This window comes from Lingula anatina, chromosome 6 (genome assembly GCF_051362555.1).
Source record: "Lingula anatina isolate TDL-2025a chromosome 6, LinAna3.0, whole genome shotgun sequence".
Taxonomy (NCBI): domain Eukaryota; kingdom Metazoa; phylum Brachiopoda; class Lingulata; order Lingulida; family Lingulidae; genus Lingula; species Lingula anatina.
The window spans coordinates 120,681-181,628 of NC_141772.1; the positions used below are offsets into that span (position 1 = coordinate 120,681).

General features: G+C 36.7%; 3 protein-coding genes and 1 long non-coding RNA gene across 5 annotated transcripts in view; 2 read left to right on the forward strand and 2 right to left on the reverse strand.

The window, feature by feature from the left end:
* LOC106172204 (protein Spindly) overlaps positions 1–7,170 on the reverse strand; it is a 10,119-nt gene extending 2,949 nt beyond the window's left edge. The window contains exons 1-7 of one of the 2 annotated variants that reach the window (XM_087014945.1): positions 7,043–7,170; positions 3,909–4,086; positions 3,393–3,569; positions 2,880–3,074; positions 1,757–1,906; positions 829–927; positions 536–646 (exon numbers count right to left, since the gene is read on the reverse strand). In XM_087014945.1, the coding sequence (XP_086871071.1) occupies positions 536–646; positions 829–927; positions 1,757–1,906; positions 2,880–3,074; positions 3,393–3,569; positions 3,909–4,073 (897 nt within the window). In that variant the 5' untranslated portion in view covers positions 4,074–4,086; positions 7,043–7,170. Of the gene's footprint in view, positions 1–535; positions 647–828; positions 928–1,756; positions 1,907–2,879; positions 3,075–3,392; positions 3,570–3,908; positions 4,090–7,042 lie in introns of both variants that reach the window. The other variant, XM_087014946.1, reaches the window with a different exon arrangement.
* Positions 7,171–8,839: 1,669 nt separating this feature from the next.
* On the reverse strand, positions 8,840–42,098 carry LOC106172186 (conserved oligomeric Golgi complex subunit 5). Its single transcript, XM_087014944.1, has 22 exons — positions 41,993–42,098; positions 25,905–26,016; positions 25,393–25,535; positions 25,093–25,150; positions 24,654–24,708; positions 23,123–23,313; positions 21,508–21,638; positions 20,754–20,916; positions 20,479–20,594; positions 20,221–20,298; positions 19,736–19,817; positions 18,998–19,190; positions 18,478–18,639; positions 18,172–18,271; positions 15,342–15,452; positions 13,893–13,955; positions 13,490–13,593; positions 13,147–13,278; positions 12,559–12,744; positions 12,162–12,288; positions 9,891–9,970; positions 8,840–9,372 (listed from the first exon to the last, which is right to left on the reverse strand). The coding sequence occupies exons 2-22, from the start codon at positions 25,939–25,941 to the stop codon at positions 9,258–9,260; spliced, it is 2,427 nt and encodes an 808-aa protein (XP_086871070.1). The 5' UTR covers positions 25,942–26,016; positions 41,993–42,098; the 3' UTR covers positions 8,840–9,257.
* Positions 26,307–29,076, forward strand: LOC147760947 (uncharacterized). The gene is made up of 2 exons (XR_015334969.1): positions 26,307–27,143; positions 28,196–29,076. It is a non-coding gene; the product is annotated as an uncharacterized LOC147760947 (long non-coding RNA).
* Positions 30,223–60,302, forward strand: LOC106172188 (uncharacterized). The gene is made up of 25 exons (XM_087014943.1): positions 30,223–32,591; positions 32,981–33,032; positions 34,252–37,610; positions 37,996–38,070; positions 38,541–42,241; positions 42,500–42,601; positions 43,277–43,396; positions 43,825–45,336; positions 45,831–46,011; positions 46,342–46,439; positions 47,281–47,424; positions 47,800–47,896; positions 48,200–48,481; positions 51,108–51,226; positions 51,609–51,828; positions 52,121–52,335; positions 52,788–52,958; positions 53,236–53,365; positions 53,627–53,835; positions 54,207–54,322; positions 54,767–54,888; positions 55,221–55,284; positions 56,585–56,672; positions 56,844–56,881; positions 57,457–60,302. Exons 3-25 carry the CDS (start codon positions 34,271–34,273, stop codon positions 59,321–59,323), a joined length of 13,011 nt encoding a protein of 4,336 aa, XP_086871069.1. The 5' UTR covers positions 30,223–32,591; positions 32,981–33,032; positions 34,252–34,270; the 3' UTR covers positions 59,324–60,302.
* The last annotated feature ends 646 nt before the right edge of the window (positions 60,303–60,948 follow it).

Here is a 60,948-nt window from a genome sequence, read left to right on the forward strand (position 1 = left end):
GTTATGGACCGATTTTGATGAAATTTTCAGGAACTGTCAGATGTGGGCCAAGGAACAGATGATTAGTTTTTGGTGGTGATCCAGATCAATAATCAATCAATAATCTATAATCAAAAATATAAAAATTTTAGGGGTGAAACGGCATTGGAAGGAGACTTTGCTGCCTTGGCGAAGGTCTGCGCTCTCTGAGTGCTTTTCTAGTTACAACAGTCATTAACCAAGATGGCCAAAATGACCTGGGAAAACTGGAAAATCATTTCCAACACTGTTGGAAAAATGATGTTAGTGTCACAGATACAACACTTCAATGTTTATAATAAAGTGATGAGAAATTTAAAGGAAAATATCACTACATCATCCACATAGTATTACAAACAGCAATAACAACTCCTAAACTCATCATAATAACAATATAATACTGGTAACCCCCCAGTGTCAGTGTCTTTTACTTTGTGTTTGTGTTGTCTGTTCATCTCATACTAACTGTTCATAATAACAATATAATACTGGTAACCCCCCAGTGTTAGTGCCTTACTTTGAGTTTGTGCAGGTGTTGTCTGTTCATCTCATACTGACTCTTCATGGAGTCAAACTGCACCTTGAGGGAGATCAACTTCTTCTCTGCCTCCTGACGCTTGTCATCCAGCTGATTGAAATATGGAAACAATTTAACACCTTTAAAATGTCAACATCATTTTATCAGACAACTGAAGAATGTTCTTGCCTTAAATGAAGTCTGAGAGAGAGGTGCTTTCCTGTCAGCACTGTTCACAAGCACTGATAAGTCAATAGTTTATATACATCATTAAGATATCAACAACAGCTCACCTCACCAAACAAAGAGTTTCCTTTCTCCTTGTGGTCAGCAGCATCCATTCTGGCCAGGTCAAGCTGGACATTCAGCCCCTGGACCTCAGCTCTGCAGGTCTGGAATACAAGAATGATTATTACAGTGACCAGTGACTTTACAGTGACCATTATAGTGACCATTATACTGTGACTGTTTCACAGTGACCATTGCACTGACCATTACAGTGACCATTATACAGTGACTGTTTCACAGTGACCGTTTCAGTTACCATTACACAGTGGTCGTTACACAGTGACTGTTATATAGTGACCATTATACACTGACCATTACACAGTGACCATCATACAGTGACTGTTTCACAGTGACCGTTTCACAGTGACTGTTTCAGTGACTTCTACTCAGTGATTGTTACACAGTGACTGTTACACATCAACTTTCCTGTAGGGCTTTAATAACAGTCTATACTTTATGATAACAACAATTCATTTCTGCAATTGCAATTCTGTGGTTGAAGTTTTACAATGAATTTTGAATGCACACATCTTCAAAATATCTCTTGAACATACATAAAAAAAATGACACATTAAATCTGAAAATGTTGACAATATACTTTGTCCTTGAAGGGCAAGTGACTTTACAAACTCATTCAATCTCTAAGAACAGCCAAATTCCCAACTTTAACTGGTAGTGGGCCTCATAGTGCACACATGCTTAGTGTCATAGTTCATAATTTTACCACTAAAATAAGCTAATCATACACAGAATATCAATGAATATATACACACAGTATGTAAGCAAGCATGCATGTGTACACACAGTTTATATTCAATCAAGCAGAGGGACAGGCAGACAGCAACAGACGACAGACAGACAGACAGCAACAGGCAGACAGACAAACAGACAAGCAGGCAGACAGACAGACAGGCAGACAGACAGGCAGACTACCTCCAAGGCATTGTAGTAGGATGTGGCCTTGCATTCCTTTTCCTCCACCTCCTCAGTTTTTGTTGCCAGCTGACTTCTAAGTGATCCTGCCTCTAACTGGAGCTGCTGCACCTCTGCCTGGGCCTCAGACAGCTCCTTGGAGAGGTTCATCTGGGGAAAATAATAGACTTTATCAAAACAAATCTACTCGACTGTAGCTGCTGCACCTCTGCCTGGGCCTCAGACAGCTCCTTGGAGAGGTTCATCTGGGGAAAATAATAGACTTTATCAAAACAAATCTACTCGACTGTAGCTGCTGCACCTCTGCCTGGGCCTCAGACAGCTCCTTGGAGAGGTTCATCTGGGGAAAATAATAGACTTTATCAAAACAAATCTACTCAACTGTAGCTGCTGCACCTCTGCCTGGGCCTCAGACAGCTCCTTGGAGAGGTTCATCTGGGGAAAATAATAGACTATATAAAAACAAATCTACTCAACTGTAGCTGCTGCACCTCTGCCTGGGCCTCAGACAGCTCCTTGGAGAGGTTCATCTGGGGAAAATAATAGACTTTATCAAAACAAATCTACTCAACTGTAGCTGCTGCACCTCTGCCTGGGCCTCAGGCAGCTCCTTGGAGAGGTTCATCTGGGGAAATAATAGACTTTATCAAAACAAATCTACTCAACTGTAGCTGCTGCACCTCTGCCTGGGCCTCAGACAGCTCCTTGGAGAGGTTCATCTGGGGAAATAATAGACTTTATCAAAACAAATCTACTCAACTGTAGCTGCTGCACCTCTGCCTGGGCCTCAGGCAGCTCCTTGGAGAGGTTCATCTGGGGAAATAATAGACTATATAAAGACAAATCTTCTGTGGGACATGAAAAAAATTTTATAGCCTCATATTGTGTATAAAGTTGACCCCAGCACCTACCCTCTCATACTGCAGGTAGGTGACCTCACAGAAAAGTTGACCCCAGAACCTACCCTCTCACACTGCAGGTTGGTGACCTCACAGTAAAGTTGACCCCAGCACCTACCCTCTCACACTGCAGGTTGGTGACCTCACAGTAAAGTTGACCCCAGCACCTACCCTCTCACACTGCAGGTTGGTGACCTCAGAGTAAAGTTGACCCCAGCACCTACCCTCTCACACTGCAGGTTGGTGACCTCAGAGTAAAGTTGTGCCATCTCCTCGCTGCACGTCTCGTTCATCCTGGTGACCACCTGCTCCAGCTGGTCCTGTGCCTCCTTCAACAACGCCTCCAGCTGCCCCACCTTCTCTGTCATCTGGCGCTCTGTCAGCTGAGATCTCTCCTCACTGGCCTGGAGACACTCTATCTGAAATATTATATACACTGGTCAATATTAATACAGTCTGTCAGCTGAGATCTCTCCTCACTGGCCTGGAGACACTCTATCTGAAATATTATATACACTGGTCAAAATTAATACAGTCTGTCAGCTGAGATCTCTCCTCACTGGCCTGGAGACACTCTATCTGAAATATTATATACACTGGTCAATATTAATACAGTCTGTCAGCTGAGATCTCTCCTCACTGGCCTGGAGACAGTCTATCTGAAATATTATATACACTGGTCAATATTAATACAGTCTGTCAGCTTATTTAGTCTACTGTGGAAATGCTGGCCTCACCTGACTTTTCAGTTCTGCCACTTTGGAGGAATGTTCAGCATCTGGGAGGTGGGATAATTCCTCGGCCTGCTGTCTCAAGGTTTGCTTCAAGTTGTCAATCTCCTCAGAATAATTCTGCTCCATGAGAACCTTGCTCTGTAACTTCATCTGCAGGCTGTACTTCTCTTGCTCCAAAGTCTGGAAGACAATATCTTCACACTGTACCTCTATCTTAACAGTGTAGTCTGTATACACAGAGCTCTAGCTGTCACTGTACCTCTGTCTTAACAGTGTAGTCTGTATACACAGAGCTCTAGCTGTCACTGTACCTCTATCTTAACAGTCTAGTCTGTATACACAGAGCTCTAGCTGTCACTGTACCTCTATCTTAACAGTGTAGTCTGTATACACAGAGCTCTAGCTGTCACTGTACCTCTATCTTAACAGTGTAGTCTGTATACACAGAGCTCTAGCTGTCACTGTACCTCTGTTTTAACAGTGTAGTCTGTATACACAGAGCTCTATCTGTCATTGTACCTCTATCCTGGCTGTCATGGACCTCCGTGACTCCTCTAGCTCCTTGTTCAGCTCTCGGTTGTCCTCTAACAGTGACTTGCCAATCTCTGCTGCCCTCTGGAGGTTGGTTTCACTCTCAGACAGCTGTTGTCGCAGATTCTGTATCTCCATCTCAGCACCAGACATCACAGTAGTTTTCCTGCTAAAACAAAAGTTCTTGAACCATTATAATCGTGTTTTCAACAAAATTTTGAAAGTGCCCATACAGTCTGAGACATAAACAGCCATTATCAAAGTATTTGGTTTTATATAAAACAAAAAAAAAAAAAAATTTCTTTTCTTTCAGATCTGTACAGGTTAGAAATTAATTGATATAAGCAATCAGATGCATGGTTTGGGCCCAAAACAGGACATTACATTTCTAACTTACATAGTGTATAACGCAATCCAAAGATTCCACAGTTCATGTCAAATTTACTTAAGGTTGCATTTATAAAGAAAAACCCAATGATCAGTTAAATGATTTATTCATCAGTCAGTAACTACATATTTTAAGTCAAGTCTCCAACCCTTAACTCTCTGAAATCGCATCCATCTTCCACGTGCTCCCAAGATCATCTCTCCCAATCTCCTCCCACGGTATTCACTCTCAAAGCCTATATACTGATTTCTTATCTTAGGTGGATCCAATGCTGCACAAGTGACTTGTGTGAAATGAAGGCAAACCTTAATTCCTGATAATTGTATAGTTAATTGCTTTACATTTGTGTTGTACAAAGAAGCTGCCACATTTCTCAAGAACTCTTGGACAGCAATAAGTTTCATCATACAACATCAAAATATATTTTTTATCTTCACATCAGACACAACAAGGGTATCAGTGTCCTAGCTAAGCGCCCATGAACAAATTTAACATTCTATGGTTCCCAAAGTTTTCAAGGGCTAGGGCAATACTTTTTGCATATACCCCCCTACCACACCTACAAATCTTTGATTTTTATTTATTTTAGGGTTGGAGATGGGGTGACACTGATCAATGTCTATTAACCCATTACAGTGACGTCATATTTGCTCCGTAACACTAGTCCCGCGGCCATGCTGGAGGGAATGAACGACGGGCAATAGTAGCGGTAATATAGGTGAACCAAATAAAATAAAATAAACTTCATATCGCGATCAAGTACACCAAAGGGAAAAGGATATATACAAGCTGAAGCGTCAGCTGCTCAGCAGGATCGACCAATATGAACTCAAGACAGTCTAAAAACATGGAATCCTACCAAATGCTACTTATCCAACATCGTGTTGTCAGAAGATAGTTCAGTTATCTTGTACTTCATTTTTCTTGTTCATTGGGTAATAACAGTTATAGTTTGAGAGAGTTTAATGTGTAATCATAAGTTTAACCTTACATAGAAGCAACTTTTTTCATAAAGGATAGATATAAGGAGAAATTTGAGCTGATCATCAGGATAAACCCTTATGGACTCAAGGAAGAATGTATGCAGGATTGTCATAAAGTATGACATGAAATATTGCTGTCAGTTATATGACTTATCTCTACATCGTGAAGCTGTCAGAAATTATTTCAGCATTCTTGTACTTCATATTGGTGCATTAGAAAGTACATGTAACAATACTGTGGTTTGAGAGAGTTTATTATTCACCATGAATGCAACCATTCGTATAAGCTACATGTTAGGATTTTATTATTATTCAGTCATTCACAGAAGCAAGGCATTTTTCACACTTATGTATTTATGATGTCCAATGTAAAATAACAATAATTCAGTTCATGAATTGATCTTCATTTCTGTTTTTTTTTTTTTTTTTTTTTTGATAATTTACTTGCGCCCAATCAGTGTGGCTTGGTGGGAAATGCCAGTCAATTTCCTAAATGTAAATTAATAGAAAGATGACAATAGTGATTTTTATTCATATTGTAACTTACAACATTACAGTTGAAAGGAGCAGAATTTAACATTTTTACAGAGGAAAGTGCAAATTCATTTCATGAGGTTATATGTCAATTACACCTGAGGTAGAATTTACTTGCAAAATAAAATTACTCTTATCACTACACCAAATCGAAAATTAAGCCACTAACTTCCAAATGCACCTCATACAGGTAATTGATTTAATTGGCCCAGCTCAGCTGTGTACAGTACAAATATATAGCCTTGACACTAATTGGCAATACTGCTAGCCAGGTATTAAAGAGGTAGGTGACAGCCGATAAAATCTAGAGAGCACCGTAACTGATAACAAATTACACCCAAGGCAATAGGTGAGTCTTCATTATAAAAGTCGAAACCCTGCCTGGGTATTTCCACACGTTTTAACAAATTAACACACTCTCCACCCAAACTTTTTGGGCACTACTTTAAATATATATGTAGTGTACGTGCGCCCCAAATGTACACACCTAGGTCTTTGGTTTTCTACTGTTTTTTCTTTTATGGTAAAATCTGCACAGCTGGCTCTCCATTCTTTGCTATAAAATAAATTAGTTTTATCCTTTACTTTTCCGAAGAGTCTTGATTCAAAGCCACCTCGCCGTCTCTCCTCCGTTTATGGTTTTAGTTCCTTCACCATGGATTGTTACCACTGCAGGCAGCCTGTGAACGCTTGTAAAGTTAGTTATCTTCTCTCGATCAAATAACCTGCAGTAATTCATCATTTTGCTCGGTTAAATATCAAAGAAAATACAGAAAACGAAAACTGAACTACAGACATGGCTTGTTCATGCGCAGCAGACGATTCCGGTCTCCCTCCAGAATGGCTGCCGTTTGTTTTGATGACGCAGGCTCTAATGGGTCATTATTCAAATACACTGTATTATCGGGCCGTATTATCTAGAGAAGTTAGGAAATTTACCAAATCAGTATTTGTATAGTTGCCCTCTTACAATTTAACGGGCCTGACATTTCAAATTAAAATATCCAAAATTTAGTAAATGAATTGCCGAACTAATTCACAGCAAGCAAATCAAATCAAAGATGGTAGGTTTGACATCCAGATTCGCCTTCCTTATTTCTGTAGTAATTACAAAGTGGAATTTGGTCGCTGACGAAAGAAAGATAGAGAACAAGAAGAAAAGATCCCTTTGTCGAAAATTGAGTAATAAAACAAACTACAACCGATATGATACCCACTGAATATTACGCTCCGCTTGTTTGAATTCTCCAATATGGCGCCGCTTCAAATATTGACCTATGATAAATCAGCATTACATTTTGTCCGTATACACAACAAGACACAATTGAGATGCACTGAACGAGATCAGTGGAACGAGATAGAAAGTGAAAGTAATAAATGAAGAAAATGGCTACCTTTTGCGGTGTAGATTATGTGCACAAAAAGTACATACTAATACATCTGTGACGTACATGTGACGATTAGTTTATTATATTCCATATTATTTTAACTAGTAGAATATACCCCCAAAATAAATAAAAAGAAAAAATACACCACTGACGCTCACATATTCAGACAGGAACAAGCTTGAACAGCATTTTGCTAGAAGTTACTAGCACTCTGGAGAGTTTTTCAACCTGTTATGAAATTTAAACCATTTTCTCTATAGAATATGTTATTTGAGATGCACGTTGAAAGCTTCAAAACTGAAAAGCAGGCCATCCTTTGGTTCCATGCTATACTGTAAAAGCATGACAAAGGCTACAAAAATATCTTGAATGCTTCCAAAATAATGTACAATTATCTGAAAAGTTGATTTTTTTTCCATTGAAAAGAGAGAGAGTAATTACTGTATTTCTTTTTTTTTTAAACCTGTCTAGAAATTTAATTTTAATTTTTCTCTTTGGAACATGTTATTTGAGAACTACATTAGTGTATGATAATATATATATGTCCTATTTGCTGTAAAAATATCACAAAGGCAACTGATAAGAGAAATTATTTTTCCTCCTCCTTCTTGTCACAAGTGTCGTATGTAGGCCCATTCACATTCTGTTAAAAAAGTATCCATGCATATGGCGGCAACTACTGCAGAGAAGAATTTGAAATTTTGCACGGAAGCGATCGGTTTTGCAGTGCGTAAAATGATTGTCCATGCAGTTTTTTGGTTAACCTCTACCAGGGTGGGAGATATTACTGGCACATTTCAGAGAACCATTTAAATGACTATTTATCTATTTATCTAAAGATATCTGTGAATATCTTGTGAAAAATCAATCAGTGGCTTTGGTAGAGGGTAACAAACAGTCAGCTTGCCATTTCTCCCACATGACCTCGAGGTCAGGTCATGGAAGATCCGTCTGTGAAAAACGTTACGGCCTGTGGGCTTATGATTTTAAAAATTTGTCAAAAGTTACAGCTTGACAAAATCGTAGAGACCACGGACACCATATTTTTAATTTTAGGTCTGGACATTGGTCAGCTGTGCGGTCTTGTTATTTCTTCACATAAGTTGCGACATTGTTTAAAATTAATGTCAGTACAGGGAAATATTCAAATATTATATTAATTTAAACTAAAATATTCTAGGATCCACATTCCACAGTAATGTATTATAATATATACTTTCCAATATTGCTTATTATAAAGATTTTATATTATAATAACTGAAATTTGCTGAAGACAGTGTGTGATAATTATCAATAAGATTGTTCATGGTTACATTTACTAAAGATTTTTGTGATAATAATCACATGCTTTGTAACAAAAAAAATTAAGTGAAACAGCTATGTTTCATTCTTGTCACCAGAGCATCATCAGGCAGAATGCCCACAGATAGTTAGGTGTTGTGATTGTCACTTGGGGTAGTAAGTGGCCAGTTGTTTAAGATCTAACTGGCCAAAAGCCCCCGAGTTGATGTTATGATACAGTCTTGTTGTCATCAACTAATGCTCTGGATTTTTTTCCATTTACACAATTTATGTATGTGAAAGATATAAATAATGTTACAACACATGGAGTGAGACACAAATAAGAAATATTTTTTTGTATATATGTTTATTTGTTCCTCCTTAAATGAAAATATTCACCTCTTAATATGTACAGTCCAATTTACCGTAGTTTTAAAAACCACTATTTACAACCTCAGAACACCCCAAATAACCACCATTAAGTTTTTGAGTGCTTTGATTAAAATTTCTTTTTTTATGTAATAAATTTCATAATTTATACCCACAATACAATACTCAATTCATCTTATCTGAGGCTGTTACATGTTCATATTTTAATATCAAAATAGTAGCAAGTTGTGGGGGTTCTCATCCTCAACCACTGTCACAGTTTCAGTTAAAGTGAACAAACCCCCAAGTCAATGAAATAATTACACCTCACTGGAAAAAGTTCATGGAATATATAAATTCCATTACTATGTCTCCTTGTCAGCTGATATCTTCACTAAGAACAAGTCTGCATACCTCTCTGTAGTAAGTCTAACATAACTGGGTACACAGCAGCAAACTCCTTTCCCTCTCTGACACGCACAGTCTGCACATAGGACTCAAGTGTGCCCCTGGAAATAGTTAATTTTTTTATCACAGTCTGCACATAGGACTCAAGTGTGTCCCTGGAAATAGTTAATTTTTTTATCACAGTCTGCACATAGGACTCAAGTGTGCCCCTGGAAATAGTTAATTTTTTTATCACAGTCTGCACATAGGACTCCAGTGTGCCCCTGGAAATAGTTAATTTTTTTTATCAGAGGAATCCTATCTGGGATTTCGCACCAAAAGAAATTACTTTTAAAAAGTTATTTTAAATTTCCTATTCAAGAGTCACTACTCAACCCATCTCTGCACTTGGATTCCATGTTGCATTCTATTTTTAATGAAATAACTCCGTTCTACATCTTTCTTGTAACATTTAGACTAGGATGTTTCTCTGTACATTTCATGTGGAAATAGCATCAGTAATAAGTGCAGGATGAGAAACAAAATAGTTCTTATTTCGGCCTTACTTTTCGGCAGCTTAGTTAAGAGCATCTTATGGCTTTAATTAATTAATTATTTTGGATAGTATTTCTGGACTTACTTTAACAATGCCAACCTTTCTTTCTCTGCTGGGTGATCATCTAACCACTGACTATATCTACTAATAGACCAGTTTGCTGCCTGGAAATGTGGAAAACAATTATATAAAAACTCAAGTTTTTTATACATTGCCAGTTTGATACATTTTTACAGATCTTTTAAATAATCAATTTTTTAAGGTGGGGTGGGGGGAGCATGAACGTTTAGGGTCTTCTTTTCCACCTTAAATGTCACAGCTCTCTCGGTGGTGGCAGTCATATAACAATCAACATCAACTTATAAAAAACATGTTTTGAACCTTGTGATGTTGAACAGACACTGAGTTTATCTGGCAAACAGAAAGTGTAAGGCAGTACTATAGGGTCCTATATCTTACCTGATGTGGACTACGTAATTCCTGAGGACCTCTGGCAAACAGAAAGTGTAAGGCAGTACTATAGGGTACTATATCTTACCTGGTGTGGACTACGTAATTCCTGAGGACCTCTGGCAAACAGAAAGTGTAAGGCAGTACAATAGGGTCCTATATCTTACCTGATGTGGACTACGTAATTCCTGAGGACCTCTGGCAAACAGAAAGTGTAAGGCAGTACTATAGGGTCCTATATCTTACCTGGTGTGGACTACGTAATTCCTGAGGACCTCTGGCAAACAGAAAGTGTAAGGCAGTACTATAGGGTCCTATATCTTACCTGGTGTGGACTACATAATTCCTGAGGACCTCTGGCAAACAGAAAGTGTAAGGCAGTACTATAGGGTCCTATATCTTACCTGGTGTGGACTACATAATTCCTGAGGACCTCTGGCAAACAGAAAGTGTAAGGCAGTACTATAGGGTCCTATATCTTACCTGATGTGGACTACGTAATTCCTGAGGACCTCTGGCAAACAGAAAGTGTAAGGCAGTACTATAGGGTCCTATATCTTACCTGATGTGGACTACGCAATTCCTGAGGACCTCTGGCAAACAGAAAGTGTAAGGCAGTACTATAGGGTCCTATATCTTACCTGATGTGGACTACGCAATTCCTGAGGACCTCTGGCAAACAGAAAGTGTAAGGCAGTACTATAGGGTACTATATCTTACCTGATGTGGACTACGCAATTCCTGAGGACCTCTGGCAAACAGAAAGTGTAAGGCAGTACTATAGGGTCCTATATCTTACCTGATGTGGACTACGCAATTCCTGAGGACCTCTGGCAAACAGAAAGTGTAAGGCAGTACTATAGGGTCCTATATCTTACCTGGTGTGGACTACGTAATTCCTGAGGACCTCTGGCAAACAGAAAGTGTAAGGCAGTACTATAGGGTCCTATATCTTACTTGGTGTGGACTACGTAATTCCTGAGGACCTCTGGCAAACAGAAAGTGTAAGGCAGTACTATAGGGTACTATATCTTACCTGATGTGGACTACGTAATTCCTGAGGACCTCTGGCAAACAGAAAGTGTAAGGCAGTACTATAGGGTCCTATATCTTACCTGGTGTGGACTACGTAATTCCTGAGGACCTCTGGCAAACAGAAAGTGTAAGGCAGTACTATAGGGTACTATATCTTACCTGGTGTGGACTACGTAATTCCTGAGGACCTCTGGCAAACAGAAAGTGTAAGGCAGTACTATAGGGTCCTATATCTTACCTGATGTGGACTACATAATTCCTGAGGACCTCTGGCAAACAGAAAGTGTAAGGCAGTACTATAGGGTACTATATCTTACCTGGTGTGGACTACGTAATTCCTGAGGACCTCTGGCAAACAGAAAGTGTAAGGCAGTACTATAGGGTCCTATATCTTACCTGGTGTGGACTACGTAATTCCTGAGGACCTCTGGCAAACAGAAAGTGTAAGGCAGTACTATAGGGTACTATATCTTACCTGGTGTGGACTACGTAATTCCTGAGGACCTCTGGCAAACAGAAAGTGTAAGGCAGTACTATAGGGTCCTATATCTTACCTGATATGGACTACTTAATTCCTGAGGACCTCTGGCAAACAGAAAGTGTAAGGCAGTACTATAGGGTACTATATCTTACCTGGTGTGGACTACGTAATTCCTGAGGACCTCTGGCAAACAGAAAGTGTAAGGCAGTACTATAGGGTACTATATCTTACCTGATGTGGACTACGTAATTCCTGAGGACCTCTGGCAAACAGAAAGTGTAAGGCAGTACTATAGGGTACTATATCTTACCTGGTGTGGACTACGTAATTCCTGAGGACCTCTGGCAAACAGAAAGTGTAAGGCAGTACCATAGGGTACTATATCTTACCTGATGTGGACTACGTAATTCCTGAGGACCTCTGGCAAACAGAAAGTGTAAGGCAGTACTATAGGGTACTATATCTCCCATTGCTGGACTGCTGGCAATATGTTCACTAGTTTGGAACAGCAGAGGCCTAGAATCCACGGGAAAAATACAAAATATTGTGCTTTTAAATCTATTCAATGCTTTTTCAAAAGAATCATACACCTTTACTGGACAGTTAAAACACTTCTCAAACTTCTTCACAAAACAGATCATTTAGCCATAATCTTGGCAAAGTGGTGCCTAGGAAAATCTTAATATTAGATTACATACTGTGTTAGAGTACTGATTCAATTAACTTCCAGTATTTTCACATCATAAAAAAAAACTCTTCTTTGTTAACAAACAAGTTTCCCTGTACCTGAATGCCCGCAGCAGTCGGTAAGGTTTCCCCAAATCTGTCACTCGCCTACAGAAAGGCATAATGGCCATCTCCATCTGGGCAAAGTCTGCCGCCAGGCGTAATTTCCCTCCATCCCCCAGAGGGCGCACTATGCTGGCATGTCGTACAAACAAGTCCAGCGCTCTGCAGGCTATAGTATGAATACTGGGGCGAAGAGAGGAGAGAGAGGAAATTACAACACCAGTCTGAGATTATTCATATGTAACACTAATAAAACAAATACCTTCATTCATAATATCTAAATGCAAAACTGTTCACGTTTCCTCAAAAAAGTTCCCCAACCTTATCTGCGTTAATAATATTACCTTTAGAAGACTTAACTCTATAAAACCCTCCAGTTGTCTTATATATTACCTACCTGTCCATGATAAAGTCAGTACAGTTGAACTGTGTCAGATAATCTGACTGCACTTTGGCTATAAAACCCTCCAGTTGTCTTATATATTACCTACCTGTCCATGATAAAGTCAGTACAGTTGAACTGTGTCAGATAATCTGACTGCACTTTGGCTATAAAACCTTCCAGTTGTCTTATATATTACCTACCTGTCCATGATAAAGTCAGTACAGTTGAACTGTGTCAGATAATCTGCCTGCACTCTGGCTATAAAACCCTCTAGTTCTCTCATGTACAGGGAACATGGTATGTCAACTTGGCCCCCGTCACCCGGCACAGAGCTAAACAGAGAACAAGGCAAACAATGAAGGAAAAGGTTTCACACTGGTTTCTAGATAACATGAGGCTAAATGCTGAAATCATTTCATTCCTTCAGTTCTCAACACATTGAGAGGAGTATCAGCTGTCACTTTACCCAAAGTCAAATACTCACCTAAAATATTCACTTTTCATAATTAATTTTGTCAACGAAAAAGAAATCCTCCAACTTACGCTGCAAAGTCCTCATTATGCATGGTAAGAATGATGGACTCTATGGCGTCTGAGATTGAAGTCAGCAGTGGCTGGATTGTGTTTCCCATCAGGACAACGACAGTCTGGAAAATAAACATAAAGTATATTGTTTATAACTGGAGAACAAGAATACTCCTGTAGGCTCGCTGTAAAGACTAGAAATATTATTACAATTTGTACACTTCACTTTGCCTGTATATATTTCATTTGACATTGGGCCAATATCCTTTATTAACACTGCTAACACAGAGGGTGTAAAAAGTAAGTCATACATTACATCATCTGTTGAAGTATAGGGACGTTTTCAAATTGGTTTTTAAAGAATCTTACGTCATTATGATGAGAAATGAGTAAAGTCCTCTCAAGTACCGTGGGAACATACCTCTAACGCCTGCTGCATGCTCTCCACGGCAACAGGAGGAAAATGAACCAATCCATTAATGACCTGAAAGAAGAAATTAAATGTAAGATATAACATATAATACAGTTTGTTATTTTGCCTCATTGAAAATAAGCACACAGCAACTCAATAAACTGAGCAAAAACTAAATACTGTAATAAATACTATAAAAAAGTTCAATGTGGGTATAAAGAATCTATGGTGTCTAGAAATAGCATGAAAATATCTCAATGAAAACTATAAGCAGGTACCTTATCAATTCAACCATTAGTCCATGTCAAGATATCCATTACTGTTACATACTGTTGATAAAACTTAGTCCATGTCAAGATATCCATTACTGTTACATGCTGCTGATAAAACTTAGTCCATGTCAAGATATCCAATACTGTTACATACTGTTGATAAAACTTAGTCCATGTCAAGATATCCATTACTGTTACATACTGTTGATAAAAACTGAGTCCATGTCAAGATATCCATTACTGTTACATACTGTTGATAAAACTGAGTCCATGTCAAGATATCCATTACTGTTACATACTGTTGATAAAACTTAGTCCATGTCAAGATATCCATTACTGTTACATGCTGCTGATAAAACTTAGTCCATGTCAAGATATCCAATACTGTTACATACTGTTGATAAAACTTAGTCCATGTCAAGATATCCATTACTGTTACATACTGTTGATAAAAACTGAGTCCATGTCAAGATATCCATTACTGTTACATACTGTTGATAAAACTGAGTCCATGTCAAGATATCCATTACTGTTACATGCTGCTGATAAAAAACAGGGCTTTGTCCTCTAAAGACACACCAGATCTATGCATCCTATAACATCCTATAACAGGGCTTTGTCCTCTAAAGACACACCAGATCTATGCATCCTATAACATCCTATAACAGGGCTTTGTCCTCTAAAGACACACCAGATCTATGCATCCTATAACATCCTATAACAGGGCTTTGTCCTCTAAAGACACACCAGATCTATGCATCCTATAACATCCTATAACAGGGCTTTGTCCTCTAAAGACACACCAGATCTATGCATCCTATAACATACTATAACAGGGCTTTGTCCTCTAAAGACACACCAGATCTAAGCATCCTATAACATCCTATAACAGGGCTTTGTCCTCTAAAGACACACCAGATCTAAGCATCCTATAACATCCTATAACAGGGCTTTGTCCTCTAAAGACACACCAGATCTAAGCATCCTATAACATCCTATAACAGGGCTTTGTCCTCTAAAGACACACCAGCTCTATGCATCCTATAACATCCTGTAACAGGGCTTTGTCCTCTAAAGACACACCAGATCTATGCATCCTATAACAATCTACAGTTTATGTGGGTTTCATGACAATAACAATAAGTATCATTTGGCACCTGCTAAAAGCTATATATGACTGTTTTACCTTGGACACTGCCACATGGAGCTGGAACAAAGTGTTGACAACTGCAGCATTTCTTCCCTGTCCCTCTGTGCTAGGACTTATCACCTGGCTAGCTTCACCATCAGTACATACCTGGCAGACAGATAACACATAGAACATCATCAGTACATACCTGGCAGACAGATAACACATAGAACATCATCAGTATATACCTGTCACATAGATAACACATAGAACATCATCAGTATATACCTGTCACACAGATAACATAGAACATCATCAGTATATACCTGTCACACAGATAACATAGAACATCATCAGTATATACCTGTCACACAGATAACATAGAACATCATCAGTACATACCTGTCACACAGATAACACATAGAACATCATCAGTATATACCTGTCACACAGATAACACATAGAACATCATCAGTACATACCTGTCACACAGATAACACATAGAACATCATCAGTACATACCTGTCACACAGATAACATAGAACATCATCAGTATATACCTGTCACACATATAACACATAGAACATCATCAGTATATACCTGTCACACAGATAACACACAGAACATCATCAGTATATACCTGTCACACATATAACACATAGAACATCATCAGTATATACCTGTCACACATATAACATAGAACATCATCAGTATATACCTGTCACACAGATAACACATAGAACATCATCAGTATATACCTGTCACACATATAACACATAGAACATCATCAGTATATACCTGTCACACAGATAACACATAGAACATCATCAGTATATACCTGTCACACATATAACACATAGAACATCATCAGTATATACCTGTCACACAGATAACACATAGAACATCATCAGTGTATACCTGTCAGACAGATAACATAGAACATCATCAGTATATACCTGTCACACATATAACACATAGAACATCATCAGTATATACCTGTCACACAGATAACACATAGAACATCATCAGTACATACCTGTCACACAGATAACACATAGAACATCATCAGTACATACCTGTCACACAGATAACACATAGAACATCATCAGTACATACCTGTCACACAGATAACACATAAAACATCATCAGTACATACCTGTCACACAGATAACACATAGAACATCATCAGTATATACCTGTCACACATATAACACATAGAACATCATCAGTACATACCTGTCACACAGATAACACATAGAACATCATCAGTACATACCTGTCACATAGATAACACATAGAACATCATCAGTACATACCTGTCACATAGATAACACATAGAACATCATCAGTACATACCTGTCACACAGATAACATAGAACATCATCAGTATATACCTGTCACACAGATAACACATAGAACATCATCAGTACATACCTGTCACACAGATAACATAGAACATCATCAGTACATACCTGTCACACAGATAACACATAGAACATCATCAGTATATACCTGTCACACAGATAACACACAGAACATCATCAGTATATACCTGTCACACATATAACACACAGAACATCATCAGTATATACCTGTCACACATATAACACATAGAACATCATCAGTATATACCTGTCACACAGATAACACATAGAACATCATCAGTATATACCTGTCACACAGATAACACATAGAACATCATCAGTATATACCTGTCACACAGATAACACATAGAACATCATCAGTATATACCTGTCACACAGATAACATAGAACATCATCAGTACATACCTGTCACACAGATAACATAGAACATCATCAGTATATACCTGTCACACAGATAACACATAGAACATCATCAGTATATACCTGTCACACAGATAACATAGAACATCATCAGTATATACCTGTCACACAGATAACACATAGAACATCATCAGTACATACCTGTCACACAGATAACATAGAACATCATCAGTATATACCTGTCACACAGATAACATAGAACATCATCAGTATATACCTGTCACACAGATAACATAGAACATCATCAGTACATACCTGTCACACAGATAACATAGAACATCATCAGTATATACCTGTCACACAGATAACACATAGAACATCATCAGTATATACCTGTCACACAGATAACATAGAACATCATCAGTATATACCTGTCACACAGATAACACATAGAACATCATCAGTATATACCTGTCACACAGATAACACATAGAACATCATCAGTATATACCTGTCACACAGATAACACATAGAACATCATCAGTATATACCTGTCACACAGATAACACATAGAACATCATCAGTATATACCTGTCACACAGATAACACATAGAACATCATCAGTACATACCTGTCACACAGATAACATAGAACATCATCAGTATATACCTGTCACACAGATAACATAGAACATCATCAGTATATACCTGTCACACAGATAACATAGAACATCATCAGTATATACCTGTCACACAGATAACATAGAACATCATCAGTATATACCTGTCACACAGATAACATAGAACATCATCAATACATACCTGTCACACAGATAACACATAGAACATCATCAGTATATACCTGTCACACAGATAACATAGAACATCATCAGTATATACCTGTCACACAGATAACACATAGAACATCATCAGTACATACCTGTCACACAGATAACACATAGAACATCATCAGTACATACCTGTCACACAGATAACATAGAACAAAATCAATGTAGTCTGCTTTGATTTCATGAACAAAATCTGGATACCAGTGTGTGTGTGTGTGTGTGTGTGTGTGTGTGTGTGTGTGTGTGTGTGTGTGTGTGTGTGAGAGAGAGAGAGACAGAGAGAGTGTGCACATACCAGCTGTTCACATTTCACAGCAAACAACTTGACAGTTTTGGCCACATTCCTTGCTATGGTAACACTCAGTCCATTGTCCACACTGGCCACATTTAACTCACTGGAACAAGAACTTCATTTCATTTCTCCTAGCTTTGAACTTGTTTTCTTCTTTTAAATTTCCAGACACAAAGCTACTCGAGACTTGCCATTTTGCACTTATATATATCACATACCAATATTGACAAAAATGTCTTGTGGCAGAATCTAGTAAAATCATTCACAAACAAATGCTAGACTAAAGTAAAAATAATTTGCTGCAATAACCTTGATATAGTTTTGACGATGCTGTCCACTTCTTCAGCAGTGGGAGGGTAGAAAGTGCTGCCAGAGAAGACCAGGTTGATGGGATCAAACAGCCGTGAAAGTGATCTTGAGATGTAGGCGGTCTCAAAGGTCGACAGCGACTCCCTCAGGGCGTGCTCAGGACTGACACAATGATAACAGATATTAATATGAACCTAGTCACTTGTCAAACATTGGTGTAAAGGTACAGAGAGACTTTTGAGTCATGGGCATTAGTAATTAAGGCATTGTACACACAGCTATACAGCATAATGGAAAAAACTTGTTTTCAAATATAAAAAATAATTATGACAGTACTAACAGTATTAAATACATCCATAGTTAACATGACATTGAATACTTCCTGGTGCCTAAAACACTTTGCAATGGCAGACGAAAATAACATGGAACCTTATTTTCAATGGTTTGATTTGGTTTAGAAATATTATCAGCGTTTTAGCCTAAAACACAGTATTACTAGAATGCTGTCAGAGCAGCCTACTTGAATTCAGTCTCTTCCTTCGCCTTCTCACTGAACATATCTTCCTCTAGCGCTGTCCTCATGGGGACGTCAGGTGCGCTGCTGGTCACATTCATATTAGCGCTGAACTGCTGGAGCCTCTTCCACAGCTCATTGTACAGTCGCAGGAGTTTAGGATACTCCCCTTCAAATGCCTGCTTTAGGAAGGTGGAGGCTGACAGAAGAATTAAGATAAAAAACACCAGTCACTACTGTGAACAAAAGATTTAAGTACTGAGCTACCCTTTTTTACAAATCAATTTATTTAAGTAATTAGTTATTTTAGGCACTTTCCTTCAAAGGCCAGATTCAGCAGTGCAGATGTTGAAAAAATAAAACTTTTTACATCACATTGCTTTTCAATAAGAGTCTCCTGATGTTAATGACTGTGCATATTTTTCAGAATCCAAGATCAAACATCCAATAATGAACAGGGGCAGGGGAAGGGTGGGTGCAGGGGAAGGGTGGGGGCAGGGGAGGGGTGGGGGCAGGTGAGAATTAATTTACAGGACACCTGTCACATTGTCCAGACAGCAGTCAATTAGTAAAATATAACAACTGTTGCAAAGCCAGCATGTTAGCTTCATTAATGTTTTACTTATGTACAAATTATTTTTGAATCTTACTTAAGAAGTTAAGACTGTTTCACATATCATTTTATAAAATACAAAAAAGTAAAGGATGTGTATTATCAGATTTGTATCACAATATTTAACCCACCATTTGAGGCACTGGTGAATTCTTCTTTCAGCATACAGGTCACCATGACCCAGAACGACTGCATTATATTGACTGGACCTTCCTGGAATATATATTACATACTTTAGTATTACATATAGTCATATTGATATACTGTATCATATTGACTGGACCTTCCTGGAAAATATATCACATTTGCTTGTATAACATTACAGTCATATTGATATACTGTATTATAGTCACTGGACCTTCATAGGAAATATGTCATGCAGTCATACTGATGAATTCAAATATAAACTCACCATACATTTTATTCACTATGTAGTCAAAATCAAAATGCAATTATCAAAATATGAAATACTGGGCTTAAACAGCTGGCTGTTAAGAAACTGACCATGTAACTCCAGTAAAATCCATCACAACAATACAGAGATATAAGGTGTATCACCTTTGCTAACTTTTCAATAAAGCAGACATATATCATATATAGATATAAGGTGTATTACCTTTGATAGCTCATCAATAAAGCAGACATGCGTCACAGGGTCCTTCTTCTTTACAAGAACTTTCTGTAAATGCTGCACCTAGAATTAAAAAATATCTCTTTTTAACTACCAAGGAAAAATCCAAGTTAAACACAAACCAGAAAATCCATTAATTTAGAAGCAGTCTGAAGCATAATATAATATAATATTTTACTTTTAACATACCACAGACTGAAATAAACCATATTATTAAACACCCTGTAACTATGTCAAACTGACCTGGGCACAAGCTGAGTATATATTGTCCATCAACTTCTCCATGTTTGTCCACAGATTGGCCCTGAACATGGCTGTGTTTCCTGTGGCAGGGATAGCTGCTTTACCAGGCCCTCCAGCTGGATATATAACAATATACAGTCAATATCACATACAGTCCATAAGTAAACCCTGAACATGGATATGTCACTTAAAGTCACTTAGCAAAGTTGGAAATCTGCCAACAGTCAGAATATATATAAATAAATATATATCATATTCCTGTAAGAGGCCCTGACCTTTTCCATGTGTCTGTTGCTGCGACAGAGCGCTGACATCCACTGCCATCTTGATGTTGTTCTGCAGGTTCATCTTACAATCCTCTATCACCTTGGTAACCGTGTGGTGTAGAGAACCAAGATTATGGAACACCTGTAAACTAGTAGCTACCTGGGTCTGGTTCTGTAAACATAGCAACAATTTCTGTTTATTTACATTTAAATTAATACTCTTGGCCAATTACTAAAGAAGAAAATGTAGTAGGTATTTACTTTATCCAGGATTCCTTGTGAACAGAAAAATCTTATACAAGTAGAAACCACTGCTCCAATATCTCTCACTTGTCTCATTTTTATTTTATATTGGTGAAAATTAATTACTTTTCAACATCTTCTTTGTACATCAAAACAGGTAAATCTGTATCCCACTGTAAGTCATTTCATCCCCTGTGTAACTGACGAGTAGTAGGGTGTGGCTTATAATAACTTGGCCATAAAGCACAAATGTACCATTACATTGTAGCACATACTATTTTGACAAGTGATTGACAGAAAAAAGTTCAACATGAACTCTCCTGCTTGAGTGTAAGGTGGTCAGCAGATCATTATTAAAAGTTTTGTTTCATTTCTTTCATTTCAATTTCTTGTTGTTGTAGTCAAGTTGTCAAAGTTATAATGAAGTTGTTATCTAGTTTTTCAAAAAAGTTGTTATCAAGCCGTCATCAAGTGTATTTAACTTGAAAGTAACAGTGTTAAGACAACACCCATAGGTTACCTGTGTCTCCATTCCCTGCTCTAACATCTTCTGAGCCTGAGCCTCCACTTCCTTCCTGGCTTGCTTGATAAACCTCCTGTCAGACTCTACTACATCTATGCCAGAGAGATCTACACCCTCAGAGAGATAATCTAGGAGAAAACAGGCACTTTAATATTGGACAGATCTACCAGCTCAGAGAGATAATCTAGGAGAAAACAGGCACTTAAATATTGGACAGATCAACCAGCTCAGAGAGAATCTGGGAGAAAACAGCCACTTTAATACTAGCAGATCTACCAGCTCAGAGAGAATCTGGGAGAAAACAGGCACTTTAATACTGGACAGATCTACACCCCAGAGAGGTAATCTGTATATTTAATATGGAATGTGAATCACATTTCTTTATAATGTTGTATTTTTGACTTTCAGACAATGACCAAATGAACTGTGTGACTTTAACCTGTTAGCTCTGTGCAAACTATGTGGAAAACAATGGTATGGTGACCGAATATAAAATAGGTCCTTTTTTTCATGGGAGTCCAAATCTCATGGGTATAAAAATGAAGATTTTCATGATTTCTTTTTCATTCTTTCACTCACTATTTTATCATCAAACTTTTAAATATTTCCAATATATTTTTAATAAAGTATCCTAAAAGGGAAGGTGTTGAAATGATCATCAATTATTAAATAGATAGCTTTTTCAAAGGGGAGTTTTTGGGTGATAAAATGCACATTTTTAATTTTCTTATTTTTCATGTTTTTTAGTTTTTTCACCCAATATTTTACAGTAAAACTTTCAAATATTTCTAATATAATCTTCATAAAGTAAAAGTTAAGGAAAGGTGTTGAAATTATCATCATATATTAAATAGATAGCTTTTTCATAGGGGAGTTATTGGGTGATAAAATGCACATTTTTTTTAATTTTCTTATTTTTCATGTTTTTTTTTAGTTTTCTTCACCCAATAGTCCACCATCAAACTTACAAATATTTCCAATATAATCTTCATAAAGTAAATTTAAAGGAAAGGTGTAGAAATGATCATCCAATATCAAATAAATAGCTTTTTCATAGGGGAGGCAATGGGCGGTTAAGTGCACATTTTTAATTTTCTTATTTTTTCATGAAAATATTCACCTGCAAACTAAAAAAGTGCCAATGTATCCTCCATTTTACATACTACAAGATCACAGTCATATACTCAAATAAAATAAGATTTATGAAGTTTTGTGGAGGGGGAGTCAAATTTTCATGGGGGGAGTCAGATTTTCATGTTACACCGGGCCTCAGAGGCCCGGTTTCCAGGACATGGGACTAACTTTTCCAAAAGTAAATTATTTCAAAACTAATTATTTATCCACTGATGGGGTATAAGTTGCTTGAGGATTACATGAAAGGTACAGGCTCAAAACCTCATGCGAACGAAGAGAGAGCAAAAGATACATGGGTCCGGGCCTGCGAGGCCCCTGAAAGGTGGATGAGGGTTAATTTTTAACTTCAAAATTTGCACCATGAATATGTCAGATTCAGGCAACAAGGCATTTAACAAGGCCAGTTTAACTGCAAACCTATAAATCCTAGCAATTGTTATAGAAAAAAGCAAATATTAAATAAATAACTGGTTTGTACCTAACTCATTGAGGCTTTGTGCTGCCTTGGTGATTTCTCTGGCACCTCCTTGTAGTTGACCATGCAGCCGTTTACTCAGGTACAAAATTCTGATGATCCTGCGCAGTAAATCACATGTCTCCTGTAGTCTCCGCAACTGTGATGTCCTAGTGATGATTTTAGTGTATGGTTCCACCACCTTGCCCCGTATCCTGTAGAAAGAGAAAAAAGATTTTGATGTACTTTTTTTCATTAAAACTGTACCAATTTCTTTCACGTACACAATGTGTTAGCATGGGATATGTTTGCAAGCATTTATCTGACTTTGTTGTAGCTGGTAATATTCTCATTACATGGTTCAAGTACTCTGCCCATAGATTGCCTAAACATTTTTAACCTTGCAATGTGTTCTAAATAAATTCAGCTACCTGGTTGTCCTTAAAACCACATACCTCTCTACAGCAGAAAACCACATACCTCTCTACAGCAGAAAACCACATACCTCTCTACAGCAGAAAACCACATACCTCTCTACAGCAGAAAACCACATACCTCTCTACAGTAGAAAACCACATACCTCTCTACAGCAGAAAACCACATACCTCTCTACAGTAGAAAACCACATACCTCTCTACAGCAGAAAACCACATATCTCTCTACAGTAGAAAACCACATACCTCTCTACAGTAGAAAACCACATACCTCTCTACAGTAGAAAACCACATACCTCTCTACAGTAGAAAACCACATACCTCTCTACAGCAGAAAACCACATACCTCTCTACAGCAGAAAACCACATACCTCTCTACAGCAGAAAACCACATACCTCTCTACAGTAGAAAACCACATATCTCTCTACAGTAGAAAACCACATATCTCTCTACAGTAGAAAACCACATACCTCTCTACAGTAGAAAACCACATCTCTCTCTACAGTAGAAAACCACATACCTCTCTACAGTAGAAAACCACATATCTCTCTACAGTAGAAAACCACATACCTCTCTACAGCAGAAAACCACATATCTCTCTACAGTAGAAAACCACATACCTCTCTACAGTAGAAAACCACATATCTCTCTACAGCAGAAAACCACATACCTCTCTACAGCAGAAAACCACATACCTCTCTACAGTAGAAAACCACATACCTCTCTACAGTAGAAAACCACATATCTCTCTACAGTAGAAAACCACATATCTCTCTACAGTAGAAAACCACATACCTCTCTACAGTAGAAAACCACATACCTCTCTACAGTAGAAAACCACATACCTCTCTACAGTAGAAAACCACATACCTCTCTACAGTAGAAAACCACATACCTCTCTACAGTAGAAAACCACATATCTCTCTACAGTAGAAAACCACATACCTCTCTACAGTAGAAAACCACATATCTCTCTACAGTAGAAAACCACATACCTCTCTACAGCAGAAAACCACATATCTCTCTACAGTAGAAAACCACATATCTCTCTACAGTAGAAAACCACATACCTCTCTACAGTAGAAAACCACATACCTCTCTACAGTAGAAAACCACATACCTCTCTACAGCAGAAAGCAGGGATTGAATCCGTGTCTGCATCATCTGCAAAACTCCTTAAAAAGAATAATATTTCTTATGCTTAATAGTTTTGGGAGTTGGATCTCTTTCATAAGTATATTGATTTTATTATTTCACCTCCTAAAGCATTTTATTTAGTTCGTAATCAAGCACTGTATCATCTTTACAATACAGGGACAATTCACTCTTCATACTTCTTACCAAGTACCCAAATAACATAATACAAAAAACATGAAAGCAAATGTTTAGATTCATCCAGTTAATATATAATTTATACTAAGATAATGAGAAAATTAAATCAAATACTGGACTGAGACATTTCAACCTTATCACAAGGTCTTCTTTTGGTTAATTTTCTCATTACCTTATTTTACCAATAATTTACAAGAAGCACATTACATAGAAATACATTTTTTTACCTTCCAAAGTCTCAACTCCTGTTGCTTGAGATAACAAGTCTTCATGGTGAGCCACAACCTGACACATAAAACATACATAATTTGAGCTAAAGTGGCGTGTGCTTGCATGTGTGTACATGTACTAGTATGTGTGTGTGCGTAATATGATTGTGAGTCATTAATGCTGAGGCATACAAGAAGTGCAGAGGGAGACAGGGAAAAGTGAGGTTACTATGAAAGTCGCTGATATTGAAATTTATATACATATATATTCTGAGGTAAAGAAAAGAAGAAATGCATCTAGAGACCTAGTGTATATACCTGTGAATGTAGTTCTCTATCGAGCAGACTTATTCCCTCTGCCAACTTTCCCAGCTGTTGTGTTATTCCCACTCCTGCTTGTATAGCCTGGTTGGCATACGTCTTCACATCAAACTGTTCATGCAGGAATTCCTTGAAAGAATCTGGGGCACAAAAAGAAAGAAAACCAAAGGGTATAAGTTTTGGTAAATGAAAACAAAACAGTAATGCCTTGAACTTAAGACTTGTTATTGACAAACACACAAATCCGACGGAAATAAATAAAAGAGAAAGTATTCAATATTTTTTAATAAACGTGTGATTTTTTTTAATAAACGCCCCTAGTGTTCTAATGAAGTTCAGCAAGTTCAAAAGATGTGACACGCTGGCAAGGATTTATCTGCGACTAATTATTTCAAACGCAGCCATTTAAATTGCATTTATTGAATCATAAAAAGGAAAGCATATGCGTATACAGCACTCTTTATTTAACTTAAAAGAAAATGCTTAAATAGTCAAAATAAAAATATTACCATCTTGGTCAAGCCGGCCGAAGAGATTCTCCTCCATCTTGATGACCTTGACCGGATTTTATGACTGCAAGCTGCAAAGTCGTCTCTTTTTCATTGTAACTTATTAACTCCTCTGCATATTTGTAGAAAGGTCTAAGTTTAAATGATTTATTATTTTTAAATAAGCATTAAATTTCTAAATATTTTCTAACAATCAAATAGTCATGGATATTTTATAATTATCAATATCGGCAGTGTACGCGCGTACAAGCGAGTTGCCGCAACACTCAACAGTAGGACACATACTGTCAGGATTTAGGTGTGATTTGAAACGTCATGGATTTTTTGGTACATCCGCGTCACGAAATAGCGCCAAAAAAGCGGCGCGATGAAAAATCCGTAGGTCTGAAATAAATAAACTTTGCGAAAAAACTACAGTGAATTGACTTTCCATGTTTTAGAGACTAAACGAGGAGTTATCCGTCTATTGAAAAACTGTAAGCTTTTGTCAATGCAGTGTACAGAGTTACAATTATTTCTCTCCGAATCAAGAAAACTGAAAATTTTACGTGTCCGAAAATGCTTTTGTATAGCGAGGGACTATATTGCGAGGAAATTGTTTCCAAATACGAAATTGGCTTAAAATTGATAAAATGGTCGAATATATATCCAGGTTTTCGATTTTGAAGGGAATTTCCCGCACACTCTCTGGTTAAGAAGTCTCGACAGAAAATCCGAAAAGTTGTGAAAAAACAGAGCAAAATTTCTCCCCTGAGGCACCTCCGATAAAAGTGCACATCTCATTCATTTCCCGAACTTAAAATTACGTTTATTCATCCAAAAAAGTTATTGACTAACCTCAATTTTCACGCAAAGCAATGATGTTCCATAACTTGCTACGACAGTATTTTTTTGACCTTGAACTGTGGAAGTTCAAAAAAGTCATGTGATACAAATCATGTGACGCACAGATTTGGGTGCTAAAATGCACCTTTATAGACCCATATTAAGTCAAATATAAGTTTAAGAAACAGAATAAACATTTCTTTTATCAAAGACCAAAAACTTAATACAAATTTAGTAAATTTACCGAAATCCCGCCCACTAAACGAGAGGTGAACTGAGGTGCTTTCCAACGAAACCCCGCAATTTACCACGAGGCAGGGACAGGTGAAGTAGGTTGTGCGGCAAGTTATGATTTTTATCCTTGCTGAAATATGGAACCCACATATTTATAGCATGTCAGAGACTCATTATCAGGTACGTATGCAAATTATTTAGATTTTAAAATATAAATAAATGTTTTTTATTACGAGAAATGTGCTAGTTTCGCTCCACTACATACTGTACATAATCAAACACATTTGTTATACATTGTATCTTGTAGATTTGTTGTTAAAATGTGCACCGTGTGACCGACGCAGGCTCATTCAGAGTAATCTAACTCCGACTACAGTTCAGTTTAATAATAACTTTTGATCTAGTGTTATTTAGAATACTAATATTACATAACGACATATGTGCCTTAATTAGTACGTACGTGTACTGTAGCTGTATAACGTAGCATTGCGAGCACCTGTCATGTGAAGCATAGATAATGTGCTTGAGAGTTGTATATATTGATTGAATTATGAATACATCACCTTTTATTTGTAATAATTAGCAATAGATCAGGGGAGTATTTGGCAAGATTTAACATTTCCCTTGTCTTATTTTCAGGCTGATAAAAATTTAAAAACTTTCTAACATTGATGTAAGGAAAAAGATGTTTGGATATACATGTAGAATGGTAGAAGTATTTATGTACTATGAGCTTTTTTCATGATCAGTTAACACTCATTTTTAGTATAAAGGTCAATTTGAAAGTGTAGGGTTTATTTTATAAATCATTGAAAATTTCAAAATCAATGACTTGCTAGTACAGGTATGAAAATGAAAGTTGAGACATTTATACACCATACTCGCTTACTGTTGAAGTTGTAGATTTTTTACTTAAGTTAAAATGAAGTAGATCTATTGGATAATGTCATATGGTTCTAAGATCAACAGTAATAAAGGTTTAAAATATAATCCATTTTCTGTTTTTTTGTATGAAAAAAGATAAAGCCAGTATTTATTATTTTATAATGTGAGTTCCTAGACTTGTGTTAGTTAAGTACCACTTGGACATATCTTCCGACCCTCTCTCATTGTTAGTCAATTTTTTTTATGTTAAATTGACCTATATATTGAAAAGGGGTGTAAACAGATTGTTTTTATTTTTAGTTGCATGGAATTGTAAATTCTGAATTTATTCTGATTTTTTTTTCCAGATAAAAGAAGAACAGTTTTTTCAGATATTACAGAATGTCTGCCAGGCTTTGAAGTGCCCTGAAAAGTGATCACGATGATATGCTGCAGCATTATCATGCATTCCTATTAGTCATATTAAAAAAAACTGTCACCAAGCCCTTAGTGAAAATTGGTTATCAAAGTATTCTTTGGCAGCACTTACATTTTTTGAAACATAAAAAATTGAATTTTTAAAAAGAAATATGACTTTGGTGGTATTTCTTTAAGATAATTGGATGGCAGTGTTGCAAACAAGTGTTATTATGGACACATTTTTTCTAATTGGACTCCCAGGAGCCAGGCTGCTTTTCACATTCAAACAAGAATTTAAAAAGAAAAAAAATGTCAGAATAGTAAAAGAGGTATTTTGAATATATTTACAGTCCACATCCATTTATATCCAGTATATAATGCCTGGTGTTCACAAATACAGGTAGAGCCCTTTTAGGAAGCAAGTTACATACAGTGTATTCCCATATTTTGATATCAGATATCAAATACAAGCATATGAAACTGTTTTGAATAAAGACATAAATTTTCCTTGGTGATCAGCATATTTTTCTCTTATTTCAAGTCTTAAAAGGATAGCTAATGTATTTTGAGATAATGCATTTGAAGATGGAACATGTATGAATATTTCTTCAGCAAAAAAAAAAAAAAAAAAAAAAAAAGATAGGAAAGTCATTAACCTAGTGCAATGAAAGTGGAAATTTTATATTAATTTTGGAAATTTTTATTTATGTATTTTTTACATTTTTACACACTTTGTGAATTCTTACTAGCGCTCATGCATATGGACTTCCTGTGCATGTATACTTGTACCATTGTTTTGAAAATAAAATTTTATCCTGTTGTTTTTTTACCCTCTATTTTTTATTGAATATAAAAGAGGTAACTGTTCATATCAGCCCAAAATGGATTCTCCTGGAGTAAATGACAATTTCCCCCTTCTTACCAATAGTTACCGGGGTACTGAATCAGTTTTGACATTCAAAATTAGTCTGTACTGTTAATTTTTTAATTAATTTTAATATTTCAAAAGATTATTATAGAGTACAGCCACCATGTGATTGGATGGCAAGAACAGTTTCCAAAATAATTGTGAAAACTACCATTTTGGTGGTAAAATGGAATATATATTGTATATTCCTATGGGTTCTTTACACTATTTATTCTTAAATGTGAATCTCAGTAAAACAGTTGTTAACCCTTTAAAATATTAATTTAAGAAACGATGAATTTGTCTGTGCAAAATAAAGAAAAACAATTTTGTTTTATTTTAAACTTAAGTTTTGGACTCAGAAATGTTCAATTACCTACATAATTTCATAAGTAACATTGAAACATATGCAAGGTACATGTACCGGTAGTAGGGCATAGAAAAAGAAGGTGCAACAATATTAAATTTACAAGTTAGATATAAAACTGACACGCATTGTTTGACTATCAATTGAAAACTGTAATAATATCCAAAATAACCGGTGATAATCGCCAAAATAAAGTAATCTGCAAATGTAAACAAACGCCGAGTTGGGCCCGTCTTGGGTCATGGATGACGCAAAAACCTGGATTTTGCACGATTTTTGGTACAAAAAATTCTGCAACAATTTTTTCCAAAGATGGATTTTAATGATTTTTTATACATACAATATTGATTAAAAGATACGTTATCTCTTATCCGGAATTTCCCGCACACTCTCTAGTTGAGGAATAGTGGCCAATGTTACGATGTTGCCAAGGTCAAATTTTACCGCTCAGTGCGACTTTGACGAACGCAAGCTCACTCTAAACGACAAAATTTCAGTAGAAGGCTACGTGAATATGAAGTCTACATACCCCACAATCATAATATCGTATTAGACTTGCTAAGTATGCATTTATTTAAAGTATATAGCCATTTTTCGACCAAGTTTAAATTTTTACAAAATTTGAGCCCGACGTTACGTCCTGGCGCGAGAAAACGACGTTATATCACTCCGCATCGACAGTATGTGTCCTACTGTCAAAGAAACTGCGAAAAGTGTGCTGTAGGATTTCTAGCGTAAAGTTACCTGACAATGAGGTGTACACTGAAACGGAGAGAAATCAGACATGAGCAGAAGGCATTATTTTCCCCAAATGAAACTTTTGTGCTGCAGCAGTGTCTAATTTGTTTGATATTTTGTTCAACTTAAGTTTAAACCATGCAGAAACTTGTGGCTTCTACTGTAGGTCAACTCCGAGGACCGCGAAAAAGGACCTGCAAAAGACTCGATTGTTTTAATTTAATGTCATTTCAGTTCTGGATATGTTTTTTTTTTTTTTTTTTTTTTTTTTTTTTTTTTTTTTTTTGTATCAGTGTTTATCAGGTCATAATGAAATTTATCTATAAAGTCAAATATCGCTTTTAAAAAATTAATGTGTGTAATTCATATGACCTAAAATTCAGAATAAGTATCAGTTCATTCTGATGCGTTTTGAAATCCAGTTGATACTTGGGAGTATTCACAGTTACGTCTGATTTTTTACTTTGTTGTTACATTTATGTCCCAAGTAACAAAAACAAAATATAACACTGTCTTTTCTTATGAAAATCCGTTAATATGAAGGGAAGTATATGTTGCTTTAATACAACATTAGTTTTTTCTTGGTAAATAAAATTGTCCATTCCATAAGTCTAAGTCTGGCATTTCATTACTTATTTCACAGCTGGGTCTTTTTTTTGGTCTAGTTTTATGATGATAATTTTTCTGCACTTAACGCGAAAGAATTATGCCACCCAACAGAGAGTTGAGACAGCATTGATAATTGTTGTAGAGTTCCAGTAAGAAAGAAAATCTGTTCTTGAAAAAATGTGTGTGTAGAGGGAGGGGGGCTTAAATCACCCATGTGTATTTGAGAATACCATGTTGACATTTTTTACTGAAAACTAAAGAAAAGAAACCCGTAGTGGTACATACATGAATAGATAAAGCGCACAAACAATGCTTCAAGGGGTAATTACATGGAGGCAGAGGGGAACCTTGCACCAAAGAAAGGAAAGCCAAGAGGTTTTCCCAGACCCAGACAATGTAACTGAAAGAAAGAGGAAAAGTTAGCTGCCTAGGATTTCATTGTAGTATTGTGATTCTGAACCATGGAAAATGAAGGTAGAAAGAGAGGTAAAAAAGAGGGTTAGTGTTTCAGCCTTTTTCTTGATCTGTCTGTGCATTGCTAATTAACTGAACAATTCTTTTATGACTGCAGAGGCCCTGCTCTTACTACACCATCACCATCTCAGAGTGGCATGTAAGAATTTGTTTTTGGTCCTAACCTCTAAACCAACATTTCCATCTTGACTAAAATAGATTGGAAAAAGACTATAGTTACAGTGGCCTGAAATAATTTCAAGGGTTCTTTTTAAATGAACATTAATTACTATCATGAGGAGAATCATATAGAACAAATCTCAAGAAGAATAGAAACTACTGCCACTGATTTTATTTCTGTGTGTGCTGAGATATACAATGGGAGGTGACCTTATGGGTCCCTTTTGTCAGACTTGTTTATGTTACAAGACCACATAAAGAATACCAGATATCAGTGACTTGAGAACACTATATACTTAAACTATGTTTGTCTGTATCCATAGTAACTGACTACTATTAGTTACTATAAACTATAACATGGCCTATATCAGGAAATAAGACGATAAACTAGTGTTGATAGACTGGCTGATATGTATTCCTATGTTATCTGCAGTGTGGTAAACATACCCCCATGTGTGCTGACTACCACAACTAGGAAGTTCTAAAATTTAGCCTTGAATGGACATGTATAGTAACTGTTGGCTTGGTTGTTTTGATATTTGCACAGCAAACCTTTGGTGTCATTGTCCTCTGTATGGGTGAAGAGAATCAGGTGTCAAAATTTAGTATATACATTGTATGGGGGGGCATGATCCCTTGAATTTTAATTTTATTTATGTGCATGCTATTTGTGGCATTTTGAAGTTTATAAAGTCTGCAGTAATGTGGTGCATGGTGCATTTTTTTTCCTCTCAAAGAAGAGGATTTGGGCTAATATTCTGCTCAGAAGTCAGGGGGCACAGTCTGAGGACAAGAAGTACGTTGCCTGTTTGCTCCCTGAATCTCTGGTCCCTGAACTGTGACATATGATCACAAGATATCAATGGTTTCCTCAGCTGTGGCATAGAGACCCTTCTATCTCGCAGTTATGTCAGCCTGCCGAGATTACTGATAGCGTCAAATTAATCATCTGAAAAGTGCACAAACCATCATTCCTGCGATGCCCCTTCAGTGAGAGACCCAATTTAACGCAAAGTTTACACAGTGTTGAGATATGTTTGCTGTTTAAGGTGAATGGAACAAAACAGACTTTTACACTCATAACTAAAAGGTAAGTGTATAAGAAGTATTTGATAATAACACATTTATGAAAAAAATAAAAAAGTTTTGAAAGATAAATTTTATGTTAAAATGTGAAAGAGAGAATGTATGTTACCCGCATTACTATTTGTTGTCAACATTAACCAATTCCATCCAATTCCATAACCCTTTTCTTTGTTTTGAAAAAGAGCTTTTGCTGGATGGACATTTTCTCCATTTGTGAGCACAACCAAAAGGAAAAAAAATGAAAGTGCCCCCTTTTAGCTTTCTTGATACATGATAAATGCACACATTGTTTGCTGATAAGTTTCTCAGGCCTATACTTTAATTTGGTATGATTTAAACTTAGACCAGGTCTCATAGTGACTATAACTGAAAACTAATTAATTTATGTTTCAGATTTATCAGGAGGAAGTATCAGGAGTGGAAGAAAACACAGGAGAGGAAAAAGGTTGGCCTCTTGTCACATAGATTTTTATTATCACACAATTTATAAATTACAGTGCCATCTATGAACTTTAAGTTAATGGATTTTATTTGTGGCAGATAAATCTGTGATGGTGGAGGATAACAACATGGACACTGTGATCACCTGACTAGCGTTGTCATGGTTACGGTAAAGGTTATTTGCTCATCCTAGAACTACACTGCCAAACTTCTGAATTACTTTACTATTGTCCAGTAGAGTAAACATCAAAGTAAAATAAAATTTTTTAACTAATTCATCATAATTGTTTTAAGGTGCATGCAACTGATCGTCAACAGTTATCTAATAACCTGAAAAATGGAAGAGATAATTGCTATAGAAATAAAAGCAAAACTAGGGCACTAGCTACTACATGTAGTATCTCAGACAACCAAAAACTGCATCATACAGACATGAGAATTTATCCACTGACAATTGGGGAGAGCGTGTGAAGCCTTACTTTAAGGTTATCAACACCCTGTGCCTCTGTTCAGTAAACAGACAGAAGATAAAGATAGGGTACAAGTTAAGGTATTTTGCACAAGGCTGATTTGTGAATGTAACCAAAAATTATATTTCTTTGGAATTTCCCGACAAAATGTCAGTTATGAGTAACCTTCATCTCTTTATAAAGCAAGTTGTCCTATCATTATGCATTGCTATCTTCCTCTCTTTCCCAACATACACACACACACACACATTTGGTAGAGAAAAAGATTATGCTGTTTGAATAAACTTGATTGTATTTACTCAGGTTTGACATTGCAAATAGCAAATTGGAAAAAGTGACTTATTGCACACAAGATTTCCATGTGAAAGTCGCCTAAAGCTGCTGTCATTTGCTGATTAAAAATGTTTCATGTCATGTGCTGATTAGAGAAATGTTTCAGGACTTAAATCACAGTGAACCTTGTGTTACTCATAGCTCAACTCAGAGTTTGTTATGTCAACTGCTGTACATAAAATATTGGTGTTACAGCATTTCATACTTAGCCTAGTTTTGTGTCTGTTTCAGTTTAATGTATGCATCATACTTGAAAACTTTGACTATTGATCTCGAGCACCTCCTTTTATTTTTTCTAAACAGGTTCATTTCTTCATGTGATTTAATTCTTGTTAGAAATTTTGCATGACTGTATATCCTACTTTGTCATATTGTTTTCACTGAAATTTTACTGAAAAGTCGTGCTAAATTTTTTTTCAGTGCCAGTGAAGAATCAAAGATGGTTCATAAAGACTCCATTGCTGTGTGGATCTACTGTGTAGTCTGGCTGGGAAGTCTTCAACCAACTGAAACACAACCTTCACATACCTCACTGACCACGATATCTACATTAACATCTGTAACAGCTGAGTCCTATCAGTTATCAGTTACAACACCTACACCAGTACATTTATCTACATCATCACAGTCACCTGCAACATCACAGTCATCTACATCATCACAGTCATCTACATCATCACAGTCATCTGCAACATCACAGTCATCTACATCATCACAGTCATCTACAAAAGTACAGCAGTCTGCTTCATTAAAACCATCTTCTCTTACCCCCTATACCACAGAGACATCTACAGGTACCTCAGTAGAAACAACTGTCACAGTGGCATCTCCAGTAAGTCCAGTTTCCACAGTGGAGCCATCAAAACCTGCAGAGTCAGCTAAGTCTTCTGCATCTTCACTACAGACACCCCCTGCAGTTTTATCAGAAAATGAGACAACAAAGATGACAACATCAGGATCAGCCACAACAACATTAGCTCTGAACACACCATCATCTACATTACTAACAGCAGGGAATATTACAACATCAGGATCAGCTACAACAACATCAGCTCTGAGCACACCATCATCTACAGTACAGACAGAAGGGGATATGACAACATCAGGATCAGCTACAACAACATCAGCCCTGAACACACCATCATCTACAGTACAGACAGAAGGGGATATGATAACATCAGGATCAGCTACAACAACATCAGCTCTGAACACACCATCATCTACAGTACAGACAGAAGGGGATATGATAACATCAGGATCAGCTACAACAACATCAGCTCTGAACACACCATCATCTACAGTACAGACAAAAGGGGATATGACAACATCAGGATCAGCTACAACAACATCAGCCCTGAACACACCATCATCTACAGTACTAACAGAAGGGGAAATGACAGCAATGTCACTTTCAACAGCATCAACATCAACAACTTCAGCAGAGCAAATGACATCAACAACATCAAAAACATCAGTACATACAACAACACCTACAGTAGAGACAGCAGTGGTAGAGTCTACAACATCTGCAGTAGACAGTACAACAACATCTGCATTAGTGATAGACCCATATGTAGCGAATATAACATCATCAACAGTTGAGACAACACAACCAAGAGTAAATGCAACAATGGTAGAGTCTACAACATCTACAGTGAAGGTTTCTGCAGTAGAGACAACATCTATAGTAGAAACGGCATCATCTACGGTAGACACAGCACCATCTGCAGTAGAGACATCTACAGTAGACACAGCACCATCTGCAGTAGAGACATCTACAGTAGACACAGCACCATCTGCAGTAGAGACATCTACAGTAGACACAGCACCATCTACAGTAAAGGCATCTCCAGTAGACACAGCACCATCTGCAGTAGAGACATCTACAGTAGAGACAGCACCATCTACAGTAGAGACATCTACAGTAGACACAGAATCATCTACAGTAAAGACATCTATAGTAGAGACAGCACCATCTACAGTAGAGACATCTACAGTAGACACAGCACCATCTGCAGTAGAGACATCTACAGTAGACACAGCACCATCTGCAGGAGACACAGCACCATCTACAGTAGAGACATCTACAGTAGACACAGAACCATCTACAGTAGAGACATCTACATTAGAGACAGCACCATCTATAGTAGAGACATCTACAGTAGACACAGCACCATCTGCAGGAGACACAGCACCTTCTACAGTAGAGACATCTACAGTTGACACAGAACCATCTACAGTAGAGACATCTACATTAGAGACAGCACCATCTACAGTAGAGACATCTACAGTACAGACAACATCAAAAGTTGAGACAACAATGATGGAGCCCACAAAATCTACAGTTAAGGCTTCTACAACATCTACAGAAGAGACAGCAACATCTATAGGAGAGACAACAACAAAATCTACTGTAGATACAACACCATCTACAGAACAGACAACAGCATCTACAGTAGAGAAGACATCACTGGCAGTGGAAACATCAACACAAGAGACAACAACAAAATCTAAAGTAGAAACAACACCATCAGTAATAGAGACAACATCATCAACACTGGAGGCAACAACAACATCTACAGTAGATACAAAACCATCTACAGTACAGACAACATCAACAGTAGAGTTGGTATCACCAGCAGTAGAGACATTATCAACACAAGAGACAACAGCAAAATCATCAACAGATACAACATTCACAATACAGACAACACCTTCTACAGTACAGACAACATCATCAGCAGTACAGAAAACAACAAAATCTACAATAGATACAACATCATTTACAGTACAGACAACATCATCAACTGTAGATATGACGTCGTCAGCAGTAGAGGCAACATCTGCAGTGGAAACACCATCCTTATTAGAGACATCATCTACAGTGGATATAGCAACAACGTCTACAACTGAGCCAGAAACATCTACCATAAAGACAACACCACTTACATCAGAGACATCATCTTTACCAGAGACAACATCACCTATACTACAGACAACATCTACAGTAAAGGCATCGTCAACATTGAAGCCACCATCTACAGTTAAAACAACATCATCTACAATGTTTGCAACAACACCATCTATAGTAGAGACAACCTTATCTATAGTTAATGCAACATCTACAGCAGACACAATATCTACACTCAAAGCAACATTTACAGTAGAACCAATAACATCTTCAGTGAATGCTACATCTACAGTATCTACATCCTCTTCAGTACAGACAACAGCATCTACAGTGGGTACAACACCATTATATACAGAAGAAAGCAACACAACTTTACTAGAGACAACATCATCTGTGGTAGAACCAGCAACGCCTACAGTAGACACATTATCTACATTGAAGACACCATCTACAGTACAAATCACATCTTCTACAATTGTTGAAACAACCCCATCTACAGTGAATGCACTATCTACAGTACAGACAACATCATCAGTAGAGACAACAACAACATCTACAGTATGGACAACGCCATCTACGGTGAATACACCATCTACAAAAGAGACAATGCCATCATCAGTAGAGGCAACAACAACATCTACAGTACAGACAACCCCATCAACAGTGAATACACCATCTACACTAGAGACAACATCATCATCAGTACAGACAACATCTACAGTACAGACAATCCTATCTACAGTGAGTACACCATCTACATTGAATACAACATCTACAGTAAAGACAACAACACCCACATTAGATACAACAGCTGCAATGTCCAGTGTGAAAACAGCACCAACAACCATGTCTTCTCCCAGAACTACAGGTGAGTACAAGAAGATGGCCATCCTTTGTTTTCAGCAAGTTAAAGCAGAAATGGAAATGGTTTAAACTTATGCCAGGACATAAACTGCAATAATTATGATATGTGTGGGCATAATACTGTTACATTGTGTACCAGTAGTTGAACATTTGATAACAACATGCTTTTTATTATCAGATGTACTTAACGTGTGGTTTAAAATTTGAAATTAAAGGTGTTTGATGTGAAGATCAATATGTAGATACCAATTTTCATGTGTTAAGTTAAGATAGGTTTACTGATGTAACACATGTATTACAGGCTTTTTAAGATATCCAAGAAATTTAAGCACATATTTTTTAAGCTGAATAACACATTGTAAACTTATTGCTATTCTTTATTTTTACAGTACCAGTATCTTCCCTTCAGTTTGTTACCAGGAAACATGCTCTGAGCATCCCAGAAAACACAAGTGTGGGGACAGGTATGGAATAAGCACTGTTATAACTAGCTGGTTTGTAAATCATGAGAGTTATGTAATCTGAAAGTGAAAAGTAATTGTATTCTGCAATTCATTCCTCTAGCTGTCACCAAAACTAGGTTTACAGCCATGCTTACATAATATAGGGTTTAATTTAACTGTCTGAAATACTCAACAGAGGTAAGATGCAATTCATTCTCAAAAATGGGCCAGATATTTTTTAACATTCAACTTCTCTTGCTTTATACATAAGTGTTTTGTTATATATATATATATATATATATATATATATATATATATATATATATATATATATATGTTGTAAGAATTGCATGCGTATTATTGTATGGCTAAATCGCTGTTATGACTGAAATAAAGGTGAAAGAAGGGGGTGGCCCCTATTCAAGAATTTCTGTGAAGAAATTTTCCTTTACGAAATGCAAGTCATACTACCGTGTCCTCTTTGTTTTCAGTGTTATATAACCTGACACTTACTGGAGGAATACCCAACCCAACACAGGACTTTGACTTTACCTTACTCAGTGATGGCAATGGAACCTTTAACCTCACAGAAAGCAGAGCTATAATACTGACCAGACCTCTTGATTATGAAGTCCAGAAAACACATGTGATATTGGTCCAAGCTCGTATGACAAAAAGCAGCATTGAAGATATTAGTAGTAGAGACTGTGTTGAGACCACAATGGAGATAACAGTGATGGTAGAAGACATTGATGAGTATCCTGTGATGTTTCAGTATTATAGCAAATCTACAACCTATGGTGAAAACTTTACCACAGGGATGTCAGATGTAAATGTCCCTATCTACTGGATTGTGATATCTGCAGATACTGAGGTGGGAACATCCATATTTAGGTTCACAGTAATGGATGCAGATAGAAGCCCCCCTGCAGTGACAGGATTTCATTTACATGGAAACAACTCTGCACAGGATTTCCTAGGAGTGACATCAGAGGGGGAATTGTACACAACTGATGTTATTCCTGTTAATACATATGTTTGCCCCTTTGGATGTGCTGTGCAGGTATATGAACTCCTTGTCACTGCCTTGCAAGGCTCCCAGGAATTCACATCCAAGGTTCTACTGGTCATCAGGGATGTTAGAGTAAGACTGAAGATTGAAGAACATTCTTACCTCCAACATCTTCAAATTATAGATTATATTTCTTCAAATGGGACTTCCATTGTTGATAGTTCTCTTTCTGCATTTGTCAATGACAGTGCTGTATTTTATGTCAATAATTATGAACTTGAGATCTATCACTTGAATTATGAGTCCATACAAGAGTATCACCTGCTGCTGAACTGTTCCTATGGCGGTTTCTCTGTTCTTACAGTTCCAATTGTGTTAGAGGTGCTGGATGTGAATGAACACATTCCAGTGTTTGATCAGAGAGAATGTTATCTAGCAGTTCCAAGAGCAAGCCCAGCTAACACCAGTATTGCTGTGATAAAAGCAGAAGATGGTGATGACGGTGCCAATCTGGTCTATAACCTCACTGAAGGAAGTTACTATTTTTGGTTGACTGACTGTGGACAATTGCAAACAAAAATTGAGATGGATTTTATGCCAAATTCTCTTCAAGTTATTGAAGGCAAAGTGAGTGTTTCTGATGGTCTCCATTTCAGTGAGACCATGGTCCATGTCCTTGTGTATGCTTTGGATCTAGAATACCATATACCAGAGAACCAAACAGTGGGCAATACTGTGGTTCCTAACTTGTGTGGAAATATGTCAGCTTATGAGTATGCCAACTGCAGTATTCTTGACCCAACAGGGACATTTGCAGTACACAGAGGTGACCTTGAAATTGTTTCAGATTTGGATTTTGAGTCAAGGAATACTTACATATTATTACTGAATGCCATTATTGCTACCATTGAAAAGAACATTACTGTCACAGTTCATGTACTTGATGTCAATGACAATCCACCTCTCTTTCTTCAGCAGCAGTACAATGTTACTGTTACAAGGGAGACTAACCCGTATACCCTTCTTACCACCCTCACAGCAGAGGATGCAGACCAGGTTCAGAATATCACATACAAATTACTTGGGAATGACACTGAGAACTTCCTGATAAATAACTATGGTCAAGTGTTCAGTTTGTCATCTATGAACTTCTCCAACAGTTTAATTCACATGGTCAATTTGACAGCTCAGGTCACAGATGGTGTCTATACCTCCCATGTTTCACTTCTGGTTGTCATTGCTGCAGATCAGTTATATATCAAGGTGCCCGAGGACACCCCAGATGGAAGTGTTATACAGCCAAATATCTGCAGTCCAGAATTCTTACTACAAGGAACATGCAGCCTCTCTGGAAATGACTCTACATTTGGACTGGTGGCTGAAGAGGCCTTGGTGCTGCAGGGTTCATTAGACTTTGAATTAAAGGAGAACTATGACCTTACATTAACTGCAATAACAGCAGACATTACCTGGATTTTACCTATACATGTTCAGTTGTCAGACACCAATGATGAAATCCCCTTGTTTCTGAATGAAGACCATTTCTTTGGGACTGTCAGGAACTCATCACCTCCAAATATGACCATTTTCAGCATCAGGGCCAGTGACATTGTCAGATCAACACTGGAGTTCAGCCTTGATGACACTGGAGCAGAATATTTCCAAATTTCTCACTGTGGACAATTGCAGACCACAAGTTCCTTCCCAGCACAGCTTCAAGCTCCTTTTCATTTTGTCAACTTCTCCATATCTGTCACAGATGGTGTCCATGTCACCACAACCATTGCTGGAGTCCTCATTTCTGCTGAGTCATGGCAGGTGTCTGTGACTGAAAATGACACAGAAAATAACTTTGCCCTCCAGAACTTATGTGGAAACCTGAACTCACATGGAGGAACTTGCTCAGTGACTTCAGAACCAGAAATACCAGGATTGTTTTACAATGTCTCTGAAAACACTTTGTATCTCAACACAAGATTAGATGCCAGAATTCAAAATATTTATGAGGTAAAGGTTCAGACCTCATTGTCACCATTTACACCCATTACAGTTCCAATATCAATCACCATAATTGATGACAATGACCATGTACCCCAGTTCACCCAACAGTCTTATTCTGCCATCCTCCGTAATGGCAGCCATGAAAACACCATTGTCTCTGTGGTAGAAGCTGTGGACGGAGATCTGGGGAACAACTCTAAACTCCAGTACACAATTATCTCTGACCCTTTGGGCTTCTTGAATATCAACAGCTATGGACAGATTTATACCAGCAGTAGACTTAATATGTCAGATGTGATCAGTGATGTTGAAGATCTCATAGCATACACAGTACAGGTTACAGTGGAGGCCAGAGATTTAGGAACACCTCCCAAATATAACAGCACTACAGTGGATATTATATTCCTTGCTGATCAGTTTGAGATCAACATTAAGGAAAATGTGGATAATATAACATTTGGAAATATAAGTGTTCCTGCTTTGAGGAGTGTAGACTTTGTTGGAGCACCTGCTGGTATAAGTGTATTGCAAGATTTGACCCACCTTTGGCTTTCAAAAGGGTTGGATTTTGAGCAGAACTCGAGCTTTCACTTCAGCCTCAATCTTACCCTGGATGACAGCCACTACACTGTACCTGTGACAGTGCATGTCATTGATGTGAATGATGAACCTCCAGAGTTCAGTGAAAGTGTCTACAACTTCTCAGTGCCAGATGGTGCTAGGTACTTTACAATGATCAATATGACCACTGCCACTGACAGGGATTCTACACACATAACATACTCCATAACAGATGTGGAAGATGCCAGGAATTCAGTGAAGGAACTATTTTTGGTGAATGAAGAAACAGGAGCACTGTACACTAATGATCAAATCCGTTTCAGAAACCTCCTTAGAGAAAAGCGCTTCAAGTCAAACAATGACACTTACCTTGAGTTCATGGTATGGGCATCAGATGAGAACTTCACAGCCAATGCTACAGTCAGAGTGACTGTTCTGAAGTATAATCCTAATTCCTTCAACCTGGAGAACACCACCGAGGCCTTCTTACTGGAAGGAAATTACAACAACTCTTTACATTTAGTAACCAATAAAACAGCTCGAGCAAATTTCTCTGACTACAACTTTCAAGTGACTGCAAAGCAAGATGAAATGATGTTCTTCATCAATGAAACAACTGTAAGATTTTTTTCTTGGTACAATATTTTCTGTTTTATCTATTTATGTTAATATTTCAGATGGGATCTTGGTACTGTGCTACTTTGTCAGTCTGTTAAAAATTTATAGAAAATGATGAAGAAAAAAGATTAACTTATGGTGAATCAAAGTCAAGCTTTGTAAAGCATGCTGCTGTGATTTTTTACGGTATGGTGTATCACAATATCAGTCTATATTCCTTTCATTGTAGTATACTTTACTAAATTCTATTATTTATAGGGATTCATCTATACAAACAAAGTATTTGACAGGGAACAAAATGACAATTATATAGTGTATGTGATGGCATTAGAGGAGGAAGTGGATAGCTGTCAATCTGTGGTGAGTGTATTTTATATGTCAGCTGTCAATCTGTGGTGAGTGTATTTTATATGTCAGCTGTCAATCTGTGGTGAGTGTATTTTATTGGTCAGCTGTCAATCTGTTGTTTGTGTATTTTATTGGTCAGCTGTCAATCTGTGGTGAGTGTATTTTATTGGTCAGCTGTCAATCTGTGGTGAGTGTATTTTATTGGTCAGCTGTCAATCTGTGGTGAGTGTATTTTATTGGTCCACTGGTGAGATTACTGCCCTCTAGTAGCCAAAGATGAAATTAATTTTCAGACTGATATGACTCATATGACGACAGTGCTAGGTTTCACAGTAAATTTAAAAAACAATATGTCTCAACTTAAATGTTGACAATGCACAGCATATAGATGTTACATATTATGTAAATATGTTTAATATATATATTGTCAGGGGCAGATCCAGAGATATTTTCTGACTCTTCCAAATAATCTCTATTGATCCATCCTCTAATTGACCATCTTCCAACAGAAAAAATAGATGCCCATCAATGTATACATAAAAAATGTTGACTGTTTTCCAGAAGACCCAGAGGGCAGCTTCAGTCCGCCCCTGAATGTAGATAGTCATGGTGGATTGATCTCCATTAAATAAATATACATATATACAGTTTACATGTAAAGTACATCATCACTATCTTGTTTTCCAGGTGATAGCCATTGTAAATATCACTATCAGAGATGACAATGACAATGCACCTGTTTTCTCTCATACCACCTACAAGGGAACAGTACAAGAGAACACAACAGGTGCTACAGTGGAATTACAGGTATTAATATTAATATAGTAAATTTAGATCATTATGATTTACTCAGTATTATAACATATTGCAGTATGTAAATTAAAATGAAGGATTAATGTTAATTGAACTACTTGCATTTAATTAGCTTTTTGTTTATGCCTGCTGTCAGTTTAATAGTTGGTAGAGATGAGATACTTACAGGTGGTATGGACATTCATGAGTGCACCTCTTTTGTCCAAAAAGCCACTTCCTAAAAAATACATTGTGCGTGCCTCCAAATGACAAGGTGATTTTTTATGGCCACAGATAATGATGATTAATTGACTGGTAGTTTACATGTAAAATTGTTTGTCCTAAAGTTTATTGTATTACATATACAAAAATTTTTCTTCAACCCAGAAATTAAAATCAAAGGAGTTGATAGTACTACAATGTATATTTCATTACTTTGGCAGCCACTCATAGCAGCATCAGACAAGGATATTGGATCAAATGCTTTGATACACTATGCACTACTGAATGGGACAGATGCCTTCCAAATTAACAACACATCAGGGGTTATTTGCACCAATGGTATTTTGGACAGAGAGGAGACAGACAGTCACACTGTCCTGATTTCAGCCTCAGATGGGAAGTACAATGACACAGCAATAGTTAATATTACAGTGGTTGATGTGAATGACAATGCTCCTGAATTTGAGATGGAATTCTATCAATTTAATGTGTCAGAAGACCAAGAAGTGGACACAATTATCGGTCAAGTCTTAGCCACAGACAGGGACAGCAGCAGCACCACATCACTGCACTACAGAATTGCGGAAAATGATGAAAATAGAAATTTCAGAATGAAACACCCATTTGCGTCCGGTAAGATCTGGATTTACAGTAGCCTTGATCGTGAGAAAATCCCAAATGGCACAATAAAGTTTCATGTCATTGTGGATGATTCAAAGTGCGACTCTTCTCCAACATGTACATCACATTCTTCCACTGCCACAGTCCAGGTGGATATAGGAGATATTAATGATAATTCACCCAAGTTTGACCAAGATGAATACACTGTCTACGTTGATGAGGGTTGGAACGGCACATTTGCTCAGGTCAAGGCCACAGATCCTGATGCAAAAGAAAATGGCACCGTTACTTACTACTTGAGCGAGCCAGACAAACAAGCATTTGAAATAGACTCCACATCAGGAAATATAACAATGCGGCACCCTTTTGACTATGATGAGAATCATGCTCTAGATATAAGTTTCAAAGTTTATGCTAGAGATAACGGCAAAGATGCTTGCAATACTAGTGCAAAGGTCAAGGTCATCATTAAGGACATCAACGACAACCCACCTGAGTTTTTGATTTCAGACATAAGTCTAGCATTACAAAATGGGCTAGTCATTCCCATGGTGGCCCTTGATAAAGATTCTGGAGAGAATGGAAATATTACATATTCTCTTCCAAGTAACCCGTGCAACATGTCATCTCATGGTACTGATAATCCCTGTAGAGAGTGCTTTGACATTTCAAACACTGCCCTATTATCAGTCAAAGATACATGTATAAAATCCAAAGAAAAATGTAAACATTTTGTTCTCACAGTGGAAGCAACTGACAACGGCTCCCCACCTCTTTCTACATGTGCAAACATCACATTTTCAAGTTTAGGTCAAAATGTACCATGCAAATTTGATAACTTGGACTATTACATCAATATAACAGAGGAGCAGCACTACCCCTGGCCAGTGATAAATTTAACTTACACCAAATCTAGCGAGGAGAAGAAGTGTAACTTTGATCTGGACTGTGGCTCAGGGTCCAGGTTTATTATTATCAATAAGACAACAGGAGAAATCCGTCTCAATGGCACACTGGACAGAGAAGACTATTACAACACAACTGGTAAGATGGATGCCATGCTGTGTAGTGTACGTGTCAGTGCACCTGGAGAGCTCAGCAGTGTGGCTCAGGTAAATGGTGGTTGTAACTGAGTTATTATTTAACTCCTTTCCTCATTGTGAAGTTTTTTCCTTTTCATTATACCAGTATATTGTATCTCATCTTTGAATATTTGTAATTTATACCACCTCACTGACAGTATGATGATGACTTAGTTTTGTTTATGACATTATATGTATTCCTCTTTGTATCATCCCTTGGTACGAATCTAGTAGTCCCATCTCAGGAAATATTGTAGACATTTTTAAGTTCTTATTGACAGGGACAACACTAAATCACAAAAAAAAATTCAATTTTATTGCCTCTTGTAAAGTATTTTAACTTATTACTATATTTTAACTTTTGGAATGATTTTTATGTATTACTATTCTTTTCTTTTTTTCTATCCACCATATTGTGGTGAATATATAAACAAATGTATAAATAAGGAAATAATTGATCAGTTCAACTCTTAAAAGTGACATTTGCTCCCCACTTCATTCTGTACTGTCACTGATATTTTCAGGTACATCTTCATATAAATGACATCAATGACAACACCCCAGTGTTTGACAGTGACAGTGTCTTCTGGTCCAGGAGTGTGAATGAAAGTTACACTGGACATGTAGTGACCCTCACCGCTCATGATGCAGACATTGGAACCAATCAAATCATAAGATATGTTATCAGAGAGCAAGACCCACCAGGTATTAACTTTCAATGTAATACTGGTAATATCATCTACATATGTACAGCCACAAATCTTAGCTGTACACAGACAAGTCAGGGTCTAGCCCTGTTCTAAAAAAATCCGTACTTTATAAGTTTGGAGTCAACATGCAATGACTAGTTTAACAATTTTTCATGTAAAGAATAAATTGCTTTAAATAGTTTCCTCTACAGTCAGATTTGAAAATGAATCTCAAGCATAGTAAACATGGCATATACTTACAGGCTATAATGATTTCATTTATTGTTTTCATTCACAAAACATTTATTTATGTTAAATTTCTTGTTATTGAATTGGATTTCTGCAGGTCACTTCAGCATCAATGCAACCACTGGAGAGATGATGGTCACCAAGTCATTTGATAGAGACACAATGGATGACCCTAATGTGAGGATTGTTGTATGGGTAAGTAACAAGATGGAGGTGATTTGTTGTGTTTGATATAGACATATCATGGATGACCCCAATGTGAGGATTGTTGTATGGGTAAGTAACAAGATGGAAGTGATTTGTTGTGTTTGATATAGACATATCATGGATGACCCCAATGTGAGGATTGTTGTATGGGTAAGTAACAAGATGGAGGTGATTTGTTGTGTTTGATATAGACATATCATGGATGACCCCAATGTGAGGATTGTTGTATGGGTAAGTAACAAGATGGAGGTGATTTGTTGTGTTTGATATAGACATATCATGGATGACCCCAATGTGAGGATTGTTGTATGGGTAAGTAACAAGATGGAAGTGATTTGTTGTGTTTGATATAGACATATCATGGATGACCCTAATGTTAAGATTGTTGTATGGGTAAGTAACAAGATGGAAGTGATTTGTTGTGTTTGATATAGACATCATGAAGATCAAAAATGACCTAACATAAATAAGTGGTCTAGCAATTTCCTCCCCTCACAATGGAGGACAACTCTGCTCACGATAGGAGAACGTGTGAGGGGAGGCAATTGCATATATTACAACTTACTTGGCTGTCAGTTCTGAAATGGTCTTACTCATTGTTTAAGACCATGTTAGATTATTTGTGTTCTTAAATTTCACTTTCAGACCAAATCAAGAGCACTAGTGGGAGCAGCAGTAAAGATATAACTGTAGAAATCCTGGACATGAATTAGTTATTTTAATATTCATATATATTATCTATTAAGGCAGTTGATGGTGGAGAGAGGAGTAGTAGTAAATCCTGGACATGAATTAGTTATTTTAATATTCATATATATTATCTATTAAGGCAGTTGATGGTGGAGAGAGGAGTAGTAGTACAAATATAACTGTAGAAATCATGGACATCAATGACATAGCTCCTGTGATCTTCTGTGCCAGCTGTAATGGATCCCACATTGAACTGAAGGAGAATACAACAAATGAAGGCATTGTAAGTAACATATGGATCTTTATAGGAGGGGGGGGCATTCAAACTTTTCTTTATTTTTATAAAATACATGTACTTGTAATATGTCGTTTACTATTTGTTCATTTAATGTCACTTTCATACTTGAAATTTTAATTGATTATCTTTATTTGACCACTATGTGTGTTTCATCCCATATTATGTTATCTGAGGCATTTGATTATTACCTTTTTTTAAGAAAGAAAGTCATATACTTGTGCTGGTTTGTTTTTATAAATTATTTTAATACATGTTTTTGGGAGCTTTTTATTCTGAACTGCAGTTTTAAATTAAATTATATTTTGCATATAATAATTGTTATTATTATTGTTGTTGTTGTTGTTGTTCATTTTATTGTAGCTCCTGGTTGTTAACAGCACTGACAATGACATTACTCCAGGGAAGGTGACATATTCTCTGGATACACTTAGTATAACAAGGGGGTTTGTTATTGATGGTAAATATACAAGTTATCTTCTCATAGCTGCTGGGAGGAAGATGAAGAATGGAGATGGTTCTCGTGTTTACTGGTTAATTGTAAAGAGTATTGTAGAATGTCATATCAAAAAGTGCCACTAATTTTAAAATGCATATATACGATATGAGTGAATACATGTTGGTGATGAGAAAATTAGCACAAATTAAAGCAACATGTTTTTAACAGGGAATTCACTGAAGTTCAAACATTTTAATTTTTATTAGATGAAGGTCAAACTGAAACATCTAAGATTAACAGCATTCTTCACATTTACAACTTCAGATGTCACAGGAGAAATTCGAGTGACAAACAACACATTTGACTATGAAGACGAAGCTGATCACTATTTTAATGTCACAGTTTATGCAAATGATGGCACAAATGTCAGCCAAATGAAGCTTACTTTGAGCCTGGTGGATATCAATGATAACGCACCTGTCTTTGACCAGAGACGCTATGAGTTTACTGTGCCTGCAGCGGCTAAGGCTGGCTACACAATAAACAATGTAACAGCAGTGGATGCTGACAGCCAGTCTTATATCACATACAGTATATCAGATACAGGTCAGTCTTATGTCACATACAGTATATCAGATACAGGTCAGTCTTATATCACATACAGTATATCAGATACAGGTCAGTCTTATATCACATACAGTATATCAGATACAGGTCAGTCTTATATCACATACAGTATATCAGATACAGGCAAGTCTTATATCACATACAGTATATCAGATACAGGCAAGTCTTATATCACATACAGTATATCAGATACAGGTCAGTCTTATATCACATACAGTATATCAGATACAGGTCAGTCTTATATCACATACAGTATATCACATACAGGTCAGTCTTATATCACATACAGTATATCACATACAGGTCAGTCTTATATCACATACAGTATATCAGATACAGGTCAGTCTTATATCACATACAGTATATCACATACAGGTCAGTCTTATATCACATACAGTATATCAGATACAGGTCAGTCTTATTTCACATACAGTATATCAGATACAGGTCAGTCTTATATCACATACAGTATATCAGATACAGGTCAGTCTTATATCACATACAGTATATCCGATACAGGCAAGTCTTATATCACATACAGTATATCAGATACAGGTCAGTCTTATATCACATACAGTATATCCGATACAGGCAAGTCTTATATCACATACAGTATATCAGATACAGGTCAGTCTTATATCACATACAGTATATCAGATACAGGTCAGTCTTATATCACATACAGTATATCAGATACAGGTCAGTCTTATATCACATACAGTATATCAGATACAGGCAAGTCTTATATCACATACAGTATATCAGATACAGGTCCATCTTATATCACATACAGTATATCAGATACAGGTCAGTCTTATATCACATACAGTATATCAGATACAGGTCAGTCTTATATCACATACAGTATATCAGATACAGGCAAGTCTTATATCACATACAGTATATCAGATACAGGTCAGTCTTATATCACATACAGTATATCAGATACAGGCAAGTCTTATATCACATACAGTATATCAGATACAGGTCAGTCTTATGTCACATACAGTGTATCAGATACAGGCAAGTCTTATATCACATACAGTATATCAGATACAGGTCAGTCTTATGACACATACAGTATATCAGATAGAGGCAAGTCTTATATCACATACAGTATATCAGATACAAGTCAGTCTTATATCACATACAGTATATCAGATACAGGTCAGTCTTATATCACATACAGTATATCAGATACAGGCAAGTCTTATGTCACATACAGTATATCAGATACAGGCAAGTCTTATATCACATACAGTATATCAGATAGAGGCAAGTCTTATATCACATACAGTATATCAGATACAGGCAAGTCTTATATCACATACAGTATATCAGATACAGGTCAGTCTTATATCACATACAGTATATCAGATACAGGTCAGTCTTATATCACATACAGTATATCAGATACAGGCAAGTCTTATATCACATACAGTATATCAGAGACAGGTCAGTCTTATGACACATACAGTATATCAGATAGAGGCAAGTCTTATATCACATACAGTATATCAGATACAGGTCAGTCTTATATCACATACAGTATATCAGATACAGGTCAGTCTTATATCACATACATACCACGGGGCTGATATCTAAACAAAATGATTGCAGAGACCGATATAATGAATGAGACGGAGTGACTGCCACGTGCGAAAGATGGGCAGGAAATCAGCCAACTACTCGCAGAAAACCACTGACCCATGTCCCTGTCAGTACACACGCAACCACAAACCATTCAAGTAAATGAAAATGATTGGACGGTGACTATAATTAGTCAGTATACGCGGGGAAAGTCCATTCTTTGATATCACCCCATGCGCGGTGATATCAGCGTGTTCTATTCAAAGTTAGGGGGGTTGGGTGGGGAACACGCACGATTTCCCTTTGTATGTATGACAAATAATGCACTGTTACCCCCTCGCCCGATATACACGATAGCATGCCTCGCTGGAGCTCGGCCTGCTATCGTGATATCGGGCTCGTGGACAGTGCATTATTTACTACATACAGTATATCAGATACAGGTCAGTCTTATATCACATACAGTATATCAGATACAGGCAAGTCTTATATCACATACAGTATATCAGATACAGGTCAGTCTTATGACACATACAGTATATCACATACAGGCAAGTCTTATATCACATACAGTATATCAGATACAGGCAAGTTTTATATCACATACAGTATATCAGATACAGGCAAGTCTTATGTCACATACAGTATATCAGATACAGGCAAGTCTTATATCACATACAGTATATCAGATACAGACAAGATATCAGTATGAGTTTACAGATGGCAGCTAATTCCTGACTGCTTATTTGTATTTTTTATGATATTATAATTGTTTCAGACAATTTTGTATACAGACAAATTTTTAGATGTTGATTTTTCAAACATTTTAGAAAGATTACATCCACATTTGAGAAGATCAGGCAGATAAATTTTCAATAGATCTCAGAAAATGTTAAGTCCAAAACCAATAAACATTGGTCACAATTGTGAGAAAAAGAGTTTAAACCTTTCAAACATAATACTGCATTTGATATCACACTAGATGTTGGAATATATTGAAATTGTTCACTTCCAGCCTCCTTTGCCATCAATTCCTCCACTGGTTTTATCACCAGAGCAGGGACAAATTGCATCAGTGGTAACAACACTTTCAATGTCTCTGCTACAGATGGAACATATACATCTGTGGCTGAAGTAAGTAATTTTTAATGGAATTTTGTACATTTTCCCTTTCTTTTGTTAAAAGCTGACTGGTTGTTACTGTCTAGTGTATACATGTATTTTGTATATTTGTCACACATGTAGGATGCTTTGGTCTGTAATGGATACATAAAAAATTCTTCAGTTGAGATATTTGGGTTTGTTTTAGCTTTAATTTTAAGATAAACATCCTGCACATTGTCTGGCAGTTGGATATACCATGACATGACTTGGTGAATTATTTCAATATTGCCATATTGCAATGATCAAACTCCTCTTTACTCTATACTTTTATATTTTTCTTTTGATAAGATGCTGAACACATCAGTTAATTTCTTTGTATGATATTTATGTATCCAACCATGACTATTTCTAGGTTGTGATTACGGTGACCTCAGAAAACACATATCCTCCTGTATTTAACCAGTCAGTTTACAGCTTCACATTGGACAGAATACAAGTGCACAACCATTTTGCTAGTTTAGTAGAATCAGATTTGGTAGTCATGGCAACAGATGATGATTACCTGGACAACTGTGCCACTCATGTAGATAATAGCAATGGAAAAGTGACTTATTCATTTCAAGATAATCATGGTCAGTGATACAAGAAATGCCTGAGTTGCCTTTGAGGATATTTACTTTTCTGTGATGATATTTACTGTTCTGGAACTTATGTGAAATATGTTATCAATTAAAACAGTGAAATTTTGAATAGTAATCATTACAATTAGCACACTGAAATATAACAAACCTATTTAGAAAAACAAAAACTTTTATTAATGTAAAACTTCAATATTAGACAAAAGGTAATACATCAATTACCATATTTGCTCACATTTTCAGATTTTTTTCAATAGAGTAATCATGTATACATTTTTCATTTCAGATATGTTTATTTTTTCAAGTAATGAAGTTGGGGTTATTGGAATTCTTAGAAGTGACTTTCTGAAATATGGCAATCCTAGGGTAGCACTGAAAGTTCTTGCTACTGACAATGGAAGAAACAGAAAGCAGGGAGAGGCCACTGTAGTCATAAAAATTAACAACCAGAAACCAGTTTTCAGCGCCAGCTACCTACGGGTGAATTTGTCAGCAAATGCAGTGAGTAACTAAAATTAGCTTGCACATGTAAATATTATTAATAACCAGCAATCTGCACAGTATGTATGTGGATATTATCTTGATTATCTCATAGTCCAAGCACGAGACTATGCAGTATAATGTGTAGTTGAATTTTGAACTATTTACATTGAATAAAAAAGTAGAATTCACAAAAATTGTCTGCTATTTATGTAGGTTATCTAGATAACAATATACCTAGCATTTGTTTTTCTTAATTTTGCATCATTATTGTACGCCTAAAAACAAAAATATTTGTCCTGTGACTTATAAAATTAATTATTATCGAGTTTCATTTGCTACAGATGTATCAGTCAATTGCAAGTAGATCAAAATAAAACTTAGCTGTCCATCCTCATTAATAAGGGTGTAAGTGGCTAGTAATATTGTAACAATGTATCAAAAACTGTAAACTTAATTCTCTGTGTTATCAGGCTGTCCACACCACAGTGGCAGTGATAGAGGCCGAGGACAGTGATGAGAATTCTACCACACTCTACAGCCTTGTGGAGGGAGATAGCAAACATTTTCAACTCAAGAACTACACTGGTATTTTACAGTTGATGGAGAAACTGGTTCTGCAAAATGAAGACTACAATTACACTGTAAGGCCCCATTTAGAATAGGGGACTAACTAGTCTGAGGGTCAAATATGGTGTCCCACTACAAAGCTTGCCATCTAATCTGCTAATAGACACTGAAAAGATATCCCATGGGGAAGTATTCAAGTGGGCAAGCCATATTTGACCCTCAAACTAGTTAGTCTCCTCATTCTAAAAAGGCACTTAGAAGATAGATTGATTCGCTATTCACTGGAAACTTGTCCTTGATTTAATGCTGTGACTGAAACCATCCATAGATAACAAATGTAATAAATTCCAGGTAAAAATAAGAGCCACAGACCCTGTGTTGAAGGAGGCTGGACTACCTGATGAATACTGCAGCAGTGACCTTGACCTGATTATCACAGTGGTGCAACCAAACAAAAACCTCTACTCACCAATATTCCAAAGTAAGTGTTACAATGAACGTGACATTTTCAGGTATTTAAGTTTCAACAGTTTTATTTCAGGAAACTCTTTTTGAAGAATCATGTTAAAATATAAGGTGATTGTCATTATGTTATGTGAAATTTATATTAATAAAAATTGCATTTTTCATCGTGTAAAGATAGTAAAGAGGTTGCTTCAAATACAATTTAGCTTTTTTGCTGATATTATTATTTTTCATGTTTTTCATGTCCAATTAAAGGAAGTATTTTATTATGATTCAGAAATCAATGAGGTGAACATTACCAGCAATGTGAAGGACATAGTTATTCTAAATTTGTGCTATGATGGGACGCTGGGCAGGATCAACGTGACTGCTACAGATGGTGATGATCCAGGGACACCTGAAGGACAGATGATTTTGGGTTTGGAAAATACTTTCTCATGTTTCAGAACTAGAAGTGAGGCTGGTCAGGATAAGAACTCAGATTGGGTTAGTTTTAAGTTAAACCTGTCTATTTTTTTCTTTTTTCGTTGTTACGTTGTATTTATTTATTAGTTTTTAATTTATCTTTAATGATTATTATAATCATAAATTTTTGCTTTTATTTATTTATTTATTTATTTATTTATTTATTTATTTATTTATTTATTTATTCCTGGTTCTCTCATTTCAAATTCATGGTTGTATTATTGCAGTATTATATATTTCACAAGCCCATGCCCTGTTGAGTAATTTTTTAATCTATTTATCTATATATTGACATGAAATTGTTTATTAGACATTCCCCAAGTAAATGTGGTACCAATTCCAATTATGTATAGCAATCATAGATTACTCTTATGTGCAGTGTGATCTTGTAGTACTTTAGTGTAGATGGCACCACTATCCAATACAGGGGCAATGTCACTGACCTCCCTGTACACTGTACTGTGGTATTGACTGTGAGGGACAATGGAACAGTGAAGTCCATGGAGAGGTAATACATTTTCTATATAGACATAATAAGATCACCTTGTAAAAAAACCACAAGTTCACTATATAGTAATGTTTTTTTAGGAAGAAATGCTCCTCATTGGCATAAGTAAGTTTAATATCAAACAAAGGATTACGCAGTTTTGTTACAAAATGTCCTTAATAGTCAGAAATATGTAGTACTAGAAACACTGTCTTAAAGCAAACATATATTTTTTGTGAATTAAGTATATATAAATTAAATATTTTCAAGATTCAGAATTTTACATGCATTATATTGAAGGTTTATTTTTCTGATACTTAAGACTTAAGACATCATGCACCTATTTGTATATATACATGTACTAGTAGCAGTTAATGATTTCATCAGTCATATATGTACATGTATTTTACAAAATTTGACCGGTAAATCAGTTTATGGTCTGTTTCACTCTGGTTTTTTTTCCAGCCAAAGGACAGTAAGTATACACATCAGATCTCAAGAAGCAGAGTGTGAACTTGAGAAGAGTTTTCTGGGACTTGTGAAGAATGCCACGTCCTGTTCTGATGCCCAGGATCTGATTGTTGTTGGTGCGTAAAGGGATAGATTTGTGTTTGACACCATTCTCATAGACACCATTGCTCTATTGACCCAACTCTGCAGGGATTCTTGCTGAGTGCAATCAGCTTAACAGATTAACGCCCCTCCCCTCCCCCCCCCCCCCCCCCTGGCATTAAGTAGAATCATAAAAGTTTTAGAATTCAACTTTAACTGGCAATACTGAGATTGGAACTTTAAGTTAAACTACAATATATTAATTAAACTGTAATATGTGTGTGTGTTTTATCCTTCGTATTTTCAGAAGTATATATTTTGTGTTGATGCAAGCTTAGTGCATTGATTGTGTTTTGATGTTTTTCAGTTGGAATCTCAGCCTCTCTAAATGGAGTGTTATTTGTAATGGTGATTGTATTGAGCTTTGTTTGGTAAGTTACACATGGACATATTTAAGATTTATGGCATGATTGTTTCAAAACCAAACATTTATATTATTTTTATAACTTAAAAGTTAACATATAAAGCAAGCATGGATTTCAAGTAATGCATATAAACTCAGCTTGTGCTAGTTACTTATAAAACTAAAATAAAGTTAACATGCCAATTTCAAAAGTCTTGAACAAAATAAGTCTTTTGTTCGGTCAAACAATACTACCAGCTTTAAAACTGCACCTTCTTAAAATTTTTGGTTGGAAATTGACATACTAGTTCATCCCTCCAGTTCATAAAAGTTCTGTAATAAATGAATGGGGCAGCACGTACAATGCATAATCATCACTCACACATGTATGGATGTAGCTACACATGCAATATGGTATACTTATTCTAATGAGACTGCATCTGAAAATGTTTTAAGTGGTAAAATTATGTCATTACTGAATTAAGATGGTTTAAGTGGGAACTTTTAATAATAATAATAATAATAATAATAATTTATTAAGCCAATAAAATACAAATGTATAAAATCGGGAATCTTTTGCCCTGTAGTAGCGCCATTGAAATATAAAAAAATGAAAATTAAAATTACATGTTAGAGTTAAAAATAGTTACTGCCGAAGGATAAAAGCTATTTAAAAATCGCTTACTACCCTTAAAAGCTAAGAGTCTCGAATTGCTAGGTAAAAATTTAAAAAGGGTATGGGCTGGATGGTAACTGTCTGTCATTATTGATAATGTTTTCTTTTTAGTCCTGTCTAGATATATAGTATGGACGGGAGTTAGATCTGTTCCAATTACAATCCCTGCAGTTTCGACGATCTTTTCCAACTTGTTCCTCTCCTCCACAGTTGCACGTCCATACCAAACAGTTACTGAATAAGTTAAAATACTCTCTAAAACACACCTGTAAAAGTTCGTTAAAATAAACACATTTCTGGTAAAAGCTTTCAATTTCCTTAAGAAATACATTCGTTGACGTGCCTTTTTCAATAGCTTCGTGATGTTATCGCCCCAGGTTAACCTATTATTCAGCTGAACCCCTAGTAATTTATAATTAGAAACCTGTTCGACCGCTTTACCGTTAACTTCCAAGGGATTTTTACTTATCTGATTTCTTCTGAAGTCTATGATCATTTCTTTTGTTTTGCTCACATTTAATATCAAGTCATTGTCTGTGCACCAATTTACTAAACATTTAGGTCATCACTTTATCTAAAGATGTTTTATGTGGGGAAAAATTGTGAAATTGGAAGTTGCTGCAACTTGTAAAATTTCTTTTCTTTACTTTAGGAAACCAAATGTGAAGTGCAAGAAACCAGTTATCAAACATGAAGCCACATTTATTCCATCTCACACGAAGGATGAATATGATGTTAATGTAAGGAAAATGTTATATGATTTATAGCCGTTTACATTTTTCTATAAATGTGAAATTTCCAACTTACATCAGGCAAACTTAGAGATTCCACCTTTAATATAAATTTTGATTTGTCAATACAAAAAATGTTTTAATGAAGTGTTGAGCTAATAGTTGGTAATTTCTTTTCAGAGCTTATTTCCAAGTGGTGATTACAGCTACATACGAGAGTGAGTACTTCATTTACAAAACAAGACGTTAAAACAGATACGGATGCGATAGTACAATTGCCAAATCCTCTTCACTTCCTCTCTCCTCTCTCTGAGTGTTTATCTTTAGTACTCCTTTTCTCTGTTTTTGGAAAATAAGGTTCTGACATTTCTACTAATATGAATGTAACTCTACTAAACTTATGATACACTGTATCCGTATGAATCTGCATGGATCTGCAACAAATACATAACTACTTGTAGATCACTCTGCCACATGTAATCATTGTGAATCAAAGCCATGTACATATGCAGAAAGCTTTGGTTTGTTAAGTATGGGCTTTTTTATTCATGCTGATGGTTAAGTCATAACACAACTACTACTTTATCAAATTGCTGTTTTCGGTACATTTGATGTACCATTTTACTGTAGATTATTCTATAACCATGCAGTGCCGCAGGTGCCTGGCTGTATGAATTCAACATGGTATTTACCTTAATATTCACTGTTTTATGAAATGAGGCATTCAGAAAATTGGAGATACATTATACAGAGCCCAGGGAAGTACATATTATAAAATATCTTATATTTTCAGCATGCCACCAAAACCACCTCCAAGACCCCAGTTTACATTCACAAAGAGACAGGATCCAGTTGAAGGCACCACTCCACTACCCCCACCTGGTGGCAGCGATAACACCAACAAGAGTTACCTCAGCCTCGTGTCACCAGAGTGTGATACGTCACGTCACGAACACCTGGAACATAAACCCAAACATTCTGTTTACGCTGATAGATATGGAACGGACGAGGCTTGCAGCTCCTCTCAAGTGGGGTCTCAAGTTTCTCTTCAAATAGAAAAACATTTTCTGGTAGATGAGTCTCAACAGAGTCATGGAAACCACCGTCTTGGAGACCATCATCATGGAGACCAAAGCAAAAGTTCTTTGACACAAAAGTCAAAACAGCAGCCAAGCACAAACTCTAGATTTGAAAAAAGTGGATCTTCCATAGGACAAACTGTAGTTTTCAGTGGACCTATTAACATAACCAACATAACTCAGCCTAATCGCACTGCCATTCTGCCTCCTCTTCGTCAAATCCCTAGTGTGTTGGACAAAAACCAGAAAGAGGCAATGATGCAGAAACTGATAGGGAGTAATGATAAGTCTGCAGAAACCCCGGATAAGGACAAGGCAGCCGAGGAAGAGGCCAAAGCTGGCATTGAATCTGCTGGTAAAAAGTTGACAGAAGCTTTATCAAAGAAAGTAGGTCACAGCCAGGGGGAGCTGATGACAGTTGGTGCAAGGGAACTCCAGAACTTATCCCTGGGCACTGAAAGCATTTCAGAAAACACACATGGAAAAGAGAGCCCACTGGATAGAAGTGTTGGTACAGTCAGTCCAAAGGATAGTGGCATTGGTACAGATGGTGAAGAGCTAGAGCCAACACAAGATGACCCTGTCATCTCCACCAGCTCCCTGCCATTGGAAACAGGTCAAGGGCAAGGTCACCATCTCCCAAGCACCTGCCCATCAGATGAAGGCATAGAGACTATCACTATATCAGAGTCAGAGTCAGTCCACAATTGGGATTACAGTACACCACATGAGATGGTGCTGAGTGAACGTCCTACTGTGCGCCCAGGTACTGCAGTTGAAGTGATGGAGAAAGCTGCTTTGCATCATCTTCCATTGCAATCAGGCAGGCGGACTGTTGCATCCCAGCAGCCATTTCAGTTTGAGGCAAGCCTTGTCAATGCAGAGGTGAACAGTCCCAAAGCTGAGCAGAAACCACAGCCAAAGAGAAGTTTCCTGGAGAACGTAGGTAGTTCATTGGAACCTGTGAATGTTCCAGAATTAGAGAATCTCCGTCCAGGAAGTGCATCCAGTGGTTCATGTACTGTTATCTCAGATGATGGTGCCATTCAATACGTGAATAGCTCCAAATGGCAAATGTCTCAGACTATAATTGATGTAGAAACACACATACCCACACTGGAAGAATCTAACACAAACACTGAAATGTCTCCTCTGAAATGGAGGCAGAAAAGGAAAGTAGCACCAAGTCCTTCGGATCCAGTGCATAATGAGCCAGAGGAGGCTTGGAATATGAACAATTTGGACCAAGAAGATGATACAGGAGATGGGTTGTTGGCAAACACGCCAATAAGTGATGACGGTGTGCCACAGCATGAAGATTACGATGGTCAGCCATTGGATGGAGAGACCGTATTCCAGGCACCAGGTGGCAGCACCATCAGGGCCTATCTGCCACAGTTAAACCAAGAGTCGGAAGTTACTGTGACTGGAGACAAGAAAACCAAGAGGAATAAAAAGTCAAAGAGGAGATTGGGAATGCTAGCGTTGACAAAACGTGATCACAGAACTAAGATAAACTCAAATGTGAACTCTACTATGAAGTTTGAAAACTTTATAAAGCGGCGTGAATCCAAATTTTAAACCATTTTAGGTTTTATTTGGTACAAACATATTGTACTTCTCAAACACAAAAATCAGAATAATTTGTTATTTTTACCAGGTTATATCACATCTTCTGGTATTTTGCATATATGTAAGAATAATTTGACTTGCAACTACCAAATCCTGGTTGTATTTTAATCTAAATTAAATTGGAAGTTTTTTTCTATGCACTACTTGTTTCTAATGAATTGGAAGTTTTAAAAAGCTGTGTATCATTGTTCCCTTAGTTCTATATGTGAAAAATTTTAATTAAGTTTAAGAAAAAAGAAATTTAATTTCCTACATTTATTACTGTAGCCATATTGATGTTATCACTGCTGTAGTGAAATTTTTAGCTGATTTATTCAGCACAGATATTATACGTGTCATGGCATGCACAGTATGTATATTTGGACTGTTATTGCTATCTAACAGGCACCTTAAGTTCAGCTTAGCTATTGCACAAAAGGAAATACAAGTAGGTTTTAATGCTAATTTAAGTTCGGTTAATGTCGTTAATGACATTTCATGGATAATTTCTGAGAAAGCAAAAGTTTAAGTTCATTGCATTTTTTCCTCTAACTAAAATCTAAACTTAGTCAGCAGACAACATTAACCATGTTTTACCAGTAGCTCTATATGAAACAAAATATATTATTTCACGTACGCGTGTACCTTTGGTGTTTTAAAGCTGTTGACAGGATCACACGATAAAACATGATTAAAACTAGATCATTTCAAATAAACATCTCTCACATAGATTATAGCACATGTATATGTTACTAGACCTGTTTATGCAAACTTGAACAAAAACATGAAATTGTTTTTCAATGATTAAAAAACTACGTAATGTGGCGAGAAAATCTTTAGTGTATATAAAAATAGTAATAAATGGTAGGTGCATTATCCAACAAAATTTGGTTAAATATTTGCCTCATATGGTTATTTTATAGTTATTCAAAATAAAGATGTTTCCGAACTTTTTTGGTCGAGTTATATAACTGATAAACATGCCCGCAACCAAGACTAACAAAAAGAATTGCGGACTGTTGCAGGAGGTGGGTGGAGGAAGGTTTTATTATGAAGAAATTTTCCAAATCCTATCTTTGACTCAGAATCCACTGGTGGTCCTTTCCTAAAAATGAAAATACACGGTCGTACGCAGGGGATTTTGGTCTTGAAGGGGGGGGGGGGGGGGTGATAGAATTGTAATCTTGGTCAAACAATGTCTCCTCTGCATTAAAACTTAATCTGGGTTCTATGCCATTTTTCAAGTTGGGTCACGTGAAAAGAAAAAGAACGCCCTTTCACTATCTGACCTTTCACAGCATTTCTCCGAAACTGTGAGTTTAAAACATCGCCAAATTTTCCTATTCATCAGAATACAGTCAATCATTATGTTTTTAATATAATCATATTTTTTCTGTGTCTGTTGTTCATTTGATTTAACGCATTTAAAGTTAACAAGATTTTTGTTACAAAGCAGCCTAGTCGTATTTCAGTGATAAACATAATCTTCTTGGCTGTTGTACATTCGAACTAAGATCTAATAAACAGTCTTAGATTCGAATAAACACATTGACAGATAGACTAAGATAACACAATGTTACAAAGAAGTCTAGTCG

Bases quoted from the DNA above. Each gene is read 5' to 3' on its own strand.
- LOC106172188 (XM_087014943.1), top strand. From the start codon at position 34,271: ATGGTTCATAAAGACTCCATTGCTGTGTGGATCTACTGTGTAGTCTGG. The intron at 51,829-52,120 runs GTCAGTGATACA...TTTTCATTTCAG, and splicing joins TTCATTTCAAGATAATCATG to ATATGTTTATTTTTTCAAGT. The intron at 54,323-54,766 runs GTAATACATTTT...TTTTTTTTCCAG, and splicing joins ACAGTGAAGTCCATGGAGAG to CCAAAGGACAGTAAGTATAC.
- LOC106172186 (XM_087014944.1), bottom strand. From the start codon at position 25,941: ATGGAGGAGAATCTCTTCGGCCGGCTTGACCAAGATG. The intron at 20,917-21,507 runs GTAACCTATGGG...CTATGTTTACAG, and splicing joins AGCAGGGAATGGAGACACAG to AACCAGACCCAGGTAGCTAC. The intron at 19,818-20,220 runs GTAATACACCTT...TATATATTCCAG, and splicing joins TTATTGATGAGCTATCAAAG to GAAGGTCCAGTCAATATAAT.